Source organism: Urocitellus parryii, chromosome 2 (assembly GCF_045843805.1).
Source record: "Urocitellus parryii isolate mUroPar1 chromosome 2, mUroPar1.hap1, whole genome shotgun sequence".
In the NCBI taxonomy this organism is placed as follows: domain Eukaryota; kingdom Metazoa; phylum Chordata; class Mammalia; order Rodentia; family Sciuridae; genus Urocitellus; species Urocitellus parryii.
The window spans coordinates 77,374,213-77,446,301 of NC_135532.1; the positions used below are offsets into that span (position 1 = coordinate 77,374,213).

At 35.2% G+C, this 72,089-nt stretch overlaps 2 pseudogenes; both read right to left on the reverse strand.

Moving 5' to 3' along the window:
- Window positions 1–29,751: 29,751 nt before the first annotated feature.
- LOC113178019 (transcription initiation factor TFIID subunit 9B-like) lies at window positions 29,752–40,961 on the reverse strand (annotated as a pseudogene).
- Window positions 40,962–52,722: 11,761 nt separating this feature from the next.
- On the reverse strand, window positions 52,723–55,887 carry LOC144253368 (thyroid receptor-interacting protein 11 pseudogene; annotated as a pseudogene).
- Between the last annotated feature and the right edge of the window lie 16,202 nt (window positions 55,888–72,089).

Consider the following 72,089-nt stretch of genomic DNA (forward strand, 5'->3'; position numbering starts at 1 on the left):
AAAATTATGGCATCTGCCATTAAATGGTAGAGTTGGAGAATATCATGCTAAGCAAAATAAACTAAATCCCCCAAAACCAAAGGTCAAATGTTCTCTCTAATATGCAGATGTTAATTCACAATAAAGTGGGGCACGGCACTAGAGAGGAATAGATTTTCTTTAGATTAGATAGAGGGTAGTAAAAGGAGGGAAGGGGATGTGAGGATAAAAGGATAGTAGAATAAAGCAGATATTATTAATTTATATATATAATTTACATGGCCAATGTGATTCTATAACATGTACACTCAGAAAAATTGAGAAATTATATCCCATCTTTGTATGATATGTCAAAGTGCATAAATGCATTATACTGTTATCTATAAACAATTAGAACATTTTCACTTTTTTTCTTTCTTTCATTGTTCGTTATTTTTTTCAGTGTGTCATATATATACATAAGATATATAATATATATTCCCATTTCTAGGCTTTTTTAATGAAAGAAGTCAATTTTTCTTACTCTTCATTTTGAGGGCTAGGATTTTCAATTAATAAATTTTGATTTAGTTTTGTATTGTCTATTTCACTTCTCTATTTCACACCCTTTCTCCTTTCCTTGATATCAGCCAAATCCTACCATACTCTTTAACTCTTCCTTGAAATTTTTATTTCTCTATATACTCTTTCATCCTCATAATCAACACATTCTATATCACCACTTCATTTGCCCTAATCACCACATATAATTGCAAACACTTTTCTATTTTCCTGTCTCTACTTCTTTCCTCTTCATCAAATTATCCTTGAGAGATATTCACACTAAAACATGTAAGGAGTCCAGTGGTGCATTTTGGATTTGACACACATCTTAGATAATTGTTGCCTTTAAAAATATTTTTCTTATGGTCATAAAGACAATTTTGTGCAAAGATGAATCCCTATGTTGACATTGGTCTTTTTTGTATCCAATCTTCACTCCTCACTTCAAATTGGGGATACAAAAGACTCATAAATAGAAACATTTCAGAGGTTTTCATAGATGGCCACCATATCAAGTGTTTTCATACAAGCCTTTCCAAGGAACTATTTAAATGAATTCAAGTAAAAATCTTTGTCCCTGGTACATGACATTATTTCACAATTAGCTACCTTCTTTCTTGCCTTCCTCCTTTCCTCCATCCTTCTGGTTTTCAAAAAGAACTGCTACAATGGTGGTCTCCATCTGCCCATGACAAACCCTATGATTCCTAAGTTCCCAAAGGTGCTAAAAAAAGTACCAGCATTTCATAGGATGTTCAATTCTGTATGTGGCTGTTGGAACATATAAGTTTACAGATGATGAACCAAGATACCTCTGCATGACCTGGGACTTATTTTCAATTTCATTGATTTCCACTCAGACCTTATGTCTTATCTTCTACTGGTTTTGGTATTAGTTTGTTTTTTTCTTTACTAACGTCTTGAGGTGGAGCGTGATCTTATTATTTATTTGGAAATCTTTCTTTTGTTTTTAATAGAGTCTTTAATATATATATATATATATATATATATATATATATATATTCTTTTTTAAAAGACATATATATGTCTTTTAAACATATAGATAGATAGATTTAGATATAGATATAGATATATAGATATATTATGCTGTGTCTTTGGATTTGTTTCTTTTTATTTATTTATGACAGCAAAATACATTACAGTTCTTATTACACATATACAGCTCAATTTTCATATCTCTGGGTGTATATAAAGTGTGTTGACACCAATTTGTGTCTTCATACATGTACTTTGGATAATGCTGTCACATCACATTCCACCATCCTTGACAATCCCCTGTCCCCTCCCTTTCTATCCCACCCCTCTACCCTATCTAGAATTTATCTATTCCTACCTTTCTCCCCTCCCTACCTCACTATGAATCAGCCTTCTTATATCAGAGAAAACATTCAGCATTTGGGTTTTTGGGGGAATTGACTAACTTCACTTATAATTATATTCTCCAATGCCATCCACTTATCTGATAATGCCATGATTTTATTCTCTTTTATTGCTGAGTAAAATTACATTGTGTAATTGCCACATTTTTTAAAAACATTCATCCACTGAAGGGCATCTAGGTTGGCTCCAGAGTTTAGCTATTTTGAATTGTGCTGCTATAATCATTGAAGTGGCTGTGTCTCTGTAGTATTTTAAGTCCTTTGGGTTTAGACCAAGGAGAGGGATAGCTGGGTCAAATGGTGGTTCCATTCCCAGATTTCCAAGGAATCTCCACAATACTTTCCATAATGACATCACCAATTTGCAGTCCCACCAGCAATGTATTAGTGTACCTTTCTCCCACATCCTCACCAACACTTATTGTTGTCTTCATAATAGCTGCCATTCTGACTGGAGTGAGATGATATCTTAAAGTAGTATTAATTTGCATTTCTCTAATTGCTAGAGATGATGAACATTTTATATATATATATATATATATATATATATATATATATATATATTTGTTGATTGATTGTATATCCTCTTCTGAGAAGTGTCTGTTCAGGTCCTTGGCCCATTTATTGATTGGGTTATTTGTTTTCTTGGTGCTTTGCTTCTTGAGTTCTTTATGTACTCTAGAGATTAGTGCTCTATCTGATGTGTGAGGGATAAAGATTTGAAAACCCTGCTTATGAACAACATTTATAGGATTCACTAATTCATTACATTTAAATGATATGTATCAATTTTTACTCTAAGTGTAGTTCATCCCTCACAGAAATACTTTGCTACATCTACCTTAACCAGAGGTGTGTTGTTCTCACTGTCACAGAGGTGAATGTTGCATTTCTTCTTTATTAGAAAAGCCACCACTTCTGCCTGGCCATAGGCACATGCGTAATGTAGAGGGGTCCTACAAAAGTTAGAAGATTGGTTAGGAGGTCATAGAGCTCCCATTTAAAACAGACAATTATTCATGCCATTGTGAACATTAGATAGCATTTAATTCCTCTCCCATCAAAACAATTTCTTAGGAAGGAACACCAATATTTACTAGCTGTTATAACTAAATTAATGAAAGATCAGAACATTCTAGCTGCCTATTCCACTGACTTCTTTCCTTTCTCCAGTCCTCACTGCTGAGGATCAAACTGAAGGGCACTCAACACTGAGCCATTTCCAGAGCCCTTTTATCTTTCACTTTCTGCTAGGGTCTCACTAAGTTTCCCAGGCTCATCTTGAACTTGCAATCTTTATGTCTCACCTTCTCTCCCAAATCACTGGGATTATAAGAATGCACCATTGCTTCTGACACCAGTGAATCTTGTTTTTTGTTGTGTTTTGTTAATAATTTTTCAGATGTATTTTAAGGACTATGCATTTCAATGTTTAAAATGTTTCTTCATACATAAAAAAAAGAACCATCACATAATCCATGGTGCCTTACCTTAAGTGAAAGATGATAAAACAATCAGCCAATGGCAGTTCTAGTCATATGAGTGAAATTTAAATAAATTTTAGTTATAATAAGTACTATAGATAAAGAGGGTTAAATAAGAAAACAGCAAAAGACAAAATTTAAAGTTTTTCTTGCTTTTTTTTCAAGAATCGTAAAGCCAAAGGAAATGTATGATTTCAAATGAATTAGTATGTTTCACTTTGTTTAGGATTTAGATTTGTAGCACGTAAGTAAATTGGATATACCCAATACTTTATATCAGTATTAATGTGATCTTAACTTTTCAAATGGGCAGTTTACAAATTCTTATCTCCAGAAGTGCTTTTGTTTGAAAAGCAGGAGGAAATGCTTCACTTCAAATTGAGTTCTATTCCTTCAGTTTTAAATCTCCAGTCAGGGAAACACGAAGGAGGACCTGAGAAATAATAAAATATGTTGACTATATAATAGGTATTCAGGATATGAATGGTGAGTTAATAAAATGAAAGAACAGATAAAGTATACTTGGGGAGTTCAGTGCGTGGTGTTTTTTTCTTTATTTGTCTGTTCGTTCTTTACTGGGAATTGATTCCAGGGGCACTTAAACACTGATCCACAGCCACAGTGATTTTTATTCTTTATTTTCAGCTAGTTTATTTTGAGACATCTCCCTTAGTTGCTAAGGGCCTCTCTAAACTTGTGATCCTTCTGTCTCAGCCTCACATGTTGTTGGGATTACAGACTTACACTAAGGCACCTGGAGGGAAGTTCAGCATTTTTAAACAAAAGTTTTGTAAATTAAAATAATACTTTCACAGTAATAATACTCTGTTATATTTGCTTTCTTTTACATTATAAGAATGTAACTAAAACACAATGATAACTACAATTGCATTTGAAATAAATCTGTATGAAATGAAACATACATGCGTAAGAGATATATAGGTAGTAACATCTATAAGCACGGATGAAAAGATTACCTTCTCTTCTGAAGAGGCTAAAAGTCCGCTGAAGACATCAATCTACAGAAACACACACATACGCAGAAGTTAGTAGAAAGTGAAAAATTTTATCAGCACAAGATTCATCTCCCTGCTCCTCCCAGAGATTATTTTATTAATAAGAAATTCTCACTAAAACTTTTACACATATTCATTGTAGAAATAACAGGTAAGAAAAAGGAAAAGTAGAAGTCAATGTGGAATTTTACCAAAATTAACCATATGGAAGGTAAAAAAAAAAAAAAGCAGAACACAGAAAATGTCAAAATACTGCACCAATACAGAGCATGTTAACTGCTGTCAATGAAACTAAGGTAGAAACAAACAGAAAGATAAGCAGGAATGACCAAATATTCAAAATAAAATATTAAATGAAAGATAAAACAAAATTTTTTCTTAGTTGCTCGAAACATTACTTTTACTTTGAATGCTGAAAATAGTAAATTTTACTACATTTTGTACATATTTGTGCCAAACAGGAAAACACAATCTATTTGTGTATATGTACAATGAAGCTTCATTTTCACTTGATATTCAAAAAGACTTCTTCCCAGGTCAAAATACATCTATATCTTTGTCATCTTTAATAGTCACATAATATTCCATTCTAGGAATGCACTGCATTTTCTTCCTAAAATCAATTCTATGAGTCTTTTCTAAAACATTGGTATTTTAAGCCATTCTCAGAAAGACAATCTGTATGCATCTTTTAGTATACCCTAAAGATATTTAGTATAAAAAATTTGTGTACAGAAATATGCATTATTAAAATGTACATACAATAGTTTGAGAAGTCATAAGCAACTCAGCACTTAAACAGCAGCGTAAATACCACTACTCTCTATCTCACAAGTTTTGTAACTAGAAACTATATTTATCATTAAACTTAAATTTCCTTCTCTAACCAGGGATACAAAGTACTTTTTCCTATATCCACAGGTCACTTTTGAACCTGGAAAAAAAGTACTTTTCCTAATTTAAATTAGAGTTCAAGGGCTCTAGGATACAGTTTTGTGGCAGAGCACTCAAAGAGCAAGCTCAAGGCAATGGGCTCAATTCCCCGGAACAAAATTAAAAACTAAAAGAGAAAAAGAACAAAAGGAAGACTTCTTCTTCAGTTCATTCTTTCCTAAGGACTTTGCCCATATAAAATGTATACAGAAGGATTTGTGTTTTCTTCTAACATTTTTCTCATTTTGTATTATTTAAAATTAATAATCCATATTGTACCAGGGAATTATTTTTGTGACATAAAAATCCAACTAGTTTTCTACAATTATCACGCATTTCATTGACACATAATTCTTTTCCTACTAATATGATATGTCATCAGTAGCACATTCTAAACTTTTTCAGATATTTGGGTGTTTCTTAGTTTTATTCTGTTCCACTTATTTATCTGCCTTTTTGTCCATTGGCAATTTGTGACAGTTGATGTGAAATTTGGTACAGAGACAGGCAAGTCTTTATTACAAACATTTTCTTAGTGTCATCATTATCCTAAAAAGATTGTATGTAGAACTCAAAAATGATTAAAATCTGGTATTTTTATTTGGTTATTTGAAACTGTTAACCATAGAAAAAGCTCAGACTTTGGTAATAATGGATATTTCTCTTAAAATACACCACACCAGGGTTCAGGCCCTGGCTATTCCAGGTCTCCTTATAACAAAACAGAGAAGGGGCATTAGGGCAGCAGTTTGCAGTCTGTGCAGGCTGGGCATACCCTGCCTGCGGTCCTCTTGGCCCTGGTGACTGAGAGCCTGTACCACTTAGATGCTGTGAACAGATGCTCTGATCAAACAAAAGAACAAGAATGGGTAACTATGGGAAATGATACCTGGACAGCATGAATCTGCAGATTTTCATTCAAAGCATTTAGTGAATGTTCCTTAGTGTGGTCAGCCTGAAGTGGTGACAAGATTGAAAACCCACAATGTGCTTGGTACTTTGGAGAATGTGAATGCTGCCTTGCATGACCTCTATTCTACTCTCTCAGAACTCATGAAAGTTAACTTAGTACTTGCAGAAAAAAACAGGGATTCTCAATAATCATGTTAAGAAGATGTTTGTCTGATCAAGAGACATTGAGAACACATGAATTAATGAGTAAAGCATATGAGAAGTATAAATAAAATAAAATAAAAGTAAGGAGCACATAAAGAGGAGTAGAAGTGGCAACCCTAAGAAAACTAATGTAAAAAATAATTGCAAAACTAAACCCAGAACAGGGAACAAAAAATCGCTGGCCCTCATCAAAGACCCTTATAAGGCTCCAGAGTAGACAAAATGTAAACATAAGTATACATCCATAATGTAGTGTGGTTATAGTATGAGTGACATTTTTATGATATTTTTATGAGTGACATTTCCTACTTGAACTATATATATATATTATTTTTTTCTAATTTTTATTGAATCTTCTTAGTGAGACATAGTATTAGGGTAGGGTTAGGGTGGCATAGGCACGATCTGGGTGAGGACACAGATCACCCCCCTCCAGCCTCAGGCAGAGCTCCTTCTCGCTGACCTTTCCACCTCTACCCTGGCCTTTTACCCTAGGAGGCTAGCCCAGAATGCAAGTCCTCCCTAAGGTAGGACCCAGGGACAGAGGGGCGGACCTGGCACATCTCCTAGCCCAGACTCTTCCCTGCTGGGGGATGCCCCCAGCCTGTCAGGATATGCAATCCCCCCCTCTGCCGGCCCTTCGTGAGGCTCCTCAGGACCCTTGCTGAGCTCCAGGAGCCAACCCTCGCCCTGTCCCCTTGGTGAACAACTCTGCAGTGCTTGCTCACCAGCCTCCTGAGGGGATATGTTAGCACCCAGGAAACTGGCTAAATTTTGTTTCCATGTGGCTGCTCATTAAGAGGGCCTGAGCATCACACTGCATAGGTACCATATGTACTAGGTGCTGATGAGTCCCTGGGAGTGTGAAAGCCAAACAGCCCAGTAAAAGAAGGCCACCCTTCTGCTCTGTCCTCCAGGGAATGGCCAGGATGGTGCAGGCTTCTTCCCCATCGGCCCTGCCTCCCCCAGTAGGCCCCTTGCCTCTGGGGCTGCGGGCCTCCAGACTCTATTACCTGTTCTTCAGATCTCTGTCATTGACATGACAGCTCCCTAGAACAAGGAGACGCCTCACCTCATCCAAGTCGCTATCCCTGGCAGCTTTGTGTTGTCTGTCTGTGGGGTTGTACCCAACCACCTTTGCTCCTATTCGGATGGCGCCCAGGGTCTCCAGGACGCTGTTGAACCTTGTCATCGGGTGGTGGAGGTCAGAGGCCACCTACTGTGTGCCTGTCGGATTGGGAGAGGCAAGTCCTCCATAGAGCAAGACCCAGGGACAGAAGGGCGGACCTAGCACAGGCTTAGACCTACTTGGGAATGCTCTCAACTAATGAGTAAAGCCTATGAGAAGTATAAATAAAATAAAATAAAATAAAATAAAATAGAAGTAAGGCGCGCTCCTGTGCCCTGTGCCGCTTCTCAGTCTTCCCTGCTGAGGTCCTGGCAGGCTCCACTCAGGGCGACAACCTGGCAAAAATAGTCGTTGCTTACACGTGCATGGGAATTCCACGGGATCTGTCTAACTGGCAGCACTGAGCTCCTGCAAGACCCAGGTCGTGAGCTCCAGCCAGTTGTAGGCTCTTCTGCCCACTTAGAAGATGTAGGTGTGGGACACCAGGTCCCAGAGGCAAGGGCGCTGGAAGAGGAAGTAGAGCCTGGCGCGCCTCGGGGACCCAGTAGATAACTGTAGAAGAGCTGGCCCTGCCTTCACCAAGCATAGCTTGCAGCTCAGCACGGGTGGAGTGGATGAAGATTAAGCTTCCTGGTTCCAGAACAAAAATCACTAACCTGGCGGGCTGGAGCACCAGCAGTTCTGGAAGCACAGACAGGAGGATCGCGAATTCAAAGCCAGTTTCAGCAAGTTGCCGAACTACTTAGCAACTCAGAGAGACCCTGTCTTGAACGAAATATTTTTTAAAAGGTTGGAAATGTGTCTCAGTGGTTAAGCACCCTGGGTTCAACCCCTAGTAACAAAAATAAAATAATAAAATAAATCAAAACTTTTTAAAAAAATAGTGAGCTTAGGGCAGAGGAGACCTTTCCAGCTCCTGCAAGGCCATACAAGCGCTGCCCGTGCTCAGCAGCACCGAGGGTGCTCTACTGCACTTCACAGTCTTGCCTTGCTGCTCAGGGGACACCAGGCCCCAGAACCCCTTAGTCTCTGAGAGTGCTGTTGGTGCCTCTCTTTCTTAGGGTTCTGCTCCTGCCATGCACTCTTTCTGGGTCCCAGCGCTCTATCAGTTTAGGCGGCCCAGTATTGCAGCTGGAGCCTCCTTGTCACAGGTCTGCTCCAGGTCAGGATTGTACACCATAGGCCAAGAAAGAAGCTTTGCAGCCCAGCTGTCCCTCCACCCCAAGGGATAGCCCTTCTCAAACAGGGGTCCCTTCTCCCTTTGTAGCCACCTTCCTAACTGAGGGGCAAAGGCACTGGGGTGAGGATCCAAGGGGAAGGCACAGAATCATACCTTGGTTAAAACTGAGTTCAAAGTACGCTGAAATTTATAATGTAAAGCTTATTAATCTTCTTTTTTTCATTATTATTTACTTACCTACTTACTATTAACAATTGAACCCAGGGACAACTTAGAACTGAGCTACATCCCCAGTCTGACCTTCAACTTGTGATCCTATTGTCTCAGCCTCCTGACTTGCTAGGATTACAGGTGTACACACATCCTGGAATATGGCCTCAGCACTATCTTCTCTTTCCTTTCCCCTTCTTCTTTCTTCCTCCCTCCCTCCCCTCCTTCCTTTTTTCACTTCTGCTAGCTGTTTTCTTTCATTTTTCTTTGTACTACATACTGCATCTGAACAATATCCATAATCATTTTAAGTTTTCATTTGGAGAAATGACCTCACTAAATCATTGAGGTGGTGTCAAACTTGCTATCATCCTGCCTCAGCCTTGATGAGATTTGCTAGGAGTAGAGGAGTGCGCCAAATGGTCTGATTTTTTCATTTTTAAAAACATCATCCTAGTCTTAATTTTTCATGATTGATGACATCTTCATTTTATAATTTGTTTCTTATTTATATAAAGCATTTTAAACAATTTACTTTGATAAACTATTTTACAAAGATACTGTATATTTGACAATTATTTATAAATTTGATGTTCTATAATAAATGTATACTTGAAGTGCTCTAGCTACCTAATTTCTTTTTTTCATAATTTTATTGGTGCATTACAATTTTACATTCTAGTAGGTGTAATTTTTCCACTGTTAAAACATACTGCTGTTCATGTTTTTGACAAAAATTCTCTCCAATCAATTTTTTATAATATGTGATTCTTACCATTCCCATGTCTATCTACTCTATGTTTTGCTCTTTGGTATGCATTACAAGGTAAATGACAAACATTCTTCTTTAGAACACTTTCATAGATACTCTGCTAAAATTGATATCAATAATGAGTTGCATAAAGATTTCCTAGCCCTTCTCTAAGAAGGCACCCAAGTTGCCTGTTTTAAAATCAGTGAGTCTTAAAAATTAGACAACTAAGTTCATATTGAAACTGAAGTTTTTCTAAAGAGAGCCTCACCCGTATTCTTCAGATAAAGCTGAACTAATGTGTTCATGTGGTTACTCACACTGTAAAACCAGGATGGAAGAAAGAAGCATATCCACTATCCACTGATAGTATACCCATGGATGTACATATGTGCACAAGGAAATAACCTCAGTGTACTTAATAATTTTTTCCTTCCCCACCAAAAATTGGACATTTGAAAAAAAATGTAGAAAAATTTTTATAAGCACAATTGCTTTCTACAGCATTAAAGATTCAAAATTTCCTGTTGACAGGCTGTTTTAGTGTTAAGATACTTAGGTGATAAGTATTTAACTTATATCATGCTGAGATTGACTACTGTAGTTGCTTCATTTAGGTCTATGAGAGTTTAAAAAATGTGCAACTACCTTTTGATAATTCATAGAAAATCTATTTTAATAAAATGGCAAAGTAGTAAAATACTGTTTCTATATTTGACTTTTACATTACAGCACACATACATCAGTCAGAGTATACAACATTTCCACCTAAGAAAGAAGTAAACAAAGGACACCAAGCAAGAAAACACATTAGCAAAAAGCATGCAGTGCTTAGGAACTCTTCTGAGTTTGAATCAGATATATTGTGAGGCTGCACAAAGACATAAAAAAGCTGTGGGAAAACATTAGAGTCAATTACAGAGAACAGGTGGCCAGATAAAATCCAGAGACATTGGCTTTTAGACTAATAACAGTCTTAATTAAGAAAAAAATAGGTTGCAGTTGGACAAGGGGGAAATTAGGTTGAAGATGGGAAACTGCCCTCTGATAGAATGAAGGGAAGAATCCCAGAGATCCACAGAAAGACAGACTCTTCTCAAGTTAACAAACAGTAGAAGAGGGCCTTGGTTTATGCCTGAGATGTCAAGGGAGGACAGATGAACTGTGAAAAATACCTGCAGATTCAGTGTCTCCCCAGGAGCTACCTCCAACTGGGGTCTTTTTCTAGGCTTTTCTTCATGAAAAATCAAAAGCCCAGCCTTTTAATTTTATATCTCAAATACCCAACTATGAAATTAATTCAGTATGTCACCAAAAAGAGTCAAGCTGAGTCTAGGAGAGAAGGTCAGACACAAATCTTGTGAGAGCACTGAGCAGCTGGAGGGAAGATCTTGTGGTCTACCTCACAGATAGAAGCCAAGGACACTTTTTAAAATTTATGCGGTGTTTGGAGCTATATGACAATGAGTTCCAGGGTTGGATGTGGTAGAAAACTTACTACATGCAGCTCCACACAGGTGAGAAATATTCTCCTTCCTGAACACAGTACCATGCTCAGAGGCATTTGGAAATGTTGCCTACACTTCCACCAAGAAGGTTCCAAGCAATTCCCTGCATAGTCCATTAGAGCCCTGAGGGAGAGCCCCATTCCAAAAGATTCCATGGCAGGAATGTCTGTGTGAGAGATCAGAATCCCCTGCATGGCTCATAGCTCAAGAGACCATAGCCACATCCCTTCACAGTCATGGTGTTTCCCATCACAGAGTCTGGGCTCAAGAAAGAGACTGACAGGAATGTGCCCCAAACTGGTTAACAGGAGGTTTGGTCTGGCTGTTGGACAGTCTATAGAGTCAAATGCAGTGGACAGAACTTCCCATTCAAATGGATACTCTGAGACTTATGGCAGTGTGAGAAATCAGCTGTGTGTTCTTAAAAGGCAGAAGTATCCTGGAGCAAAGGGGCAGGGTCTGATGGAAAGCTTGTTGCCAATAGCTCCCCCAAGCAAGCCCAAGTTCTGCAGGCAGACTGCTTCTGCCATGCTCAGAGACACTAGAAAGAAACCCCATGGAACCTGAAATCTTGCACACCCCTAAATTCACTGACTGAAGGACTCAAGAAGTGAGATCTGTACTATGGCCTGGCCTCCAGTGTTCACAGCTTAGAAGGCTTATCAGGTAGCTCTTGTTAGAAACAGACCACATCTGTGGGTACAAAAGCAAATAGTGAGCACAACTATACCTACGTAGCTGTCAACTTTCCCTCAGCACACTCTTGGGGCCAAGAAGGAGAGGAACTCAGCATACACACCACTCTCAGGCTTGGCCTGTTTGGGCTACAACTGAGAAGGAACAGCTGAATATAGTTCCTTCCAAGAAACCTCCCAAAGCTACTGGATTCTAAGACTAGAATTACTGGATGGAAGTGTGTTCCATTTCATTGCATCACCAAGGAAAAATCTCAAATATTTCTTGTTGTTGCTCTTGGTCTTTGGTCACTTACTGTATATGGGTTCCCCTCACTATTTGTCTCTCATGTTCCTTCTAATAGTGGGATCTTTTGGTTTCTTTATTTTTTCTCTTTAGAATTATACCCTAATGAAGCCCCATCCTTTCTATTTTTTTTTCTTTTCTCCCTATTGATTCTTCTGCCTCTGTTCCTTGCCAGCACTTTACTTTTTCTTCTACTCTTCCTTTACATGTTGTTATGTTTACTGTCATTAAAATTAATTTTTTAAGCCAGGTCATATTGTTATTTCCTACTTCTCCAATTTTATTAATGGAGTCATTATTAGTTGACATACATTCTGTTTCTGTGTTGTTACTGTTACCGGTTATTCTTTCCTCTTATAGGATTCTGGTAAGTGAACCTAACACTTTAGTCCTGTTCAGTTGGGGCTTTAACACTGAGATATATCTGTGGCCAGGTCACATCCCAAAGAGAAAATTGTTCACAATTTAGCTAGTGTGAATTGTGCTGCGATATACATTGATGTGGCTATCCCTGTAGTATGCTCTTTTTAAGTCCTTTGGGTATAGACCAATAAAAGGGACAGCGGGGTCAAATAGAGATTCCATTCCCAATTTTCCAAGATATCTCTATACTGCTTCCTGCATTGGCTGCACCAATTTTCAGTTCAACCAGCAGTATATGACTGTAGCTTTTCCCCACATCATTGGCAACATTTATTTTTGTTTGTCTTCATAATAGCTGCCATTCTGACTGAAGTGAGATGAAATCTTAGAGTGCATTTGATTTGCATTTCTCTAATTGGTAGAGATGATGAACATTTTTTCATGTATTTGTTGATTGATTTTTCCATCAACCTCTGAGAACTGTCTCTTCAGGTCCTTGTCCCATTTATTTATTGGGTTATTATTTGTGTGTGTGTGTGTGTGTGCGCGCGCGCGCGCGCTTAGCTTTTGAGTTCTTCATATACCTATGTAAAGATTAGTGCTCTATCTGATGGATAAAGATTTTTTCCCAATATGTAGGCTCTCTATTCACCTCACAGATTGTTTCTTTTGTTGAGAAGAAACTTTTTAGTTTGATCCCATCCCATGTATTGATGCTTGATTTTAATTCTTGCACCACAAAAGTTTTATTAAGGAAGTTGGGGCCTAATCACACATAATGAATATTGGGGTCTATTTTTTCCTTCTATTATACACGGGTTCTCTGGATGTATTCCTAATTTCTTGATCCATTTTGAGATGAGTTTTGTTCATGGTGAGAGATAGGGGTTTAATTTCATTTTGTTGCATATGGATTTCCAGGTTTCCCAGCACCATTTGTTGAAGAGGCTCTCTTTTCTCCAATGCATGTTCTTGGCACCTTTGTCTAATATAAGATAATTGTAGTTTTTGTGGATTAGTTTCTGTGTCCTCTATTCTGTACCATTGATCTACTAGTCTTTTTTGGTGCCAATACCATGCTGTTTTGTTATTATTGCTCTGTAGTATAGTCTAAGGTCTGGTATAGTAATGCCACCAGCTTCACTCTTCCTGCTAAGGATTGCTTTAGCTATTCTGGTTATCTTATTTTTCCAGATGATCTTCATGATTGCTTTTTCTATTTCTATGAGGAATATCATTGGAACTTTGACCAGAATTGTACTAATCCTGAATAGTGCTTTTGGAAGTATGGTCATTTTGATAATATTAATTCTGCCTATCCAAGAGGAAGGTTGATCTTTCCATCTTCTAGTTTTTTTTTTTTTTAGGCTATTGAGAATGGAGTAACTTCCTCATTGCCCTTTCTGAGGATTCGTCACTTATATACAAAAATGCCCTTGATCTATGGGTGTTGATTTTTATATCCTGCTAATTTTCTGAATTCATTTACTAGTTCTAGAAGTTTTTTGATGGAAATTTTAGGGTCTTCCTGTTATAGAATCATATCACCAGCTAAAAGTGCCAATGTGAGTTCTTCTTTTCCTATATGTATCCCTTTAATTTTTTTCATCTGTTTAACTGCTCTGGCCAGTGTTTCAAGAACAATGTTAAATAGAAGTGGTGAAAGAGGGCATCACTGTCTTGTTCCAGTTTTCATAGGGAATGCTTTCAATTTTTTCTCCATTTAGAATTATGTTGGCCTGGGGCATAGCATAGATGGCTTTTATGATGTTGAGATATGTTTCTGTTATCCTGAGTTTTTCTAGTGTTTTGAATGTAAAGGAGTGCTTTATTTTGTCAAATGCTTTTTCTGCATCTATTGAGACGATCATGTGTTTCTTATCTTTAAGTCTTTTGATGTGATGAGTTACATTTATTAATTTCCTTATGTTGAACCAAACTTGCATCCCTGGGATGAATCCCACTGGATTGAGGTGCATGATTTTTTGATGTTTTTGTATTTGATTTGAGCAAATTTTATTGAGAATTTTTGCATCTATGTTCATTAGAGATATTAGTCTGATGTTTTTTTTTTCTTTTTCGTTTTTTCTTTTTGATGTGTCTTTGCCTGCTTTTGATATCAGAGTGATGTTGGTCTCATAGACTGAATTTGGAAGTGCTGCCTCTTTTTCTATATCCTGAAATAAATTGGAGGGTATTGGTATTAGTTCTTCTTTAAAGGCCTTGTAGAACTCAACTGTGTATCCATCCAGTCCTGGGCTTTTCTTGGTTGCTAGACTTTTGGTGGCATCTGCTATTTTGTCACTTGAAATTGATCTGTTTAACTTGTGTATATAATCCTGATTCAATTTGGGCAAATTATATGATTCTAGAAATTTGTTGATGCCTTCAATATTTTCCATTTTATTGAAGTACAGGTTTTCATAATATTTTCTAATTATCTTCTGTATTTCCATAGTATCTGTTTTGCTTTTTCCTTTTTCATCACATTTGTTAGTGATTTGAGTTTTCTCTCTCCTCTTCATTAGCATGGCTAAGGTTCCATTAATTTTATTTATTTTTTCAAAGACCCAAAATTTTGTTCTGTGAATTTTTTCAGTTTTTTCTTTTATTTTATTTTCATTGATTTCAGCTTTGATTTTAATTATTTTCTGTCTTCTGCTGCCTTTGGTGTTGATTTGTTCATCTTTTTCTAGGGCTTTGAGATGTAGTGTTAAGTCATTTATTTGTTGATTTTTTTTCTTCTTATAAGAAATGAACTCCATGCAATGAACTTTCCTCTTAGAACTGCTTTCATAGTGTCCCAGAGATCTTGTTATGCTGTATCTGTGTTCTCATTCACCTCTAAAAACTTTTTAATCTCCTCCTTTATTTCTTCTGTAACCCATTGTACATTCAGTGGCATATTATTTAGTCTTTAGGTATTGGAGTGGAATGTATTGCTTCTTTTATCATTGATTTCTAATTTCATTCCATTATTATCTGACAGAATGCAGAGTACTATCTCTACTTTTTTATATTTGCTAAGAGTTGCTTTGTGGAATAGTATATGTTCTATTTTAGAGAAGAATCCATGTGCTGCTGAGAAGAAAGTATATTCTTTCATTTTAAGTTGAAATATTCCATATATGTCAGTTAAGACTAAGATATTAATTGTATTGTTTAGTTATATACATTTTTTTCAACTTTTGTTTGGAAGATCTATCTAGTGATAAATGAGTTATGTTGAAGTCACCCAAAATTTTTGACTCTTGAACTTGAGAAAAGTTTCTTTGATGAACATTGCTGCTCCACTCTTTGGGGCATATATATTTATAATTGGTAAGTCTTGTTAGTATATGGTTCCCTTGAGCAGTATATAGTGTTCTTCTTTATCCTTTTTGATTGACATTAGTTTGAAGTCTACTTCATTTGATATGAGGATGGAAACCCCTGCTTCCTTCCGCAGTCCATGTGAGTGGTATGATTTTCCCCAATCCTTCACCTTCATTATGTAAATGTCTTTTTCTATGAGATGAGTCTCTTGGAGGCAGCATATTGTTGGGTCTTTTTTAAAAATACAATCTGCTAGTGTATGTCTTTTGATTGGTGAGCTTAGGCCATTAACCTTCAGGGTTATTATTGAGACATGATTTGTATCACCAGCCACTTTTTAAAAAATTTTTGGTATTTAATGTGACTTGGTTTCTCCTCTGATTAGAATTTTCTTTAGTGGAATTCCTCCCTCTGCTGATTTTCATCATTGTTTTTCATTTTTTCTTCTTGGAATATTTTGCTGAGGATGTTCTGTAGTGCAGTCTTTCTAGCAGTAAATTCTTTTAACTTTTGTTTATTATGGAAAGTTTTTATTTCATCAACAAATCTAAAACTTAGTGTTGCTGGATATGAGATTCTTGGTTGGCATCCATTTTCTTTCAGAGCTTGGTATTTGTTGTTCCATGATTTCCTGGCTTTGAGGGTCTAGGTTGAAAAATCTGCTGAGATACAAATTGTTCTCCCCCTATATGTGATCTGATTCTTTTCTCCTGAGGTTTTTAAGATTCTATCCTTATTCTGTATGCTGGCATTTTCAATATAATTTGCCTTAGTGTAGATCTGTTGTAATTTTGTACATTTATTGTCCTGTAAGCCTCTTGTATTTGGTTTTCCTATTCATTCTTCATGCTTGGGAAATTTTCTGATATTATCTCATTGAAGAGATTGTACATTCCTTTGGTTTGAAACTCTGTGCTTTCATCTATCTTAATAACTCTTAGATTTGGTCTTTTGATGTCACATAATTATTTGATGTTCTGTTCATGCTTTCTTACTATCTTCACTGTGTGATCTACTTTATTGTTGAGATTGCATACTGTGTCTTCATTATCTGACATTCTTTCTTCCAAGTGATCTAGTCTGTTGGTTATGCTTCCTATTGAATTTTTTTATTTGATTTATTTTATCCTTCATTTCAAGGATTTCTGACTTTTTTTTCAGGGTCTCTCTCTCTCTTGTAATCTTTTGCCAGCTGTATTTGCTCCCTTATCTCATTGTTGGAGTGATAAATTTTTGCTCATATTTGCTCACTTAGGTCATTCTTTAATTCACAGATCATTTTAATTATGAACCTTCTGAACTCCTTCTCTGACATTTCATCAACTTCACTGTCCATAGGTTCTGTTATTATAGCATCCGGGCTTGTTTGGGGCACTTTTCTCCTTTGTTTTTTCATGTTATCTCTGTGTCTTCCTTTCTTGCAGCATGGATCTGAGATATTATAATTTCTTCCCTAAATTCTTTGAGTACCCATGCAGAATTTCTGTACCGCACCTTGATGTTGGGCTTCCAGACCCTGCTGGTGTCCCTCAATGGATGGTACTGCATCCTGGATCTGAGACCTGTGTAAGTTGGAGTGGGTGGATCTGGTTCACTGGCTTGAACCCCAGTGGTAGAAAGTGTGTGTGGGGGGGTCCTGCACCAGAAGCTAGGCTCTGGAGAGTGTCTGACACTAGGAATGAGGTGGGCCCAGTTTGCTCCAGGCCTGGGCCCTGCAGAGGCCAGTGTGTGTGGATCTGAGCAGCTGGGCTTGACTTCCCCGCAGTAGCCTGCTGGTAGGAAGGTGTGGTCCAGTGCCAAAGGCTTGGCTCTGGCAGTCTCTGCCATGGTGGGGGAGGGGTCAACCACCCTATTGAGATCCTGGAACCCATGTGGACTAGTGTGGGCAGTCTATTCGGGATCTTGGCTCCCTACATAGTCCACTGATCAGAAAGGTAGTTCTGCACCAGAGGCTAAGCTCTGGCTAGTGGAGAAAGGGGTGGACCAGGCATGCTGTGTGCCTGGGCCCCGCAGTGGCTGGTGTGGGTGGATCTGTAGCATGAAGTTTTTATAATGAGTAATCTATTCCCTACCTTTTCATAGACACTGAAGTCAAGACAGAATAAAATGTCTGACCTTGGCATAAGGGACTGGGAACAAAAGACCATAACTTTGGGCCACTTGGAATGATTATTCTTTAAAATAAATTCGTTCAGTGGCCATTGCGTTACATGTGTTCATAATCTGAACTGGTTATTTATGAGTCTCAAATTTGACCTAACATTTTTATCAAGTTACCATGAATTCTAAAAGCATTTTGCAATTCACAACCATTTACAATGATTTTAGACATAAACATTAAGTGGAAATTTCTGGATTGTAAAAGACTATTCTCAAAAAATTCAGTATAATCTTCAATATATTTGCATGAATTTTACATGGTAACATCTGGTGTCTCCTCAGCTGTTATTTAATTTTTTTTCTGAGGACATTGCATTTATTTGGAAACATGGAAATTCACACTCTTCACTGTTTTCTACCTTTCAATCAATCTCTGTTCATTTTTAGTGGCTCCCAAAATGATGGATACTTTTTACATCTTTTTTCTTTAAATATTTATTCTAATTTGTTATGATAGCAGAATGCATTTCAATTCATATTACACAAATGAAGCAATTTTTTATTTCTCTAGTTGTACACAAAGTAGAGTCACACCATTCATGTCTTCATACATGTACCTAGGGAAATCATATCCATCTCCTTCCACCATATTTCATACCCTTTTGCCCTCTCCCATACCCTCCCTCCTTTTGCCAAATCAAAAGTACCTCCATTCCTCTCATTCTCCCCCACACCCCCATTATGGATTACCATATACTTATCAGAGAAAATATTTGGTCTTTTGTTTTTTTTGGATTGGCTTACTTCACTTAGCAAGATATTCTTCAACTCCATCCATTTACCTGTAAAAGCTATGATTTCATTCTCTTTTAATGCTGAGCAATAATAGTTCATTGTGTACATATACAACAGTTTCTTTATCCATTCATCTATTGAAGGGCATCTAGGTTGGTTCCACAATTAAGCTATTCTGAATTGTGCAGCTGTAAACATTGATATGGCTGCATCACTGTAGTATGCTGTTTTTAGGTTCTTTGGGCATAAACTCAGGAGTAGAACAATTGGGTCAAATGGTGGTTCCATTCCAAGTTTTCCAAGGAATCTCCATGCTGCTTTCCAGATTGGCTGCACCACTTCACAGTCCCTCCACCAATGTATGAGTGTACATTTTCCCCCACATCCTTGCCAACACTTATGGTTGTTTGTATTCTTAATAATTGCCATACAGATTGGAATGAGATAAGATCTTAGAATAGTTTTGATTGGCATTTCTCTAATTACTAGAGATGTTTGACATTTTTCCATATATTTGTTAATTGATTGTATATCATCTTATGAGAAGTGTTGGTTCAGTTCCTTAGCATATATATTGATTGTGTTATTTGTGGGTATGAGTTCCTTATATTTCCTGGAGATTAGTGAATGTGGTAAAAACTTGCTCCCATTCTGTAGGCTGTCTAATCACCATACTGATGTTTTTCTTTTGCTGATAAGACACTTTTCAATTTGAATTCATCCCATTTATTGATTCTTGATTTTATTTCTTGCACTATAGGAGTCTTGTTAAGGAAGTCGGGCCTAATCTGACATGATGAAGATTTGGGCTTACTTTTTCTTCTATTATAGACAGGGTCTCTGGTTTAATTCCTAGGTCCTTGATCCATTTTGATTTGAGTTTTGTGCATGGTGAGAGATAGTGGCTTAAATTCATTTTGCTGCATATGGATTTCCAGTTTGCTTAGCACCATTTGTTCATGAGGCCACCTTTTCTCCATTATGTTTTTGGTGCCTTTCTCTTGCATGAGATAAATGTATTTATGTGGGTTTGTCTCTGTGACATCTATTCTATTCCATTGATCTGCATGTCTATTTTGGTGCTAATACCATGCCATTTTTGTTATTACTGTTCTGTAGTATAGTTTAATTTCTGGTATTGTGATGCCACCTGCTTCATTCTTCTTGCTAAGTAATGCTTTGGATATTCTGGGTCTCTTATTTTTCCAAATGTATTTCACAATTGATTTTTCTATTTATATGAGGAATGTCATGGTGTTTTTATTGGGATTGTATTAAATGTGGATAGTGCTTTTGGTAGTATCGTCATTTTGACAACATTAATTCTGCCTAGCCAAGAAAAAGGGAGAGCTTTTCTTCTTCTAAGGTCTACTTGAATTTAGTTCTTTAGCATTCTGTAGTTTTTATTGTAGAGGTCTTTCATCTCTTTTGTTGATTTCCAAGTAATTTGTTTTATTTCTTTTTTTTCTTTTCTTTTTTTTTTATTTTTGAGGCTATTGTAAATGGGTTAAGTTTTCCTAGTTTCTCTTTTAGAGGATTTATGACGGAGGTACAAAAACACATTTCATTTATGGGTGTTGGTTTTATGTCCTTCTACTTCATGGAATTCATTCAGAATGACTTCTACATGTTTTCTTGTGAAATATTTTGGATCTTCTAAGTATAGAATTACGTTGTTGGCAAATAGTGATAGTTTGAGTTCCTCTTTTCCTATTCATTTCTCTTTCATCTGTCTAATTGCTCTCACTAGAGTTTCATGAACTAGGTTAAACAAAGAAGAGAGCATCTCTGTCTTGTTCCAGGTTTTAGACAAAATGCTTTCAATTTTAATCCATTTACAATGAGGTTGGCGTGGGCTTATCATAGATAGCTTTTAAAATGTTGAGATATGTTCCTATTATCCCTAGTTTTTCTAGTGTTTTGAACATGAAAACGTGGTATATTTTGTTTAATGCTTTTTCTGCATCTATTGAAATTATCATATATTTTTTATCTTTAAGTCTTTGAAGTAATGGATTACACTTACTGATTTCCATATGTTGAACCAAACTTTGAACTATCTTTTTGATATGTTTTTGTATTCAATTTGCCAGAATTTTATTGAGAATTTTTTACATCTGTGTTAGAGATATCAGTCTGAAGTTTACATTCTTTGGTATATCTTTGTTTGATTTTGGAATCAGGGTGATATTGGCCTCATAGAATGAGTTTGAAAGTGTTCCCTCTTTTCCTATTTCATGGAATAATTTGAGAAGGATTGGTATCAGTTCTTCTTTGAAGGATTTGTAGAACTCAGCTCTGAACTGATCTGGTCCTGGCCTTTTCTTTGTTGGTAGGATTTTGATTGTGTTTTCTATTTTATTGCTTGAAATTAATGTGTTTAACTTGTGTATATCATCCTGATTCAGCTTGGGTAAATCATATGACTCTAGAAATTTATCAATGGCTTCAATATTTTCTATTTTATTGGAGTACAAATTTCAAAATAATTTCTAATTATTTTCTGTATTTCTGTAGTATCGATCATGATATTTTCTTTTTCATCATAGATTTTAAATAATTTGAGCATTCTCTCTCCATCTTATTAGAATGGCAGAAAGTTTAACAATTTTATTTATTTTTCAAAGAACCAACTTTTTTCTGTCAATTTTTTCTTTTGTTTCACTTCCATTAACTTCAGCTCTAATTTTAATTATTTCATGTCTTCTATTACTTTTGATGTTGATTTGTTCTTCTTTTTCTAGGGCTTTGAGATGAATTGTTGGGTCATTTATTTGTTGATTTTTTTCTTCTTTTAAGGAATGAATCCCATGCAATGAACTTTCCTCTTAGTACTGCCTTCATAGTGTTCCAGAGATTTTGATATGTTGTATCAGTCTTTTCATTTACCTCTAAGAAATTTTTCATCTCCTCTTTGATGTCTTCTGCAATCTATTGTTCATTCAAAAGCATATTATTTAGTCTCCAACTGTTGGAGTAGCTTCTATTTCTTCTTTTATCATTGATTTCTAGGTCATTCCATTATGATCTGATAGAATGCAGGGTAGTGTCCGTACTTTTTTCTATTTGCTCAGAGTTACTTTGTGGCATAATATATGGTCCATTTTAGAGACAGATCCATGTGCTGAGGAGAAGATAGTGTATTTACTTGTTGATGAATGAAATAGTTTATATATGTCTTTTAAGTCTAATTTATTGATTGTTCTGTAGATTGAATTCTTTGTTTAGCTTTTGTTTGAAAGATCTATCCAGTGGTGAAAGAGATGTGTTTACATCATCCAATATTATTGTGTTGTGGTCTATTGACTTTTGAAATTAAGAAGAGGTTTTTTTGTTGTTGTTGTTGAACAGAGATGCTCCATTGTTTGGGGCACATACATTCATAACTGTTATGTCTTCTTGATATATGGTTCCTTTAAGCAGTATGAAATATCCTTCTTTATTCCTTTTGATTAACTTTGGCTTGAAGTCTACTTTCTTGATATGATTATGGAGACCCTTGCTTGCTAACAAAGTCCATCTTATAGGTATGTTTTTTCCCAAATTTTCACTTTCAGTATATGGATGCCTTTTCCAATGAGATGAGTCTCTTGAAGCCAGCATATGCTTTGGTCTCGTTTTTAAACCCAAACTGCTAGTCTATGTGTTTTTATTGATGAGGTTATGGCATTAACATTCAGGGTTATTATTGAGACAGGATTTGATTCCCAGTAATTTTCATTTTTGTTTTTTAACTTGATTTAGTTTCTCCTTTGATTCATTTTTCCTTTATTGTAATACTTCCCTTTGCTGATTTTCATTGCTGTTTTCCATGTCCTCCTCATGGAATGTTTTGCCAAGGATGTTCTGTGATGCAGAATTTCTAGTTGTAAATTCTTTTAACTCTTTTTTATGATGAAAGTTTTTTTATTTCATAAAGAAATTTAAGACTCACCATTTTCCTAAAAAATTCCATATTCTTTTTCCCCTCCACTTTCTACTTCCCAAGCAGAATTATGATTAAAATCAGTCAGCAGGCACTCCCTCTCTTCTCCCCTTGCATACTAAGGAATAAAGAAGCAAGTAGATGGTCACCCTGCATGGAATAACATACAAGAAGTCAGGTTTATTTCTGAATTCTTTGGAGAGTACAAACGTGTATTCAAATCCTTGCAGTTATGGGTATAAGCAGATGTTAACATTTGCAGACATGCCATAAAGAAGAGACAACACTGAGTGATCTGTATATCCCACCAGTTCACTCTTTTCTAAGCTTACTGAACATCTCTGTCCCTTTATTTCTAATCTTTCCCCATCTTTCTGTACTACACTATAAATTCTGTTTCTCTAAAAGCAGCAATGATTGGCCTTTTCCAATAAAATTATTTACCAGTAATGCCAAGAAACATACTTATGACTCCTCATAAAATGCTTTTTAGGAATTATAACTTGAGAGGCAGGAAAAAAGCTGCCAACAGGTAGAGGCTACCAAATTCCTAGTGCTGAAAAGCACTGAGTGGGAGGGGAGATGTCCCACATTAAAAGAGCACATCATACACACATATAAAAAGCTAGTCTACTTTGTATAATGATGACCATCACATCCCACCATCCTTGCTAATTTCCTTTCCCCGTTCTTTCCCTCCCACTACTCTTCCGTATCTAGAATTAATCTAATCCTCCTGGTGTGAACATACTTTATGTATAGAGATATAAAAAATTGTGCTCCATATGTGTAATGAGAATTGTAATGCATATCACTATTGTTGTGTATTTAAAAAAAATAATAACAATAAAAATAAACAAGTGATAAAAAAGAAACAGGAGTTAATTTATGTGCAGCATATTGTGATTGTCAGCTCTCAGTGCTTGTTTGAAATTTGTGGTCATGACTCAAACAAATTGATTAGTGTGATTGTTAGACTTTCTCCAGAAATGTGCAATTGGTTGGTAATAAACATTGTATATGCCTGCAGTTTGGAAAAAAAAAGGTAAAATTAATTTTAGTTACATAAATCTATAGTCCAATATATTGAAAATATTATCATTTTAAAATGTACCCATTATTAAAATATAATTAATGAACAAAGAAAGCGGGTGTAATCAAATCCAAGTATCAATTCTAACATGAATTTATATAAGTGTGTATTCACCAAAACACACATACAAACAAAAAGCAGAACAGTGATGACATATATTTTCATTATAAAAGATTCATATTAAAAACAAAGTTAAAATAGTCACACAAATTTAACTTCTGGCCATGGAGAAATATCTGGATGGATCTAAATTTCTAACCTGTATAACTATAAGAAAATATAATGTGTAAATCTAATTCATGAGGGCACCAGAGTGTAAAGAACCTAACCAGGACTTTGGGGATACAAGATAGGAAAAGGAAGAGAAGAATACTAAGATGAACTCAACATTTTTTCTTCCTCCATAAATGCATATCATTGACTCAAAAATGTAAGGCAAAAAATCTGACAGCTAGTGCTTGCTTCAGCCTCTGAATGACAGAGGCAGCAAATATACTTTCCCACTACTATGGGGACCTACACATTAAAGGCCAAGATCCTGGAAAGGAAAGATTGGCCTGGACATATACCTGTCTGCCAAGTGCCACACGATCCCTTTATCTTTGAAATTATTATCAAATCTTGGTCAGGAATAGCATCTTTAAATCATGAGAACCTTATTTGGTAATTCAATTGCTTATATGAAAAAATGATTTCATTATGTTCTCTGCACAATAACTTAACATAAAGTACAGAAAACTACAAAAGATTACAGGCATGGAAAGAGAGACAATAGGAAAGAAAATGATGAAGAGAATGGATGAGACAAAGAGGAAAAACATTAAATTTTACCTAATAAAATTAGTTATTACATTAAGTATAGTTTTTCTGACCACACTGTAACCAAAAAGAACCTTAGTGTGGGAGGCCAAACTAGCACATGACTGTCTCTGACTCCTCTGCTGACAGGTGCACCATCTGGTGGTCACACTGTGATCTGGATTGCCCTGATCTTCTAGGGTGTGAGCTACTCAGGAGTGTGATTTTCCATATTCCCAGGGATCCAATTATCTCCCCTGTCCTTATAATTCTGCCCCCATGACCTTCATTGGACTGGAATTTCTAAGAATTTAGAGTCTACCTAACAAAAGCCCACTCCAGCTCTCTCTTGCCAGTCTCTCTTGTAGTTTCTCGCTCTCCCATTTGGAGAGCTTGAGGCCAAGGGCAGAGAGGAGCCATCCCAGAGCTTAGTTTAATGGTAAATTGTGTGTCTGTGTTTTATTTCTAATACCTTGGGAATTTCCCCCTAGTGACCTTTAGTTAGCTGTCTGTGCTGGACGCAGATGGCACCTTAGTATAGCTATATTAATAATTCATAAATTAGAATTAAAGCAAAAAGCATTACTGAGTAAAGAAATTGATTACTTAAAAAAAAGTAAAATGAACACTAAAAAGATTAAATGATCCATATATATCCTCTTGATGACATTAAAATAAAGCAGCCTGAAAGACAAAAAGTATAATCATGATATAGGAATACATACAATAGTCATTGTTTTCAGATAACTTGTTATAAATAACTATAAAAATTTAGCAAGGGTACTGGATATAGACAATACATCTACATAGCAAAAATAAAAGAAATTTTTAAAAACTCTGTATTACAATTTTTTTAAATTATTCAATTTATTTATTTGTTCCAATTTACTATACACGACAGCAGAATGCATTTCAATTCACAGTACACACATGGAGCACAATTTTTCATTTCTCTGGTTGTACACAAAGTGAGTCACATCATTCATGTCTTCATACATACATGTGCCTAGGGTAATGATGTCTGTGTCATTGCACCATCTTTCCTACACCTATGCACTCTCCCTTCCATTGCCTTCCTTCCCCATTACCCTATCCAAAGTTCCCCCTACCCCCATTATGGGTCAGCATCCACTTATCAGAGAAAACATTTGGCCTTTGGTTTTTGGAGATTGGCTCTCCTCACTTCGCATGATATACTCCAACTCCATCCATTTATTTGCAAATGCCATTATTTTATTCTCTTTTATGCTTTACAAATATTAACCAAGTATTAATACCTATAATTAACTCAATATTAACAAATAGTTCATATCAACAATAATTATAATTGTTCTAAGAATTATCACAAAGTATAAAAGGAGATATCCAATTATATGCCCAGAGGACTTTACAAACTTGATAGGCAAGTGACAAGAAAAAAGGGAAAAATAAAGAGGTTTATTAGTTGTCAACTAAATGAAAACTAACATAATGGGTTGTTATTACTGCTCATAAGACTGACTAATTTTGAAAAAAAATCTTGGTAGCAAGTGTTCAGGAGATACTGAGATGACAGGACCCCTTTCATTTACAGGGAAGAAATAAAGACTGGGAAAACAAAAAAAAATAAGTTTTTTAATGTATCTATTAAATTACAGCATAGGTATGGTTATGACCCAGCAATCTCACATTTATATGAAATGAATTCATATGAGCACCAAAAACTACAGATTTATCTTTGAAACTCTAAAATGGAGGAACAATATAAATTTACATCAGCAATATAATGTAGCTTTAAAATTAGCATATTGAGGACTGGGGATATAGCTCAGTTGGTAGAGTGCTGGCTTCCCATGCACAAGACCCAGGTTCAATCCCCAGCACAACAACAACAACAATAACAACAACAACAAAAGTTGCATATCAAGGCAGTGAAACAAATACACAATTAAATTGAAATAAATGACAATCTCGCCATAGAGAATGACATAAATGTAGGTCTAAAGGAAGATGGCTCACAAATAAGAACATATTATCACTTCAAATCCCAAGAGATTACTACATGAGAAAAGTAATCAGAAAAAATAATAATAATTTTTCTAGAAGGAGGAGGGGTAGTGACTGGGAAGTCATTCAGAAGTTTCCTCTGAAGTGGAAGAATCATAGGTGATAAATACATGGAGGTTTTCTTGCTAAATTACTGATGAATGTAAATTTTATTAATAGCCTTAGAACAAATACATTAACAATAATTCCTGATGGTTATATAGCATTTTACAATTTTGAAAGAACATTCACATACATAATTAAACCATCACAAAATCCCTGTGAGGTAGGCAGGGTAGGTGTTATTTTTCTTTTACTAAGGAGAACAAAGTTCAGAGGTGAAGCAGGGTCATACTTGGCAAATAATGGAGCCAGGACTAGAACTTAGGCCTTCTGACATGCTGCCTCCCTAAGAACATTCAAGTAATGATGTCCACACTATATAATGATTTTTTTTTTCTCCTATAATGTTGATTAGATCCATTTTTTATAAGTTTTCCTATCACCTTTCTCTAATATCCTTGAACATTCAAACTGATAAGACATTTCTTCCCTGCTTCTGGGCTATTTCTTAGATGTATCTAGCACCATTCTAACAGGAAATTTATGATTAAGTTTTAAGGATCCTTGGCTACACATGCTTAGACTATGACATGAAGATTTACTTCAAAAATTTCTTCCTACATATTCCCATGCTGTTTATATCAAACTAAAACCAAACAGGTTTGTTTTTATTCTTAAGAGATTTGCAATCTATAAGACATTTAGGTGTATAAATGCAAAACATGGGAAGCTGTTTGGCAACATTACTGGGAAACCTACCCAGAGTATACCTGTGGGGACAAGTGCATGAAGTACTGCATACATGGCATAGGTTAAGGGTGTCTGAGTGGCAAACTACTTACCCTGTAGGCATAGCCCTGTGTGGGAGTCCCTGTGCTTGCTCCACAGCCCACTCCGCAATTGGTAGCTGCAAGGACAGTTAGCAGAAATTGCATTGGTGGCTGCTGGTAATTTGCTTAGCTATGCCTGAGTATATACATGGTAACTGTACAATAAAATCAGACCTGCTACCTGCTTGGTCTCTGGAGGTCTTGAATAGCTACTTCACAGCCACACTCTTCTCTACCCTCTTCTGTGGACATCCTCGCTGGATGAGAGGGAGACCATGCATACCTAAATGAAAGTCACAAGACACTTATTTGTGTTCCTTGACCTTAAAACAGGAAGAGAATCACTATATTCTACTTCCAAATTTGAAGCCATCTCATGTGTGAAATCCTTAGCAATAAGCTAGAAAAAAATGATCTGAATTATACCAATAGAAGGACTCAAGCAGTAGTGAACAAATCATATATATATGTGGTATGAAGGCAAGGGATAAAACCCATCTGATCTAAAATGAAGTGAAAAATGCAAAATAGAAGGTTCAAGTAAACTAGAGAACATCAAGCATGTACAGCATATTTTAAAAACATGAAAATGACACCTGTATTATCAGGCACCAGGGCTGGAACTGGCTCAGTGGTAGAGCGCCCACCTCACATGTGAGGCACTAGGTTCAATGCTCACCATTGCATAAAAATAAATAAGGACATTGTGTTCAACTACAAATAAAAAAATATTAAAAAGAAATTATCACCCAAACCACAAATGACCCAATCAACAAATAGGCCAAGAAACTGAACAGACACTTCTCAGAAGAAGATATACACTCAATTAACAAATATATAAAAAATTGTTCAACAACTCGAACAATTAGAGAAATGCACATCAAAATTACTCTAACATTTCATCTCACTCCATTCAGAATGGGAGTTATTAAGAATACAAGCAACAATAAGTGTTGGCAAGATGTGGAGGAAAAGACACATTCATACATGCTGGTGGAACTGCAAACTGGTGTAACCAATCTGAAAAACAGTATGGAGATTCCTTAGAAAACTTAGAATGGAACCATCATTTGACTCAGCTATCCCACTCCTTGGATTATACTCCAAAGACTTAAAAACAGCATACTACAGTGATGAAGCCACATCAATGTTTATAGCAATACAATTCACAATAGCTAAATTGTGGAACCAACCTAGAAGCCCTTAAATAGATCAATGGATAAAGAAACTGTGGAGTATATATTCACAATGGAATATTACTCAGCATTAAAATCATGACATTTGCAGGTAAATGGATGAAGTTGGAGAATATCATGCTAAGTGAAGTAAGCCAATCCCCAAAAATCAAAGGCCAAATATTTTCTGATAGTGGATGCTGATCCATAATGGGGTGTGGGGAGCAGGAAGCATGGAAGGAAAGGTGAAACTTTGGATAGGAAAAATGGGAGGGAGACAATGGGAGGGGGAATGGGAGTAGGGATGATGGTGGAATGAGATGGACATCATTATCCTAGGTACCTGTATAAAGACACAAATGGTGTGACTTTGTGTACAAACAGAGAAATGAAAAACTGTGCTCCATTTGTGTACTATGAACTGAAATGAATTCTGCTGTCAAGTATAACAAATTAGAATAAATAATTAATTACTTTTTAAAAAAAGAGCAATAGGGATAAATTTAAGCCTGTGGGGGTGAGTACAGAATGAATGGGATTTAGAGAGGGATTTAGGGTGGGAAGTTAGGGAAAACCAAGAAAAAATTTAAATACAGTCAACAATAAAAAAAATTAGTGACAATAAATGTGACTATTTTATCTTTCCAAACAAAGTACAACTTTAAATGTAGGTTAGAAATTAAAGATTAGTCCACAGATTGGGCTGTAGAAACTGAAATGTAAGTGCTACTGTCAGTAATTGATGGCTGAAAACTGTTTCAAAAATAGAGTTACTGTGGTAGGACTAAACATTAATGAAACTCTTAAGAAACAAATACTTAACTTTTGTACTTGAAGCCTAATTGAAAAACATTTGTGCTCTTATTTCAAAAAATCTACCAGTTTGAACTAATGTGAAAAAATAAGAGTACAAGCAACAATAAGTATTGCAGCTACATTTTTCTACTAAAAAAGTTAAGATCTAGAATGTTCTAACACAGTATATCAGCTCTAAACCAACTACACACTTTTTAAATGAATGTAGACTAGAGTATCCCCCTTACATAGTATCATTGTCATCATTATTTAATGTTTTCTCTTCAGTGGGTTTGATTCATTGCCTGTGTTCTGTAATGAAAGCATGTTGGTGGTAACAAGAATATTTTTGGGCTCAGTCATTGAAGGATTAATCGGAACATTTTGAACTACAGTTGTTGAAGGAACTTGCTTGGCAGTAGTGGAACGAGAAGGTGGAATCTGCACTGTAAATCTTTGGCCTGTGGCTAACACTGGAGTTGGTCTTTGGCTTGTGGCTAACACTGGAGTTGCAACTTTATTTGAGACAGACACTGTTTATGGTGCTGCTGCTTCAGATTGAATCCAGGCTTAATCATCTATAAGCTGGGTATCCTTGGGCAAATTCTTTTGTACCTCTGTTTTCTCATATATGGTAGGAGTATTAGTAGGTCTGGTACCAACAGTACCGACACTTAACCATGGAACTAGTCTTCCATGGTTAGGCCCCTTTTCAATTAAGGACTTCAGTCTGTAGTTCGGAGCTCTTAAGCAGTATCTATCAGGTAGCAACCTAGGTCCTGAATATGGCTTATTCAGTGGCAAAGGTGTTTTGGTTTTTTTTTTTTTTTTTTTTGCCTTGCAATATACAGTAATTAGAATACTAAATGTCTTAGTTCCTCTCAAATTGAGCTCACAGACATGTGATTTGAAGGTATATTTTATATTTTGGGGCTTTACAGAAAAAGACCCTTCAGAAAATCTGTTGTTGGAACATGGTTGAGGATACTAGGGGGCAGTAGTGCTCATTATTCTCAGGTATGGGATATCTGCCAATATGAGACACTGCCTTTAGAACTTAGTCCAAAAATAACAATCCCTTTCCTAAAGAAAGCCATTCTCCCTTTTATTCCAAATGAACACTCTAAAACAAATTACAATCTCTTTTATCTGCTAGGAATCTCTAAGACAAATTAGGAGTTTAACTATGTAGGTCACTGCATCATTCATTTTGATACATATTTTTCCCTCAATTTGACCTTCCAGTGAATCAGTTTTTCCGTCTATTTGATTTTTCTTTTCTACATCATCATTATTTCACTGGAGTGATTTCTTTGTGTAGTTTTCCTAAATCCTTTGTGGAATAAAACAATGTGAATTAAATTGACCTTGATGTATCACGGCTACCTTCATCTCTCATTTGTGATTATCTAGAATAGACTTGAAATTTTCCAATTCTTTTCTGTTTGGTAAAATGATTTAACAAAAACAAAAACCAATCTTGTAGGAATTTTAATTGTCACAGCTTTAAAAATATATAAAAAATCTTTATCAAATGTCACTAACTTCTAAGAAAATAGAGACTATATTTAGAATTTTAGAAATTGTTTCTTTGTTGAAACTTAATAGTACTTTTCACATGCTTCACCTAAAGGTCATATCACTCTATTTCACATCTGGCTTTTTAATAATTACCTACAAAGTAGAGTAGAAATTATTTTATCTCCTAATATGACAGTTCTGGGTCTTCCAGGAGTCATTTCCCATTGCTGCATAATTCTTACAACATTCACAATTCAATCTCTGATGAAGGATCAATTGATAACCCCAAGTAACACAATAAACTTAGGACTCTCAAGTTCTATCAGAATATTTTTGTACTGTTTATTTTTGTTCTCATAGTTCTTTCTGAAGACAATAGAAGTGGAATTAACCCAGAACGTACATGTCTAACTCATGATCTCCAAGTCCACATTAGGCTGGGAAAGCAAAGGTGTCAACTAGTAAAAATGAGAGTGGCTAAATCCAGATTAACCCTAAAGCACTTCAACTTCCACCAAATGAATGCCTCTTGTCTAAGTTAAAAAATTTCCAGAGATTGCCAATGGGAGCTGAGGTATTTCTCCTTGTTTGGATCAGTGGGGCATGAGTTCTGGAGCCTCCTTGTTTGCTTCTCCTGACAATGACCACTTATGCCCTCAAGCCATGTGGAAGCCATCCTAGGGACAGCAGGTATAAGCTACTAAAAGTTTAGGGAGCACATTTCTAATCCAGTGTTGCTAGGTACCAAGAAGCCTGACTTCCTAGATCAATTAGTGCTACAGCATTTGATAATTCCAATCTGTGTTCCTCAGCTTTGTGTTTCCACTTAATACAAAAGATACCTTTGTTAGAGTGGGCAAAAATATCCGCTCCCATCAGTGTCAGATTTTGGACATGAGTCACAAAGTATAACTGGACATAAGTCCATAAAAGTCTTACAGAGATCAATATATCTATCATTGCTCCTTATGGTTCCTGTCCTTCTTTTGAGGACTCTGTCACAAATTCTGCTTTGGAGAAGTTAACACTAGTCTACCTGAGAACTTCACATTGTCTTATTCTCAAATAAACATCTCTTCTTTTCACAACACTGTATGACCCTGAGGACAGTCTGAAAATCTCAAATCTCAGTCCTATGTAAAGGTGAGCTGCTCCCATGACCATATAGTCATCCTCATAGATATATGGAGAGTCCTCATAAGCATCTAACCAAATCATGCTGTTTAGATATGAACATGGAACATTACAAAAGCTTCATTCATTTTGAGACTCCTCCCTCATACTAATAAATCAAAAGACAGAAATCCCATTTTATACAATGGAAATTATGAACAATTATTGCTTAATCTTCTGCAGATACAGCGTTTTGTGAGAGTAGGTATTGTAGGAACATTACCAAAGTGACTGCTATAAAAGAGACATAGAGAAAAGACAGAAAAATTAACTTCCTGTAGTCATTGCTTCATTACTTAAAACAAAATCTAGTGACTTTAAACCAATTGATTATTTTCACTATCCACTGAGTCAACTGTATGATGCTTCTGCTGATGTGGCAGAAGCTCACTCATGTAGCTGCATTTACCTGGTAGGTTAGCTGGGGGCAATGTATTTTGATATTTAAAATGCACCATATGCCTGTAGGGTTAAATCACTCCCTGTGGGCTTTTATCATCCAGACTTCTAGACCTGGCTTCTTCATATAGTAACAGAAGCAGTCTAAGGAGCCCAGCTTCACAATCCTTTATGTCCCACTGATTAAAACCAGTCAAATGGAATGGGATCTACAGAAAAGTGTATCTGGGAAGATGTGATTCCTTGCAGGCCATTAATGTAGCAATCTACCATGGCAGCTCCCTACTAGGGCTGTTACTTAAAATCCTCTTAAAATCCTTCTAACACTTGAGTGCTGGTATTCTTTAACAAATTATCTTTTCTACTGACTCCATAACTTATCTTTTTAAGAGCTAAAGTAGTGTACAATCAGTGTCTTGAAAAATTCTGCTCTATATGTGTAATATGAAATGAATGGCATTCTGCCATCATGTATAAAAATTAGAATGTATAAAATTTTAAAAAGAGCTAAAGTATTTTTATGGGTGTTCTAAGCTCATACTAGTCCAACATATCAGTGGACTCAAAAGTATTTTGAAATTTAAAATGCAACATATGCCACAGCAAATGCTCACTGCTCACTACTAAATTCTTAAAGCTCTTCAGGAAGGAATAAAAATTCCTTTGAATGTAAGTGCAAAAGCCTTTAAATATACCAGGGCCAAGTAGTTCCCCCACCAGGAAGAAATGTATAATTCTGCCATTGTTGTCACACAGTCATGCTTCTGAGGCACTTTGCACTTCTAATCAACTCTGAATGTATTATCAAACAAAATGTTCAAATTTCTTAAGAGTTAGAAAAAGAACCACTATTTTCTGGTTTCTATACCATTTGTATACCATCTTCTGGTTTTTATACTATTTCCATCAGCAAGACAAGAAGATGCCCAAAAGTATACATATATTAACAATCTGGACACCAGTCAACAGTATGAACAAAACAGCAAACATCACCAAAGAAAAGGTAAGGAGGAAAGAAATGCCTAACTTTATTCCACTTTACAAGGTGCTACTATTTATAAAATACTCTGATAATTTATGGAGCAGTTGAATAGGTAAAATAATAATAATTGAACTGTTAAAGGCATTGACTATACCTCTTGTGATTAGTTTTAGTATATACCTTTTCTTCCATCATTTTTTAAAAACATCAATTCCAGTTCAAGTTTGTAAGTTGTTGTGAAAATGAATGTGATTTGGAAAAATGTGTGTGCCTATGCAACTAGAGGTGTGGTCAAACTGTGATCATCAGGTGGGTCACTTTGGACTAAGGAGTTTAGAGCTATGACCAAGGCTAGCACCTTTTACTATAAAAAAGTCAGAGTAGCCCTCTGAACAATTATGCTGATGCCAAACAAGATGCTGCTCTGTGAATAGGTGGCAAAATGCTTCAGAGCTTTTCCATCAGGGTAGTCAAATGTAGAACTTCACTCATGCACAGAAGATGATTTTTTGTTGTTGTTAAATTAGGACAATAAAATCAATTGACCATAAAACAAATAAACAAAAATTAGGCCAATAGCAGAGTTATTTTTAGGTTACTTATTTCAGTTTTTCATCTTAATGGGCTGGTATACAAAATAGAACAGAAAATGTACCATATGCTACAGTAAATGCTCAAATCCTTATAGCTCTCATGAAAATAAATGATCTTTATCTTAAGTTTTCCATTCAAAGGAAACTAAACCCAAAAATATTCTGACATATTTATCAGTTAACAGAAAATAAAAATATCTACATATTATTGTTAAAACACAACATTTTATCTCTTTTGCTAAAAAAATGTGGTAACAAAAGAGCTAAAATGAGAATGAAGGCATGGCTAACAATTGCGATTAAAAGTCAATATATAAAGAAAGCAGCATTTCTAATTCCACAGTGATGAATAGTTCTGAATTTCATAAAGTTACAAGTTTTAGATGACTCATCTACTTACTTTATAATAAAATCAATATAAACTCTTCCAAACGGTCTCAATACTGTAAAGAGATAAACTTTCAAAACTTCCTTTTTGGGTGGAGGGAAGGGGAACGGGCATAGAGGTAGAAAATATGGTGGAATGAGATGGACATCATTACCCTAAGTATATGTAAAGACATGAATGGTCAAAACCAGAAATATGAAAAATTGTATATACAACTTTATATACAACCAGAGATATGAAAAATTGTGCTCTATATGTGTAATATGAATTGCAATGCATTCTGTTGTCATATGTAACAAATTAGAACAAGAAACAAATTTTAAAAACAACTTCCTTTATTATTTCAACATGCTACATTCTAATTTAATGTCTAATTATATTTTAGAAAACTAAGGTAATCTTGTTATTTATACTATTGGGAAAATTATAAAGATGAGACAGAATGCATGACATTAAGAATGTGTATATGCACAAAAGACATGATCTTGTAATAAAAAATATTGATTTATAAAAACAATAAATGTGCTTAAATTAATTAATATTTTAAAATGCCATTATACAGCAAAACATTCACTATTTTTTGTGATGTCCTGCTTTCCCTGAAGGAAACAAAAAATGTGACAAATACTTGGTGTCCATCCCACTAGGGCACAGTTGGCATTTAGGGTGAGAAATACAGAGTGCTTATTTCCTCAAATTAAAAAATAAAAAAAGGCAAACAAGTAAAATATCAAAACTTGTGGTATTCTCTTGCAGTTTATTAAATTCTAAATTGTGAGTATCACATGTTACATGTACAGGCCTATCTTTTCTCTGAGGATAAGGCAGACCAATATTGTTAGCTACAGTTCATCATTCTATGTAATATAGATTTAACAGATGAAAAGAAGCAATATGTAAAATATTTTTAACTAACCTACACATTTATGAGAAAATTAATTTTCAAATAACATTGGTCTACTAAGAAACTCTAGAAAAGAAAACTTTAACATAAAACCTCAATTTCTAAAGAAATTCTGTACAAAAGGTTAAATTAATTTTATGTTCTAACATTTGAAAATGCACTTCAATATTCTTCATTTTTTATAGAGTCCTAAACATACTTATTTAAAATCCATCCTTTACAAACTAATTTGGTTTAACAGTGGGTAAGAACAATAATTTAGGTTGAATATTAAGCTAGATACAAAAATAGTTTCTTGAATTTTAAAGAAATCACAGTATCTTGCAAGAAAAAAAGGTCTTAAGAAAAGGAAAAAAGCTAAAACACTGGCTGCTCTTGGGGGGAAATGTTCTTGAACTGGAAAAAAGGAATAAACATATTTTTACACATTCAGGAATTCAACACACTTTGTGCTAGACATGTGGCTTGCTTTTGAACAGAAGTTCATCTCTAGATGGTAATTAACACTTTTCAAGTCAACTTATTTGAATGGGACCATGTCTGAAGGAAACAAACAAAAATAGAGGCTATGTCATCAAGATCAGCATGACAGTGCTAAGTTTTTATTAAACATTCAACCAGGTTCATACCTAACTTTTCCTTTTTAGTCATGTAAAAAGTATGGCAAGTCTATGGAAATAACTTAAAGGCAGCAAAATACACTGACATTATTGACAGGTGATGTGACTATGTTTAAGTGGTTTGGTTTTAGTTTTATCTTTCTCTAGTTTCTAAATTCATATTTAAATTACTTAACACCCATTTTTATTATCTACTTAAGAATTTTTACTGAAGATTACCTCTAAGTAAGTATGATGGAATCATAAGCTTCTACAGTTAATGAACAGATATTTGTAGGGCTAGATCAGACTTTGAAGAAAAGTTCATTACAGAATTGATGTATTGGTTAAACTCATTCATTCCTCCCAGACAAAATGAAGCCCTCCCCATGACACAATACCATATAACAATATCATAAAAGAAGAGTTACTATGCTCACACAGTAACCACTTTTTAAAAATAAGCTTTTTATGATAGGATCACTAACATATGCTCCCAACAGCAGTGACCTAAAGAATATATATTACTTGCCAAACCTTTCTTCCACAGAGCACATTATCTCCTCAGTAAATAATTATTTCCAGACAAATGGGAAATGGAATTGGACTTCTTTGACTAAATTATCCCATATATTTTTCTAGCACTGAAGAAGAGGAAAGACATGAGTGTAAAAATGTCTTTAAAATGTTCTTCCTTAGTGCTTCGTTACTGTCTGAATGCTGTAAGAAAGATTCTAACTTTTCAACCTAACTTTCCTAGTGTGAATGTGTAAAGTGGTGATCATAACAGATAGAATAGTGTATTAATGACAACAGGGGAGCTCTGTGAGGAGCTCACACCATAGAATAAAATGGTCTGGGCCATTTAGACAGAAGGGAGAAGAATGCAATTTCAGTAGAAACTACAAATTAATTAGTCTTATTTATATTAAAAAAAAGAAGAAAATTACTTTACTTCAGAACCAGAAAAATTGGCTTCCTATATTTAAAACATACCCAAGTTAAGAATAAAATTCCCACCTTAGTTTTTTACAGGTTTCTGTAGAGGTCCTCAGAAGAGAGCCTTGATATAAATTACCAAAGATATGTACTTAAAAGATGTGAAATCATTCCATCCAAAGCCATTAATGGAAGGCAGGAAAGGTACTAACAGGAGTCAAAATGATGTTCAGGAAGGAGGACTCTTATATTTATTATATGAAAATTTTAATAAAACATATTGCTCCAGGAAATATGATTTTATTGTAATGACTGGGTTATTAATCTAAAAACATCATATTAAGCAAATTGAGGTTTACAACTTTTGATAAAAAATAAAAGAAAATGCTGCAAAGCTAAGACAAAAATCTTAAAATAAAGCGGGGCAATATCTAGTTTTGCCACATCTAATAGCTTCATAACTTCATGAAAAAACCCCTTGTACCTTCACTTGTAAATACCACAAACAAAATTAAAAATTAAGTTTCATGTTTCAAGTTTCCAAGGATCTACTGGTTCAGGCAGAGACAACATTTGACTTCTGGGCATATTCACAAAGTCACACTTTCCTCCTAAGAATGTTCCTGGTTCAGTTTTTTGTAACTTACCTGCCTGACCAAAGGGAGCAAGAAATGGGGAATATGATGTATGTGCTTCAGGTGAATTGCTTATTTCCCTTTCTTCTAGCTTCTTGGAATTTGCAAGGTCAGATATGAAGATGCTCTTATAAAAATGGGTTGCTCCATCCTAGAGTACCAACCAAGGCAGTCTAATTTTTAAGATGAAAAACATATATAAGACTAAGCCATCACACAAATAAAAACATCTCCACAGGAAAAAGGGGGTTAATCTGGAAAAAGAAAGCCATAAGATCCATAGTTAAACTGAATTGTGAGCATCTACTTGCTAGCAGGTACTATGTGGAATGATTACAAATATTCTTTTTTGTTGTTATTGTTTTTGATGAACCTTTATTTTATTCATTTACTTATATGTAGTACTGAGGACCAAACCAGTGCCTCACACATGCTAGGCAAGTACTCTACCAATGAGTCACAAACACAGCCCATATTTTTTAAATCATAAAAACTACTATGATGCAGATATTTTCATCTATATTTTACTGATGAGAAAAGTAGGTTAAGAGATTAAATAAGGCACCCTAGGTCATGCAGCCAAAATGTGACTTACTCAGGATTCATTCTCCATTGATCTGATGCCAAGCCTCTTTCCACACTATCAACTCCACATCTCCATTAACTAATACCACTGTTTGGCTTCTACCTGTGGGCCAACACTGCAAAGAACTGCAAAAGAGAAGGAAGTCATTGTCTTTACACTCCAGGTAGTTAATATCTAAGAGGCATTCGGAAGAGTCAGATGCCCATTTCACCAGGGGCAGTATGGTATATCAGAAGTACACTGGATAGAGAGAATAATAATTCACTTACTCTGGGTTTTGCTATTTATTAGTCATAAATAATAATTTTATTATTTTCAATCTCTCTTTCTTTGTTTTATTCTAAAGAATCTAATTGTAATCTCTACTTTACATAGTTTGGTTCCTATGCATGAAATCAAATATTTCTATTACCTGTAGAGACACAGGGGAAGACATGAGAATCAGTATTTTGTGTTTTCCCAAATTAGTCTTAAAAATAGCAAAATTAACAGAGTGAATTTTTCACATATTTAAATTTTATTCAAGATATTTTCTCAATAGCATCATCTGTAACATTTTATAAAATTACCAAATTAAAACATATTAGTACTCTTTATTTGAATAAATGCTTTTATTTTCTAGTAATAACACATAATTTCTTCAACCAATACTATGTTTACCTTGGTTTGTCATAATTTACTTAGATATTATTCATGGGAGAGTGGAACTGCTGCATCAAAGTGCACACTAAATTTCTGGATGTGGTGGTACATACCTGTTCTCCCAGCAGCTAGGGAGGCTGAGGCAGGAGGATGTTCGAAGCCAGCTTCAGCAAATTACCAAGGCTGTCAGCAACTTAACAGGACCCTGTCTTGAAACAAAATAAATAAATAAATAAAAAGGGCTGTGGATATTGCTCAGTGGTTAAGCACCCCTGGATTCAATCCCTGGTACCAAAAAAGAAAAAAATATACTAAATTCACTTTGACTATTGCACACTGAAATTTAAGAACTAACAAAGTGATTAAGTTTTGTTGTTGGAAAATGTGATTAAGACAAGGATATGTGTAGTTCTTTATGGAAAAGAAGTCTACAAAATGTATATATTAATAGTTTTTCAATTAAATCCTTCTTAAATTTGAATCTCCTTTGCCATCAAACAGTATTTTCACCTCTAGTTGTATTTCCTCATCTTCCATTAACATATTTGACTCTGAGGAAAACCTTAATAGTTCAATAGCCAAACATAGGTTAGCAGCCCTCATACCTGAGGAAATTTGGTCTTCTTGGACTTTTTGTTATTTATATCATACAAATATTGCAATTAATGGAATGAAACCACAGCCTTGTCTGTATTTCCTCAGACAGTCAAGCCCCAACTCATATATACTTCATTTCTTATTGTCCTAACTCTAAAAGAGAGTAGACTGTATTTTTCATAAATGCTTTATAGAAAAAATCCTTCTCTTTTGAAAGCCTTCAGACTATGACATTGATAAAGTACCATGTGAAACAGCATAAAATAATTTTCATTCAACAGAGTGGCAACCACTTTAGCCAATGAACCAAAACTTTAAAGACTCAGAAATTAAAAATGCATATATTTCAGAAAATATTATTATTTCACAAGTAAGAGCAAAATTATAAAATAGAAGCATGTCCTCTGAGCCTTAAAATGATAATGACATTCACATCTTTAAGCACATTTTATTTAGTCAATGAAAATTCAAAATGAATTCAAAGGGGAGAAATACAGGCTGGATATTATGGGTTAGTTTAGAATCAAAAATCACAAATTGCTTATTCAAGATATTTAATGTGGCAACATAAATGATTAAAAATACAAGTGAAAAAAGAAATGATGATGTTTGATTTACAGCTCTCAAAACAAAATATATTACATTATTCCTACATTAGACTTCCTGTCAAAAAGAGAGAGAGAGAGAGAGATGTGTTTTGAAGAAAAAAAAGGGAGAGAGGGAGAGAGAATGTGTGTGGGTGTCCCACAGTTAACTGCCTGGCTGGGGTTGTGGTTTTGCCCATAGCAAGGAAGAAAGAACATCATGAAAAATAACTGGACTCTCAGTCTTAGTCTTTTTATGGATCTCCCCTATCTCCTCCAGCTAACTCTGTGTAATCTACAAAATATACATCAAACTTAAGAACAGAAACATTACCCCAGAAAGACTCTATGAGGTTGGTTTTGCTCTTCAAAAAATATAAAAAAAGAAATACCAGAATCCATAAATGGAAAAAAAACCACCAAAAAAACTACCTAAAGAGCCACCCTAGGTAAATACAGTTGAAAATCCTCCTTACTCAAAGGTACACAATAAAATCAAGTAAAATGGCCTTGCTGACTGGTTGAGAGAGAGCCTGGTTGTGCTCAGCTTTCAGATGTCGCATTGCAGGTGCTCACTCACCTGTGTCCTGAAGGTGGCTGGGACAGAGTGGGGTGCAGGAGATGCAATGCCCCAGAGTGGGGGCAAGAAAACTTACCACGACCAAGGACAAGGCTGGCAGCATCCCAGAAGGTGGCACCCGGTTCCCAGGCAGAGGATCCCAAACAACATGCCCACGCGCGAGTCCCACAGCTACTCCTGGGAGATGGATGCGCACCAGGATAGGGGGTGGAGGAAGCCATAGCCCACTGGTGTGCCACATAAATAGCCTTGGCGGGGCTCTGGCTGACTGCGGGTGGCTCTGTGCTGGAGTCTGGGCAAAGCAGCAGTTGCAGAGCTTCTGGCACCAGCATGTGTAGTGCTTTCTTGGAAGCTCTGAGTTCTGGATGTCTCTGGCTACCACTCCCCTCACCAGGATCTGCAAGCTTGTGTGTACCTACATTCTAGCGAGAATGTGCAGGCACCCTGGCTGATGCTGTTGTTAATGCAAACTGCACACACACCATGCAGGTGCCCCCTCCTTTCCAAGGGGTGCAGCTAGGGGAGACAAAACTTGTTTGTTTTGTCTTACTTTATGCTGTTACTGTAGTCCTTGTTCTTGATCCTAAACTTGGTTAGGAAGTAGCCAATTAAGATGACTGTCTCTCCATTCCACCTATCTCCCATCATTCCCCAACTTCAAAGGAGAGGAAAATGCAGGGCAGAATATTGTTTGGATTGGCAGTGGAGCCTCCAGACTGTCGTGGGGTCCACATGCAATGTAAATAACTTACTGGAGAACTTGTTTGTTCTGCACCCTATCTTCCCCCACCCCCACACTTCTGCCCACTTTCTTCTGCTTCCTCCTGCTTTATCCTGTTGGCAAGTCAAGGAAATGGGGTGAGGAAGAATGGGAGAACAAAACCACATGCTGTTTTGGCAAAGCCAAGTTGTGTCTGCTGCTTCTTGGCAGTCCCAAAAGTAGGTTCTTTTAGCAGATGAAGCTGCTGGCAAATGAAACAGGGGATTCCACCTGAAGTGCAGAAAGCTTGGACGGGATTCAAAGCCCTTGGTGGCAGTTAAAGTACAAGGGAGTCAGAAAGGAAGACCTGAGGGTGCCTTGAAACACTGGTCTTTATTTGCATGGTGTGCACCTCTAGAGCCTGGGGTGGAGACAGGCCAAGCATCTTTCTCAGTCTTCATTGTAGTGGCTCCTGTCTCACTTGGGCCTAGGAGTTCTTAGGCTTCCTGGTGGTCGTGAAGCCCAGGTTACTGAAGCAAGGCTTGGAAGAAGGGAGCTTCTGAGACTTACTTGGGGGAGAAAAATAGTAGGGATGAATGGAAAGAAAAAATTGCCAGGGCCTTCTCCTCATACACTTTAAAGCCCAAGCACCAGTGTGAGTGATGCTCAGGCCTGTGTCTAACAGACACTCCCTGCTTCTATCCATTGGGTGTGATGGGGCTTGCTGGCCAGCTAGGGACCTAGGGGAATGACGGGGTAAAGACCAAATGCAAGACATCCATGGGCAGCAAGACCAGAGTCAGGGTGGAGCTTCCTCCTGAGCCCCTTCCCTCCCTGCCATTTCCCACCAGCTCATCCCTAGCCCACCAGCACCACTAGCCCTTCAGCCCATGGGCTGCTGGACCTCTGCCCACTGCCTTTACTGTGCCTTGCTGGCTGAGCCAGTGCTCTGCTCACAAGTCAATTGCAAAGCTTGGCTTTCCTAAAGGTGCTGAAACTTTCCTCCAAATAGCTGCAGCCAAGAGACCATAGTAAACCCAGACTGGACTTATTTCTGACTCTCCTCCCTGGAGGAAAAACAGCTAACTTTAGAATCTCCAGTCCATGCAAGACTCAGTGAGCACATTAGCAGAATCACCTATCAACACATCTGCAGATCGCCAAGACATCGATCCTCTCCCATGCAGGTCACTCAGCTGCTACCTACACACAGCACAATACCATCACCTGGCCCTCCCACCTCACAAGACACCTCAGCGCTGAAAGCAGACAGCCACCATCTTGGCTCAACATTTTCACTGTTAGGTGGGGTCAGTTCCCAGATCTTATCTCCAGGGACCAGTGGATTTTCACAGAAATCATCAGCACTGTGACCACCCATGCAAGGTATATCTTTCCGTCTTCTAATGTCTTCTTCTATTTCTCTCTTTAGGATTCTATAGATTTCATTGTAAAGATCTTTCACCTTTTTTGTTAAGTTAATTCCCAAGTATTTTATTTATTTATTTTTTGAGGATATTGTAAATGGGGTAGTTTTCCTCATTTCCTTTTCAGAGGATTTGTCACTGATATACAGAAATATCTCTGAATTATGGGTGTTGATTTTATTTCCTGCTACATTGCTGAATTCATTTACCAGTTCTAGAAGTTTCTTGGTAAAGTTTTTTGGCCATATTATCTTAGGTCACTGTAGGTTTTCCTCCAAAATACACAAGTTTGAACAATAGAGCATTCTGGAACTCTGTGTACCTCTATAATGTGTTTCTGTTCTTGACAAATTATCCAGTCTATGGTATTCTGTTAAAAGAGCACAAATGGACTAAGATATGTCTCTTTAATCACTGTGTGAAACTTTTATTAAAATTTCAATTTTGCATATGTATGAACAAAAGACCAAACTTTAGTATTATTTTTAAATTCATATTCCTTAAACTGAGGGTAGAGATCAGTGGGAAGGAGCAAGGTTTGAAACAATTTCTGGAAATCTTATCAGTAACAATGTTACTTATCACAACCTTGATATCAACAGAGCACAGAAAGGGGAGTTCTTTTCCTACCTCTCTGGGCAGAAACATAAAAGAAGGTGGGTGCAGTTAAGAAAGATACCCTTAAAAACAGAACACCAGGGCTGGGAACATGGCTCAGTGATAGAGCACTTACCCAGTATGTGCAATGCCCCTAGGTTTGATCCCTGGCAGCACACACAAGTGTGACATAGCAGACAACTTTTCCACAAAGAATATTACATAAAAACAAAAACTAAATAAAGTCATTTAACTTCTGTGATTCAACTCCATCCTTGAGGAGAAGCTACATACCTGTGGGTCCCATCATCTTTTCCTAGCCCCTAAAGGCAACTGCTAAAGCTCTGATTACTATGACTTCTGCTATATACTCCTATATTTTGGAATCATATTTTATTTATTTATTATTATTATTACTATTATTATTGTTGTTGTTAGCTTAAAGTACTGGGGATTGAACCTAGGGGTATTCTAATAGTGAGCTATATCCCCATCTCTTTTATTTATTTTATTTTGAGATAAGGTTGCTTTGGGTGACCCTGAACTTCAACCTTTCTGCCTTGTCCTCCTGAAGGGATAGGTATGCACCACCACACCTGGTTTATGTTATCTTTACTTTTCAGACATAATCTGTTGACTTCCTACTATGAAAGGTAAGGATTATTTTACCTTTTTCACCTCAAATACATACCATTTTTCTTCCTCTCATCTTCCTAATAGAGTGGTATCATAAACAACAAAGATTAATTATTTAACTTGTTACTACATAGGTATGATAGTATGCTTCAGTGTGTAAAGAAATGTGTAATTATATACTGATATATATTTCCATTAAAATAATACACATTACTATATAATTAATATACTATTTTATATATATATATTACTACTACATACTTTACTTTTTCATTTTCCCCACTAATCAATGTACTATTTAAGGACTCTTAATTCATAACTCTATTTTATGTATCTCTCTCTAATTGTTCCACAATTCTTCACCAAACTTGTGAGCTCTTCTCATGTCACTAGTTGATCACAGTACTAGTTCCTTTCTATTGTTAAGAAAGACATCCAACTGGGCACCATGTCACACTCCTATAATGCCAGGGACTTGGGAGGCTGAGGGGGGAGGATGGCAAATTTGAGGAAAGTCTCAGAAACCTAGTAAGGCCCTAAGCAACTTGGCAAGACTCTGTCTCAAAAAGAATGAATGGATGAATTAATGAGTGAATAGGCTGGCTGGAGATGTAACTCAGTGATATGGAACCCCTGGATTCAGTCCCCATACCAGGAAAAAATAAGATATCTCCTCTTCTAGACCATGTGTCTTCCCTTTTCATTTTAGAGGGGTTGTTTCCAGGCCCCCTGCACAGCTAGGACACTCTTTCCCTATCTTACTGGGAATTAATTACATTTGCCTCTTTCATGGTTAAACCACTCTTTGTACCCAAGTCTTCCTCTTTGTTGGCTACATCCTCTTATTGTAGGATGAGTTGCTTTCTGAGAAAGAATGTAAGTTTTCTTTTTTTCTTTTTAGACTTGCACATTGGACAGTGTTTTTACAATATTTCCTACCTGCACATATGACTAACAGTGCAGCTAGATATAAACTCTAGGTTGGAAATGACTTTCCCTTTGGTTTCTAATGCTGCCAAGAAGGCCAGTGCCATTAGGACTTTCTTTTTTTAAATGTATTTTTGGTTGTACATGAACACAATATATTTATTTATCTTTATGTGGTGCTGAGATTTGAACCCAGTACCTCATGCATGCAAGGCAAGTGATCTACCACTGAGCTACAACCCCAGTACTCCCATCTTACTCCCATTAGGATTTGAGATATGACAGTATGGAATTTTCTACCATATATTATATGACCTGTTTTCCACTGTCTACAACTTTGAAGATTTCATCATTGCTTCATTATCTATGAGGCTCTAAAATTTCAGGTGGTATATTTTCACATTTTTACACTAATACCTGTTGTTCCATGAAATTTTCTTAAATTACTTTTTGTGTGCTTTTCTGCCCTCTTGTTTTCTTCCTAGAGTTCATATTAGATAAAACTTTCCATCTTCTTTTTTTTTCTATTTTAACTTTCTTTGGGTTTTGGAAGTGTTCTCTAATATCCAATACATTATATACACTTTTCTTAAACTTCTATCACTTTTTAATTTTCTAGAGATCTTCCTTTTTAGGATTTCCTATGTTAAAATATTATCCGTTTTCAGTTTTTGATTGTAATATATTTTCTTACCTCTCTGAGAATATCAATTGTTCTTTTGTGAAATGTTTATCTACTATCTGTACCACCCCTATATTTCAAAGTTCTTTTTTTTCTGTTTGTTTGATTCTATCCACTGTGTAAGAAGTTACCTATTAATATTTAAAAATTACTTGTTAAAAAAAGTGGCTTTTTTGCTCGAGGGTAGGGCTGGTAAACAGGCAAGTCTTTGTAAAGTTTTAGGGAAATAACTTGATGGCATCGTTACCCAAAGTACACATATGAAGATGTGAATTGGTGTGAACATACTTTGCATACAACAGGAAAATAAAAGAAAATAAGAAGATATTCTACCTAAATCAAAATAGAAAAAAAGGAAATTTAAAAAATGGTTACTTTCTGCTCCATCTTTCTAAAGATTTTGCCCTGTGTATCTGAAACTTGCCAGATGATATAATCTCTAAGAATGTATTTACATCATATTTAAACTATGTTTTTCAAAAGAATTGATGGGAACTCTTCCTAGAATATCCAGCAACCTGTACATATTGCCATTTAATGAATGCATTTTCTCTTGCTAATTATTTAGTTTGTTGTATGCTCTCTGTGGACACAGCTAGAAAGATAAATGAAAATTATTCCCTAACAGTGATAAAAGGTAATTAAAGGGTTGCTTAATTTTCCATTGCCTGCAGGAAAAATCTCATGACCTTGATGATAGATTAATCTCCCTCCTTTTCTCTAGCTTTTCTATACAGCCCTCCTATTGTATCTAACCACACTGAGCTGCTTTCTATGATCTCCACACTACTATAATTTTAATTCCATTGCAATTCATTTCACATTTCTTCTCCCTTAAAAAAAAAACACATATTCTTGTCTTGGGCACATCACTGTTCAAAAAGAATTTTGCTAATTTCCTGCCAAGAAGTGTATATGTTATATGTGTATACACACACACACACAGAGAGAGAGATGCCAGCTATCTCGATTCCAAGTAAGGAAAGGGGTAGACATTAACTTTATGTCTTCCTTGTATGGTCTCACTCCTGCACTATCCTAAGCTGTAGGAGTCTCCATTATAGCTCCTGCCTTTTGCATGGTAGGGGAGAGCCTGCTGTCAAGGAGCACAAGGTAGAGGAGAAAGCCAAGATTCCCAGGCAGCCTCTATACAGACTTTTGACTAATCTTCCAAATTCTTGTGCCACACACACACAACAATTTCCAGGGCTACCCAGTGCCTTCAAGTCCTAAAGCTAATGAAGGCAAAAAAACTAAACAATAAAAGCAAAGAAACACAGCACCAATTTTGACTTGCTCTTTACTGTTCTCAGGTCTTAGGCTCAATGATGTATATTCTGCTGTGTGTTTTTTAGTCTTCTTCTAATTTGTCTTTACAATAGGCTAAATACTATAATCCTCTGCTGACAATTGTCCCATCATTGATTTCCTGCTTTCCTTCAAGTTGTCAAGTTTAGGCAAAGGCCATTTTTTCAATTCCTTTTTCGGCCTTTAGAAAACTTTCTCCAAACAGGATTATAAACAAAGCTTTCATTATAACACTAGGATAGATGATGAATTATGTAACTCATTGGGCCATGATTTAATGTTGGGTATTTAGGTAATACTGTTTCATTTTAATTTGCTTTGTTTCCATATAAGCATTAAAGTATTCTATAGCCCAATATTTCCTAAATCCTATGTTTCTATTTTTTATTGTTTACTGAGGACTCACTCTGTGCCAGGCATTTATCATATATTTTTTCTTATATAAACTTTATATTATGATTATAAAATGAGGTTTTGAAAGAATAATTCATTTGTCAAAGATCCTATACATTGTTTAAAAGGGATTTGAAACCTGGTATGACCACTCCGAATTTCATGCTCTTAAACAATATGCTATAGTGCTTATGAATAAAAGTCATAATTATGTTTCTAAACATAATAAGAAAGTTTATTTCTATAGTCATTGTGATGTGTTGACTATACATATAAATGCACCAAATAAGTTCAGCATTGTAAAAATTGTAGAGCCATTAAATATGAACCTATTGATGGCATTTGACACCTCAATTTATATTCCTGAGTTAATTTACTTTCCTTATATAAGGAAAATTGCCTTAATAAGTTTTTCTAAGATTGCCTTTTTATTTATTTATTATATTGCTCAACAATATGCACTGGGGATATGGTAACATTCAGAATAATGATCTTAAAGCTTGTCATGAGAGAAGAGGGCTAAAATATTCCTGCTGATGATTTGAACAGAAATTTCTCAAGGTTAGGCCTTTCCTAGAGAGTGAAAGAAAGTTGATATTTCTATTTTTAACCTTAGATTAAAAGTCAATAACACAATTTCATAGTTTATAGGGATGTCAGTCTCCTTGTATTTCCCAAAAGGTTAATCAAAATACAGTTTCCCTAAAATCGTAAACTTGCTGATTTGCTTTTCTTAAGGAGGTGGTTACAGATTTACTTTTAGTTGTATTTGACAATTTCAAATCATCTTGTTATCAATGGAAGCATTACTTCTGTAAGAATGCAATATCAAGTGGCAGGTTTTATTTTTTTTCTGAAATACAATGGACATAAGAATGGAGGCCCCTACACATGAACCCAGTAGCATCATCTCATTTGAAGAAAGACTGCTCTCCAATTCTTTGCTCAAACCAAGCTACCAGTTCAAGAAGGACCCTGCACACCTACAACTGGTACAACTCTAGGTAACTACATTTCCCAGAGACAGCATGACATCATCTAGTCTATGTTCTCAGTACTCCCTTCCCTTTTCTTTCTTTCACCTCTCTCTTCCTATTCACATTCCATTGTCTTGTTTCTCAAAATCCTCACTCTTTGTTAACTGTCATTATTCTCCTCAGGCAGTTGGTTGATACAGACTTAATTAAGCCAGTGGCTTGCTGGAGCCAAACTGTACCACTTGTGAGAGATAACTGCTCAATATTTAGGAATTTTACAAGCAAACTTTCAACTTTTGGTAGCTAGTAATCAACCTTGGAAGAAATGCTTATACCCAGGAAATTGGCATTGTTAACACTCCCTACTGGCCTGTGAGGAGCTAGTTTATCTGCACACCACTGGGTATTACACTGCCCAGGGGATCTTGCAGTCTTAGTGGGTACTCCTGAAAACCTTAAAGATTCAAAATGAACTTCAATTTCTGAGATTTCTCTAACAGGAAATATTGTCTAACAGGGTTAAGTGATAAAAATAATAGAGACATTGCCAAGGTTACCACATAGGCAAACCCCTAGATCATCTTGGTCAAAGTTGGCTCTACAGATGTATATCATTAGGAGATATGGCAGGAAAAAAGTCAGAAAGGCAATGCCTTTCTGGGTCAATAAAGATTCCCAAAGATACATGTACATGTAACCATTATATAAAACAATTCTGTAACACAGACCTGCTGAGACAGACTGTTTCCGAGTTACTGACCAAAAGGAAGAGTGAAGCATGCTTTCAAAGAGAGGGCCATGCTTCTTACACCACCACAAAGGATGTGGAAGTAATTCAGTCTGTGCACTGAAAAACTATATTACTGAATGCCAATTAAATAATCTAATGATTTCTAAAAACTGAAAATAGGTCTTAATATTCTACTGAGATCTTCCAAAGTCAAAACTTCTGGTCTAGTGGCTAAAGAAAGGCCAATTTTTGTTACCTAAGTTGCATTGAACTGCACTTATTCATAATCCCAGAATATTTTGTTTAAAAGAGGGAATGGATCAATAGTGCTTAATATAAATTAGTCACCTTTTCCATGTATTTACTTCCATGCTTCTCTAAGAATTGATTCTGTGTTAACTCTGTACCAGTCACTGTCATGGCTATACACAAGAACATTTAAGTTTTAGTCCCACATTGTGTTTCAGAAGATTATATTTCAAAAATAGATGGGGAAGGAAGTACTACTGAAAGCCCTCATAGAGATTCTACCAGTACTATACAGAGAAATCACTTTCTGATTTGCTCACTATAATTAGAAAATGACATTTGAAAGGTATAAACTTTTACTTTTTGGGTCTCACAATAATAGTCATCAAAAGCCTTTGAAAGTATATGATTTGATTTCTAAGGAAAAAATATAATGTATCTTTATTAGCATTATTGAGAGAAACATAAATGTAACAAATTAAAAATGTTTTATAGGTGACACCATGAAATATAGCAAGAAAACTTTGGGTTTATAATTAACCCATGTTTCTGAAAATATAGGGTTTCATTTTAATAAAAATGGATTTTAAATAATGGGTTCTAGGAACTATGGTTGTAGCAACACTTTGATTTATTTTTATACTTGTTTACTATTGGAAAAAACACAGGTATTCCTGTCAAAGCACATCAAATTCATGAACACATTTTATATGCAGAGCACAACGAATATCCTCTTGCAAGATATACTCATTTTAAAATATGGTCAATAATGGAAAAGATTCCATGAGCTTCTGAGAAGAAGGTAAATTCAGCTGTTTGGGGGTGAAAAATTCTGTAGATGTCCATTAGGTACATTTGATTTATAGTATTAAAGTCAGAAAAATCCTTATTAGTTTTATATTTGGATGACCTATCTGCTGGTGATAGGGTTTGTTGCAAACAACATTTAGTTGGATCTTGTTTTTTGATCCAATCCATTAATCTGTGGCTTTTACCTGGGGAGTTGAGACCAGATGCATTCAGGGTTATTATAGATATGTGTTTGTAGTTTTATGATATTTTGGTTTATTTACTACATTTAATTCTGTCTTAATTTTCATTTACTTGGTTGCTCTTCTCATGGTCATCATCTATTTAAGAGCTTTGGGAATTATTTTTGGGTACATCTTTGTGCAGTTTATCTTTGAGTATCTTTATACTGCTACTTTGGTTATCAAAAATTCCTTTAGCTTATCCCTGTCATGAAAAGCTTTTCTTTCAACATAAACTTTGAAAGAGATTTGCTGGATTTAGAAATCTTGACTGACAAAATTTTTCTTTAAGAGCTTTCTTTGAATATCTCATTCTGGGCCTTGCTCTTCTTTAGGATCTGAGTTCAGAAGCCAGAAGTGAGCCTTAGTGGCTTGCTCTTAAACGAGACCTGATGGTTTTCTCTTGCAACTTTTAGTGCTCTTTCCTTCTTTTCTAAATTATGTATTTTGATTATCATGTGTAAAGAAAGAAAACGTTGAAACTGAGAGAAAATTTTAAAAAAAGAGAAAGAAAAAAGAAAGAAAAGCTTAAATATATTTATAGCTACACGTATTTTGTCTTCTATTTTTGATTTTTATAAATTAAGAAAAAAGACAAATCAAAAGTTTCCAACCCACGCTAGGTGAAATTGGAGAAGAGAAAAAAGCAGGCCATACAGCAAATATCTTTCTGACACCTGCGGCTTCCAAAACCACTAAGAACACTCATTGAAATTGATTTTATGAAAATTTATATTAAATTATGTAATGAATATTAAATAATCTGATTTATGTTAAATTTTATTTAAATTAATTAATTTATTTACATTTTATTAAATTAATTTAAATCAAATTTAATAAATTTTTAAATATAAATTGTTATAATTTAATATAAATTAATTTTATTAAATTAAAAACAATACTAATTAAATTTTAAGTGCTACATCTAAAATAAATTTAAATTAAATGTAATAAAACTAACAAAATTAATAAAATAAATTTAAATTAAATGTGATAAAAATTAACATATTTAAATTACAATATAATTTATATTTAAAAATTGATTTCATATTAAAGTTTATTAAATTAATTTTAATAAAGAATGTCCTTTAGTGGTTCTAAAACTACGGGTTTCAGAGAAGCAATTGCCACATAATCTGCTTTCTCTCTTCTCCGACTTTGCCCAACTCAAGCTAGAAACTCTTGATTCATCTTTTATCTTAATTTACAAAAATAAAAAAGATTAATTTTATATACTCTTTTTGTTAACCCAGAGAAGCATTTAGATAAACAGTCCAGATTTTAATGATACATTCTTATAAATTAACTTTTCATTGGAAATGATTGATGTAATAAGTCTTTTAGTTTGACTCAAACTTAACGTGTAGAAAATATTTTCCTTATGGACATATTTAAATCCTAGAAAATTGAATTTAACCTGAAGTGACTTTTTAGACAATTGAAAATAGTTAAATGGATAGGTTCATAGTATTTTGATTAAAAGAATCTTAGAACTAATCCACTAAAGTTTTTATTTGGGCCCTCCAACTGTAATTTTCTTTTAGTAGTTGTACAATGTTTTCTTTGATAAAGAATTCACAAATTCTTGCTACCTCATACTTTATTTAAATATACTCTAACTTTGGAGATATATCTTTATCATATGGGTTGGATTTTTCATCTTTTCTGTTATTTAAATGTATCATTTTTATTTTAATACAATTAAATATAACAAATATTATAAAAAAGAGGTTGAGCTCTATAGTTCACTGATACTGCTCCGATTCACAATCAAAGTATTTAAGAATTGAATACTGCATATAGTCACCTCATAACATCAGAACAAATTTTAATAAACCAAAAGTGCTACAGCAAACAAAGAATCAAACAATAATTTTAAGTGTTACATCAAAAAAACACAAAAAAATAAAATAAAAACAAAAACAAAAAACTTGGTAGCTCTATATATCAGGGTTTTTTTCTTTACCTTTTTTCTACAAATATATAACTTTTTTTTTCCAAAAGAAAAAAAGTACCTTGTGTTTATAAATTCTGTAAAGTGCTAAATTATCTCTGGCTTGATAATTATCTATTGCCTTAAAAGGTCATTTAGTACAACACTGGGGCTGTTGTCAAGGGGCACTGGCAATAGTGTACAGGTCAAATGAAGATGCCCAGGTTCACCAGGTCCAACCAAGTCCAGTTGGGTTAATAAAGAGTCACAGCTTCCAAATGGGGAGCCAAGAATTGCTTAATTCTGTTGCATATTTAAAACTTCCTGGTACTTTTACACCTGGCTTTCTCCTTCCTGGTGAGTCTAAACTTTTCAAGATATGATCAGAAATTTTTCTTTGTAGAATAGCTGGATGAGATTCTGTTTCCAGAAATTGAACCAAAAGTCCTGAAAAAGAACTTTTAAGCCCAGTTTGCTCAGCTGGTCTCAAAGGTGTGTTGGGGTCACTTTTGGATCTTCCCATTCAAAATGCAAATCCTTGTTCTCTTTTCCATAATGCAGGTCTGGAGTTGCTGCTGGAGGTCAAGGACATCCTAGGTGTATGAAACTAGAGACATTCTATCAGGAAGAGCTCCTCTCTCCATGTCTTTCTGCTGGATAATTTGAGTGAGTTTCTCAACCTCATCTGTAGACAGCTGATCTATCTGTTTGGTTAAAGACATATTCTTTGAATTCTGAAGTTTAATCTCAAGTATTCGTTCTTTGACTCTTTTCACAAAATTTTCCATTTTGGCTTTACATATGGCAAGGTTTTCACTCCTATTTTCTGTATTAAGGCTTTTCACTTTTGTTTCTTGAAAACTATCAGCATTCTCTGTTGGAATATCCTGTCTCTCTTCATGCCCCTGGGCTTTTATTTGCTCAATGATTTTCTGCAAATTCTTAATTTCCTTGTCTTTTTGAAAAAACAGTTGAGTATGTGCAGCCTTCATCTGCTCATACTGGTATTTAAATTTATCCATTTCCTCCTTCTGCTCCTGTAGTGAATGAAGTAGTTGCATGTGACTCTGGTTTTGATCTTCAATGACCTTTTGATGATGTGTAACTTCCTCTTCCAGATGATTCTTGATGATATTGAGTTGAGATACCTCAGATTCTAGTTCTGTGATACTATCAAGGGTTTTAGGCTCAGCCACAGCTACAACTCGATTCTGCTGTTCCCTAATTCTTTCCAATTCTTCTTGCAGATGAGTGTTTTCTTCTTTCATGGAGCTGAAACTTCTGTCTTTTGCCTCTATGGTCTGCCTTAAAGTTTCATTTTGTTTTAAGGCCTGAGAACACTTATCTAAATCCTTTTGCAGTGCTGAATTTTCTTGTTTGAGTTGGTCAATAAAAACTTCTTTCTCATTTATAAGTTGCATCAATTGCTTCTGTTCTTCTAAACGAGATGCCAACATTTCCTTAGTTACTTTTTGATCAGTAGCCATTTGCTCAATATTCTTTTTGAGTCCTGCTATTTCAAAGTCTTTCTCTTGACTGAGTTGCACTACACGCTCCTGTTCCAGCTGTAAGGCAGAGGTATTCCAATTACATACATTTGAGAGTTCCTGAATTGTCTGCCTGTAACTGTTTGCTTCTTCCAACAGTCTCTTTTTGGCCTGACCCAGTTCTACTTGTATCTGTACTTTCTCTCTTTTCAGCGTCTCAATAATAATATCTTTTTCTAGAGAAATTTGGTTATTACCAGCAATAGATTCTTCCAACTGATGCCTTACATCTTCACATGCTGAAATCAACTTGTCATTTTCCGTTTTGAAATCAAAAGCAACTTTTTTAAAATTTTCATTGAGCTGTTCTACTTCTGCAAGATTTTGCTTCAAGTTTGTAATTTCGACTTCCCTTTCTTTAAGCAAGTCATCCTTAAAATTTCTGTTAGAGTCTTCGTTAACAGCATGTCTTAACTTGTTCCGAACTCTACATAATTCCTCTTCCTTTTGGCTAATGTGTTCCTTAAGTTCCAGGTTTTCCTGCTGGATGTTTAAACTACTTTTCTGTGACTGACTTAGCTGACCTTCTAAATCTTTGACTTTATCTTCAAGCTTCTGCTTGGTTAAATGCAAATCACGGAGGCTCAGTGCACTCTCAGTTAACTTTTCTTTCTGCACATGCAACTCTTTAGTTATGTCCATATTATCCTCCTCAAGTTGATGAACTCTCTCTTTTTCATCCTCTAGATTTTGTTTCAACTTCTTGATTAGACCATCTCCTTCATTTTGCTGTTTTGATAGCTTATCTATTATCAAATTCATGTGCTTTGTATCTTCCTGGTGCTCATTTTTCAGTTCTTCTAACTGAGCTATCAGCATTTCCTTTTCATTAATACTCTCATTCAGTTCTTGCTCCTTAGCCTCCAAGTTCAGTGTTAACTCATGTATTTGTACGTTTAAATTCATGTCATTTGAAGCCTTACTTTTAAGGACTTCACATTCCAAGCTAAGTTTGCAAAGTGACATCTGAAGTTCTTCCTTTTCTTGACTCAATAATGACTTCTCTTTTTCTAAAACTTGGACATGCATTTGAAGTTTCAGATTGTCTTCAGCAAGACTGGTATCCTGCCTTAAACTACTCAGTTTCATTCTTTCATTATGAGTATCAGACAGGGCTTGTTGTAGACTGAACAATTCTTGCACTGATGAACTCTGTGGAGGAATTGTTCCCTTTTCTGCCACAGGATCACTGTCCTCCATCACAGAAGGCTGCAATTTACTATATTCCAGTTTTAAGTTTTCACATTCTTCAATTATTTGTTGCTTTTCCACACTGAGAAGCTCTTTTTCTCCCTTCAGGACATCTCTGTCGTGTTCTGCAGAAGATAATTTTTTCTTTATGTCTTTTATTGTATCCTCAAGTTCTTTGATTCTTTTTATGGACTCTAGTTTTTCACTTTGTAGAACCTGAATCATGTTTTGCATCTCCCAGACATGAGACTCATCAGTTACTGTAACTCTTGAGTCACCTTGGTGTAACAGCTTTTCAAGTTCTGCAATCCGTCCTTCATAGTCATTTGACTCCTGTTGATGCTGGTGATTTAACTCCGCCAATTTCTGTTGATGTGCATTCTGCAAAACAGGCATTTCATGTTGGTGATGATCCATGTCCTGACTTCGGTTTTGCTCCAGGACCTTAATAGTATGTTGTAGTTTGTAGATTTCACTTAGTCCACAACCAAATGAACAAGGTGCTTTGGTTGCTGGTACACCACCCACTCCTGAAGGTACTGACTGAGCAGCTGACTGCCTGCTCAACAATTGCTTCTGTACTGCCATCTGGCTTGCTTGAAGATGGCTGATTTCTACCTGTTTCTGTTGCAGCTGATTTTGGTAACTTGTAGATTGAAGGTTTATTTGAAACTGTGATACTTCATCATTTTTTTCCAGATCAGTACAATACTTTTCAAGTCTTGTATTCTGGGATCTCAAACTTGATTCTGTGGCTTCAATTTTCTTTCTCCGACAAGGAAGAGAACCGGCTTCCACAGCTTTGGAGACCTCCACAGGCATATCTATGGTGCAGCTGGAGACTTGGCCAGTGGGGGAAGCCAAGCTGCCTCCCTCCTGACCCAAGGACTGGCCCAAGCCGAAGCCTAGGCCTCTAAACCACGAAGACATTGCTAGAGCTTCAGAGAGCCCTCAGCTCTGCTCCAAACACCACTCTATGGCCATCCACCTTCCAGCTGAATGTCCTGGAGTGTTGCTAAGGTCAATTATGACCAAAGCATTCAGAATTCCGGGCAGCACAGGGTTCCTGCCACCCTTGGTGCTCTGCCTTAAACAGAGGCCTGGCTTGGGCTTTGACCAGGAACTTGCAGCCAGGGGCTCAGTCACCCCTGCGGGGCCTCTGCTCCCTCCCTGGACTTTCAGCCCTCTGGTTGGGTGAATTCTCCCTCAGAGTTAGTGACTCCCCCAGCTCTGTGGGCTGCTCTTGCCACCTCCATGCTGGCCACCAGAACACCCCCATGTGAGAGCCTTTACCCTGTCTTGGAGGTCTGAACTTGAAGTTCTGTCCTCAAGGACTCAAGTTCTGTTTTCTATGCAATCTAATCTGTTAGTGATAGCTTCCAGTGGAATTTTAAATATGACACTGGAATACATTACAATTCTTATTAGACATTTAGAGCACAATTTTCCACATATCTGGTTTTATACAAAGTTTTGCACACCAATTCATGTCTTCATACACGTACTTTGTATAATAATCATCATAACATTCCACCACCATTTCTAACCCTATGCCCCCTCCCTTACCCTCCCACCCCTCTGGCCAATCTAGAATTCCTCTATTCCTCCCATGCTCCCTCTCCCTATCCCACTGTGAATCAGCCTCCTTATATCAAAGAAAACATTTGGCATTTGGTTTTTCGGGATTGGCTAACTTCACTAAGCATTATCTTCTCTAACTCCATCCTATTACCTTCAAATGCCATGATTTTATTCTCCTTTATTGCTGAGTAATATTCCATTGTATATATATGCCACATTTTTTAATCCATTCATCTATTGAAGGGCATCTAGTTTGGTTCCACAGTTGAGCTACTGTGAAGTATGATTTGTATCTTTCATTTCCAGGAGTTATGACTGGTTTCTTTTCAATATTTTTGTTTCTTTATTCAAGTGATTTTTATCTCCAATATTAGCTTTCTTTATTCATTGCTTAGATCTTCTTTTAGTTTAACATTTTAATAATCATTTTTTATAATCTTTGTCTGATATTTCATCTACTTCCATATGTTTGGGATCCTTTGTTGGCACATTCTGAATTTTGGAGGAGATTTCTTGGCCTATTTCCTCATGTTTTCAGAGGTCTTGGTTGGACTTGTGCATCAGTTGAGATGGATTCTCCTTCCTCTTTTAAGTCCTCTTGTGGATAGTTATCTTTTTTGCTTTATGAGCAGATATCCCAGAGTGCAACCTGCGGTGCCATCTGTGATTGCTCCTCCTTGGAACTTGTTTTTGTTTGTTTGTTTGTTTGGGGGTTTTGGTTTTGTTTCCCCAATTCTCTGCCCTTGAAGTAATGTGAAGGCTCAGGTGGGGCTAGATTATCATGTGTGGAGTGAGATTTGCTGTTACTTACTTGGCTGAGTTGTGAGTATTATTCCACAGCAAGATCTCAACTCTGTGAACTTGAAATGTCCCAATCACTTTCCAGCCCCTCATACAGGAAGTGGCAGCCAGGAATAGCACTACTGTTAGTAACAGATGTACAGTTTCTGCTGTCCACTTTGACATCTATAGCAATAATTGCCACCTATATAAGAATGTTGAGGTGAGCATCAGTACCATCAATACCAAAAATAAAAAATCATGAACTCAATCCAGAATTAAACAGCAGGTGTCTACTATGTTGTGTATTCTATCAATAATCACAACAACATGAATGGGGTAAGAATTACATTAACTATCTAATTCTATTAGGCAGTGGAATTAAAATTTTCTAAATAAAGAGAAAATAGGGTAGGAAGGAAAGAAAAGTTTGAAATACGTTAAGCAAACAAAAGAGAGTCAGGAGATAGGTAGCTGATGTTGACTATAAAGAAGGAATTACAAAAAAAAAATTAACTAAAAGTCGTCAAAATACCAAAGAAGAGAGGAAGCATGAAAATTTAGTATTGGGGTGGAGAGAAACTAAAGAAGTGGGATTAAGGACAAAAAACAATATACAAACAAACAAGCGAATATAACATCAAAACAGTTCAAACCTATATATAATTATATCCCACACAAGTCAAAACAAGGCTAAATCATAAACAGATGCAAAAGAAAGCAATTAAATGAAAGTAAAATTACATAAATATTTTTTCTAACCTACACACACACACACACACACACACACACACACACACACTTCAAAACTTCCAGAATAAAAAGAAATTAAAAATAAATAAAATACAAGAATTAGTCAGCCACAGGAATATGGTTTATTTGTCCCAGAGCTAATAAGGAAAATGTGTATTATTGGTATAAACTATGTAATTGCTAATACACACATCATAATTTAGGCAAATAAGTTCAAGAACTCCAAACTCTCTGAAAGTTCATGCATTCTTTGAATCTGAATTAAAAATATAGCAATCTATAATAAGGTAGGCACTAGAGTGACACAAATAAAATATGAAAGTCAAGTATAAATACATATGGAAAAAATTGTAAAAATACATATAACCAATAGTATGAACTCATTGAATGGGTTAAGAGAAAAATACATTATGAAACATCAGGAATAATATATCTAATTAAAGTAGCTATGGTTGAGTTTCAAGGAGCTAGAAATATTTAGCCATGTCCAAATCAAGCACTGTTTTCTCTGGGCTAATTATTTCCAGTTCTTCTCTCATAACTTAGTGGCTTAAGTTCAAGCACTTTCACCATCCTACTCACATCTCTTTGGATATATTCTGCCTTAACATACTCCTATAGAAAATGAATGATAACAAATGATAGTTGAAGAATAGCCCGATTGGCTGCTTATAGAATAGGCCCAATCTATATTGTACTGGGGAGGCCATTTTGTAATAATGCAGCCTAAATTGAGAAGTGCTTTGTAGTATAGTCATATTGTATTGCTCACTCATATTAAACTCATTCTCCTAATCCGACAGATTACATTGGCATACACAGGTTACTCTCCAGCATATGCTGGAACATGGATCTCTTACTGTCATTTTATAACTTATTTCTTACTTGCTCATCCTAGACCTTTTGGAATAGTGAATAGAATATGACATTTGAGAATAAAATTTGGTTGAGAATAGTGAATATTTTATGTTGAAACTAAATAGGGTCTACATGGGAAAATAAATTTTGAGGATATTCTCATTATCATATATGTTCTTTCTACAACATCTTCAAAAACAGAGAGTATATTCTTCAAAAAGATGAATTATACTCAAGAGGCAGAGTCAGTAGAAGTCCATGTTCCAGAAAAAAAATGTAAAAAGGAAAATGGAGATGGGAATGTGGATTACTTGTAGAGCATTCTTGTGTTCAATCATTAGTACCACAAACCACCACCAGCACAACAACAAAAAGCAACAACAAAAAAGCATAATTCCAAGAGTTTGTATTTATTGAGACTTTACTGTGAGCCACAGTAACACTGTGAAGTAGATCACAAATGTATTTTAGAGATTATTTTAGATTACTTAGATTAATAAATAATTTAGATTATTTTAGGAATAGATTATTTGCTGTGATTCTTACATAACAAATTTTTAAAATTTATTTTTAATTTTTTTATTTGTTCCAAGTAGTTATACATGACACTAGAATGCATATTGAACATTATACATAAGTATAACTTCTCATTCTTCTGGTTGTACATTATGTAGAATTATACCAGTCATGCAGTCATATATGCACATATGGTAATAATGTCTGAATCATTCTACTATCCTTCCTACCTCACCTCACTCCCCTCTGTCTAATCCAAAGTTCCTCTATGCTTCCCTACCCTACTCCCTTACTGTGGGTTAGCATCCACATATCAGAAAACATTCAGCATTTTGTTCCTTGGAATTGGCTTATTTCACTTACTATCATATTGTCCAGCTTCATCTATTTACTAGCAAATGCTATAATTTCATTCTTGTTGAAGGCTGAATAATATTCCATTGTGTATATATACCACATTTTCTTTATCCATTCATCTACTGAAGGACATCTAGGTTGTTTTCACAATTTAGCTATTGTGGATTGTGCTGCTATGAGCATTGATGTGGCTGTGTCCCAGTACTATGCTGTTTTTAAGTCCTTTGAGTATAGACTGGGGAGTGGGATAGCTGTGTCAAATGGTGGTTCCATGCCCAGCTTGCCAAGGAATCTCAATATTGCTTTCCAAATTGGCTGCACCAATTTGCAATCCCACCAGCAATGTATGAGTGTGAATTTTTCCCCACATCCTCACCAACACTTATTGTTGTTTGTATTCTTAATAGCTGCCATTCTGACTGGAGTGAGACAAAATCGTAGAGACTCATGCTATGTAGCAGGCAAAGAGATGGGTCCTGAGACCTTTACAAATTCCCCAAACCAGAAATACCATTATACCATGGAATTTCTCTCACAAAGTGCAGTCAAGTATTACTAAAACCTTTGAGATTTTCCTAAGGGGAAATCATTCCCATGTCATTCAGATTGTGTCATGAGGCCCAGGAATATTGGAAGCATCAAAAACCTGTTGCATCAGATTGTGCACTGTGAATATGGTCCCCAAAAGATGATTCATTAAAGTTTGAGAGTTCTTGTCTATACTTACTTCACTTCAATTCCTATACTTTAACTTACCAGCTTGGAATCTAACTACAGGCTACTCCTAGTTATGCCCCTTAACTTGAAGCTGTGTAAACAGTCATGAATTTTCAAATGGACATTTCATCAAGCAATGTCAAGAGTAACCACTATTTTTTCTTTTTTCACATTCTCTGTTTCTGCCTGATATTTACTGTCCTGGGAAGTAGGAACATTAGAGATGGCATAAAATTTTGTATATACATGGCTGGCTATATTGGTCTAAATTTACTTCAGGTAAATATAACATAGGTCTGCGCTTAGGTGTATTTTAATTTTTAATGTCTTTCTAACATTGAGGAACACAGAATGACCGGGAAATCTTCACTTTTGAGACAAATTTTGGTCCTGGAAACTCACACCTTCTTTCTACATTTCTATTTCAAATACCTTGCCCTTTCTCTTTCCTTTATATGGCGTGATTTCCCTTCCCTCTAAAGTCTATGCCTGCTTCTCTTTGCTTTGTTTATTCCCTGGATTTTCTTCCTTTCTTATTCATCATTCATCTCCTTCTTGCCTTTGCCTTTCCTCTCATCTAAACGTATCTTGATATGGAACTATAATTTAGCTCCCCTAGCAGCACGCCAATTTAGGCTGTTGCTGAAACTTGATTAGATACACCACTTATTGGTCACTCTTTTTCATTAATGCATTTTAGCAATTCTCTTCAACTATTATAATACACTTGTGCTCATATTTTTAACAATCATACTCTCCAGTGAATTTTTTACACTCTAGGGTTTTTACCTTTGGCTTCTCTGTTTACTCTGTGCTTTGCTCTTTGATATTCATGACCACACCCATAACCATCACACTTCTAGGGAAGATTCTCAGAGATACTCTGGAAAAAATAATATGAATTGCATAAAGATTTTCTTCTATGTGTCCAAGAAGACACCCCACTTTCCAGTTTCAAAATGCATGCCAGTTAAAAATTGAAAAGTAAAAAATTTGAAAACTGACTTATTCAAAATATAGCCTCACACATGCTCTCCAGTTTATGCCAGATTCATATATTCATATGGCTACCAACTCTGAATAGGAATGTATGACATTATGCTATGTAATGTACCCAATGCTACTTAGCACCCCCTTCAAAATAAGAGGAAATATTTTTAAAATTTCTTTAAATGTTTATGAATATACTTGTTATAATGCAGTATTAAATATTTAAAACCTTTTAACAGAAGACTACAATTATAATTAATACTTGGTATGATGAAGGAGTTTGCATTATGTCATACTGATTAGAAATCCATTAAAATACAAAACTCAAGATTCATAGCTGCAGACCAAGAAGTGGAGGTACAGGATAATGCCATAGCAAACTTATTCAGTTAATTAATGCAGAATATTACTCCGATCTTGAAAAAGGTGTGGCCATCAAGTGCAGAAGCCACTTAGAACCCCAAATACATACAAATACCAAATGGAACTCTCCACCTCACATTACCTAAAAATTCTGAAAGTAGAACACAAAGAAAAAACATTGAAAGCTCAAAGTGAGAAGAGTCAGGTCACTTCGAAAGCCAAAACCATTAGAACAGCAGCAGATTTCTCTGTAGAATATCTAAAGGCCTTAAGAAGATGCAGCAATACATTGAAAGTCTTCAAATACAAATCCTGCCAACCCCGAATGATTAAATCTAGCAGCTTTATGCTTCAGACTCAAAGCAGAAATAAAAACCTTTCCCCCAAAGCAAAAACTAAAGGAATTCATAGGCACTAAACAAGCATTAGAGAAGATACTTAAAGGTATTATTCACACAAAAGAGGAAGCAAGACAAATACAGTTGTGACAACATAGGAAAAAAGAAAATCTCACTAGGAGAGGAAAACATGATAATTAAGAAAGGATAAAAAATTGTTAATTCAGTTAAACATCAAAGAATATGATAAATAAGAAAGAATATATTATTCAAGAACTCCTGAAGAAGATGGCCACAGTGATGCACACCTGTCATCCCAGCTATTATGTGAGATAGTACTTTAAAGCCAGCCTCAACAATGTAGCAAGACCCTCATCAACTTACTGAGATTCTGTCTCAAAAATTGAAATAAATAAAAAGGACTATGGATGTAGCTCACTGGTAAAATACTCCTGGGTTTCATGCCCTACACTAAAACAAACAAACGAATGAATGAATAAAATCAGAAGAGAAATGAAAGATTGGCAGGGATTAGTACATACCTTTCAAAATTGCCCTAAATGTAAATATTCCTAATTTTCTAATTAGGAAATACAGACAATTGATTGGGTCAAAAGACCTATAAATTTTCATCTTGCAAAAACTCACCTAACTGACATAGATATACACACACAGGAACTGAATGAAGGAAGATGATATTAGAAGCACACTGAATATGAAAACAAAAAAGAGTAGTTATATGCATCTCCAAATAAATAGAATGCAAATCAGACAAAAGAGACAAAGAAAGTTACTATATATTGGTAAAAGTAGCAATTCATGAAGAAGGTGTAAAAAAATGTATGTAGGCATCAAACTTTGGAACATTCAGTTTCATAAAATAAACACCACAGGAGATAAAGAGAGAAACAGACTCCAATAAAGTAAATACACGTAACTTTGAATCCAACAGATGAATCATTAACACAAAACAAAACAGTAATGAGAAACAGAGTTAAATTACACTATAGATCAAATGGACTCAACAGATGGCTATATAGAATATTCTATGTGTTTTAGTCACCTTTTCCACTGCTGTGAGTAAAAGCAAAATTTTAGAAGGGGAAAAGTTTATTTGGGGGCCTCATCATTTTGGACATCCCAGTCCATAAACAGCCAGCTCCATTCCTTGGCCAAGGTGAGGCAGAATATTGTTATGAAAGTACACAGCAGTGGGAAGCAGCTCAAGACATCACTCTTCTCATGAAGGACAAAATACACACATCCTAAGGCATACTACCACTGACGAACTTCCCACACCAAACCCTACAAGCATACAGTCACCACTCAATGAATCCCTATCAGGGCATTAATTTACTGATTGGTTAAGGCTCTCATAACCCAATCATTTCACTTCTAAACCTCTTGCATTGTATCACACATGAGGTTTTGGGGGACCGCTCACATCTGAATTATAATACCATGCACAAACTAGAGTATACACATTCTTTTTTATCAGATTATACAACTTTTTCTAAGATATAGTATAAAAAGTTAAATTATCCTGTTAGAAAAGCAAATCCTTTTAAAAAAATGTGATCAAATCATTTACTGCATCAGGTTATACCATAGTAAAATAAAACTGAAGAGTAAGAAAAAAAAATAAGACTGTGAAATATGTGAAATTGAAAGATATACTTTTAAACAAAGAGAAAGTCTTTGAAAAAAACTAGAAACAAATTACAAGATTCCAATAATTAAATGAAAACTGAAATATAATATCCTGGATCACTTAGGATAGAATGAAAACACTACTCAGAAGGGAGATTATGCCTATGAGCACCTTAATTAAAAAATTACAGATTTTTATGCCTGTAATAGCAGCAGCTCAAAAAGCTGAGGCCAGAGGATGGAGATTTCCATTCCAGCCTCAGCAACTTAGTGAAGCACTAAGCAACTCAACAAGACTCTGTCTCTAAATAAAATTCAAAAATGGCTGGGGATGTGGCTCTGTGGTTAAGTGCCCCTGGGTTCAATTCCTGATACCAAACAAAAAATAAATAATGTAAATAAATAAATAGCCTGATGGTACATTTCAAGATCTTAGAAAAGCAAGAAGAAATCACCCCCTAAATTAGTAAACATAAGGAAACAGTAAAGATTAGAATGAATTTAATGAAATAGACTAAAAAACAATGCAAAGGATCAAAGAGAAAAGGTGATGGCTGTTTGAAAAGATGAACAAGACTGACAAATCATCATTCAAATTTACAAAAAGAAAGAGAATACCTAAATTTATGAAACTATATCCAAATAAAGCATGCAGCAAGAGAAACCACTGAAATGTGGTTGATTATTAGGAATTATTTTGAAAAGTTGCATTTCAATAAATTGGAAAATATAAAAGAAATGAATAAATTTTTAGATATGTGACCCACCAAAATAGAATCGAGAGGCTTTAATAACTCCCCTACCAAAATCAATATTAAGCAGTTTAAGAAATGTTAAACCTTCCACAAACAGACAGACAGACACACACACACACACACACACACACACACGGATTAGATAGATTGATGAATTTTTAATGACTAAAATTAGAATTAATTTTGCTTTTCAAAATATTGTATATAATAAAAATGGAAGGAACATTTTCAAACTCATTCAATAAAGTCAGTATTCCCTTGTCACAAAAATCCTGATAAGAACACACACACACACACACACACACACACACACACACACATCAAAACAATACACTAGGCTAATATTCTCAGTGAACATAGGTATAAAATCTACAATAAAATAGTTACAAATTGGATCCGACAACACATTGTAAAGATCAGACACTAAAATCAATTTAGTTTTATCCCAGGAATACAAGCATGGTTCAACATAAAAAGATCTAAATGTAATAAAAAACATAAACAAAATCATAGATTAAAAGAAATCACAGCTGCATCTCAATAGGTGCAGAAAGTGCTTTTGATACAATTTAACATATGTTCATGGTAAGAGCACCAAGCTAGTTAGATGTAGATGGATCTTATCTCAACAAAATAAGGATTACATGTAACAAAGCCCTAGTGATCATCATACAGTACAGGGGAAATTTGAACAAATTTCATTCAAAATCAGGAAAAGAAATAGGATAGCCACAATCACTATCCAATATTATACATTAAAGTTTAGGTAGAGCAATCAGGAAAGAGAAAGAAATATATGGGATACAAATAGGAAAGGAAAAAGTTAAATTATCCTTTTTCAGAGTATATAATTTTATACTTAGAAGACCCTACAGACTTCACCAAATGACTATTAGAACAAATTCAGCAAAGCAACAGGAAACAAAAATCAACTTAGTAAAATCAGTAGTTCATTTCAACACACTAATAACAAATTTGCTGAGTATGAAATTAAGAACATAATTTCATTTACAGTAGCCTTAAAACAAGTAAAATGCCAAGGAACAGATGTAACCAGGTAGGTAAAAGAACTCTGCAATGAAAGCTACAAAATACTAAAAAAAGGAAATTAAAGCAGACACTGAGAGATGGAAGGGCCTCCCTTGTACATGGACTGGTAGAATTGATATTCTCAAAATGGCCATATTACTGAATGTAATCTACAGATTCAACACAAAATACCAATCACCACAGGATTAAAAAAAATTCTAAGTTCATATGGAAGTCAATCATTCTCCAGGTCAAAATACCTGAGTAAATGCTGGAGGCATTATAATATCCAAATGCAAAATTTTATACAGAGCCATAGTAACAACAACCACCAAAAAAAAAAAAAAAAAAAAAAGTGCTGGCATGCAAACAGACCTGTAGACCAATGGATTAACATAGTGAACCCAAATTAAAAACATGCACTTACAGATATCTGATTCTCAAGCAAAACACCAAAAATACTTGTTGCTGAAAAAAGAAAGGGACTCTTCAGTGAATGCTCCTGGGAAACTGAATATCTACATTTTAAAAATTGAAACGATTACTATCTGTACCTCTGTACAAAAATCACCTCAAAAAGGATTTGATGTAGGACCTGTAACTGTGCAGGTGCTAATACCCAGCAAAACATGCAAGATAAAGACAAAGTTAACAATTTCCTAAATAGACCCCAATAGTACAATAATCAGAAGAAAGATGAAAAATTAAAAAGCTTCTACAGAGCAACAGAAAAAATCTACAGAATGAGATAAATTCTTTGCTAGATATTCATCTGATGGAAGATAAATATGCAGCATATTTGAAGAACTCAAGACAGTTAACATCAAGAGACAAGTATTTCAATCAATAGAATGGGCACATGATCCAATAGAAGTAGAAATGGCCAATAAATATATTTTTAAATACTTTTAGCCATAAGGAAAATGCAAATTTAACTGAGATTCCACCTAACTCCAGTCAGAATATGTATTATTGGAAGAAAATATCAAAGCCTAATGAGGATGTACAGAATGATGAACCTTTGTACACTGTTTGTGGTGATGGAAATAACACAGCCACTATGGAAATAGTATGGTGGTCTCTCAACAAACTAAAAATAAGCTACCAAATGATACAGTCATGTTATTGCAGGGTACATATGTGAAGGATATGCTATCAACTTATAAAGCTATGACTCCATTTCAATCTTTATTGTGGCACTATTTACCACAACCAAGGTATACAATTAGCATAGGTATCCATCAATAGATTCCTGATAAAAGAAACTATGGTATTTTATCATTCAGTCAAAATCAAGAAAGAAATCAAGATTTATGTAGAATTGCTTTGTCTATTGGGGGACTCCAATTTTGCCAAAATGAATTTTAAATGTTTTTTCCTATTTCTAGTTCTATATAGAATATCATTTGCTGAGTTCATTTATCAAGTCTATAAGTCATTTTTGCTAGCTCTAAAAATTTTGGGGCCTTCCACATAAAAGATTACATCATCAAGCAAACAGAGGTCATTCGACTTCCTGTTTTCACATTTCCATAACTTTAATTTCATCTTCTTGCCCAGTTGCTCTGGATAGACTTTCAAGAACTATGCTGATTAAAAGTGGTGAGAACATGCATCTTTGTCCTGTTCCTGATTTTAGAGGAAATTATTTCAGTTTTGCTGCATTTGGTATGATGTTGGCTTTGGGTCCCTCAAATAAAACCTTTATAATTTTGAGATAAGTGTCTTCTATCCCTAGTTTCCCTATTATTATTAATGTGAATGGGTGTAGGGTTTTATCACTGACCTTTTTTGCATCAATTGATATGATCCTATACTTCTTCCTTTAATCCTTTTGTGGTGAATTACATTAATTAATTTCCCTATGTTGAACCAACCTTGCATCCCTTCAATGAAAACCACTTGATCATGGAGTATTATCATCTTGATGTACTTTTGAATGTGGTTGGCTAAAATTATTTAAGGATTTTGGCATTTAAGTTCATGGGGTATATTGGTGTGAGTGTTTACCTGGGATAGAGTTTCTCCACATTTCCCACACTCGTCATAAATTTTCAGATTCAAGAATCCTTCTGTTTCATCCTCCCTGGTAGCTGGAATTCAGGCACATTTCACTGAATGCATAAGCTTGTAATTCAGGAAGAGAAAAGTAAAATAATAGAATCATGATTCAAAGGCAATACAGTTCAGAACACTAACCAGTTTTAGATAGTGACAATTAGCTTGAACTAAGAACATATTCTCTCTCTAAAATGAAGAGCTCTTTGTTCTTGAACAAGTTGTTTCTTTTAGGCTGAAGTCTCTCTAAAATAGAAGGATTGTGTTCCTTTAGTTCTCTAAGTCATTATGAAGATTGAATGAAGTGATGCAAAACCATGCTCAGAGAAATAGCAGAGCAATGGGATAAATTGTTCTTTACTACTGAACTGTATTGGACTCTTGCAAAATGCAAGTTGTGCATTTTCACAGGTTGCAACTTTCAGTGTTTTATTACCAGAAAATGTTCTTGAGACTCATCTTTGTTTATTAGCTGTCCTCTTGTTTGTACTTTAGACTTAAGGTCAAATCAGCTGCTTATTAATTTATAACAACTCTTTTAGAAATGTGTTCTCTTCTGATATTAAAAAAAATGTAATTATCTCTTTTGTGAAACTTATCACACCAAGTGCAGAAAATTAATAAATTCCAAAACTTGGCATGAACTGCTGTTACCCCCTTCTCTAACATATCAAATGGAATGAACAGACTTTGTTAGAATGCTGGTTAATCTTCATGTTACTCTCCAAATGGTTTAGAAGATACAACTCTCTTTCTACATGGATACCAATGAGTCTGTTTAGCTTGCTTGAATCTAAAGAATCTGCATTAGATTCATAACATTTTGCTACTGGATTCCTTGTGAGGCAGAATTTGAAAATATTCTGAAAACTGGAGGCAAGATGCAAGTTGCTTAGGGAATTTTCATCACTATCGAATTTTGGAGGCATAGTGGAAGAGAAAATCATTAGTGTGAGTTCAAGAATGAATGAGGGGCCTGTGACATGGTTCAGGAGAAGAGTCATCCCTGGGGATGACCTAAGCTTGACTTTCCCCTTCCATAAAAAAGAAAACAGGAAAATTAATTTAAGTCAAAAAAAACCTTCTGTCAAGGACATCATATCTAAGTGACATAATGGAAGAGGGATCCAATTCTCTTCTTCTTTCACTCTATTTTACAATCCTTACATAATGATCATAAGATCTGTTTGTCATATTTGAAGATTTTTTAAAAATGCATTATATGTGACACCAAAAAACTAAAGTATTAAGTAATCATTTCATAAAATATTAATTTAACCCAAAAGTTTCCTTAAATAACATTCTGATTTCTTATATGAACACAGAAAAATGCCTTTGTCTAATATAAGACAATTGTAATTTTGGAGAAGCACTGGAAGAGAAAATCATTAGTGTGAGTTCAAGAATGTGGGTTAGTTTCTGTGTCCTCTATTCTGTACCATTGATCTACCAGTGTTTTTTTTTGTTGTTGTTGTTGTTGTTGTTGTTTTGTTTTTTGCAAATACTATGCTGTTTTTGTTACTATTGCTCTGTAATAGTTTAAGCTCTGGTATAGTGATGCTGTGGGATTTGTACCCAACTTCCTTAATAACACTCCTTTGGTGCAATAATTAAAATCAAGAATCCATAAATGGAATGGACTCAAACTAAAAAGTTTCTTCTCAGAAAAAGAAACAATCTGTGAAATGAACAGAGAGCCTACATCTTCGGTGCAAATCTTTAACTCTCACACATCAGTGAGAGCAATAATCTCTAGGGTATATAAAGAACTAAAAAAGCTAAGCACCAAAATATTAAAATAATTTTAAAAATTAACACAATCAAATAAATGTGCCAAGGACCTGAACAGACACTTCTCAGAAGATGATATATAATCATTCAACAAATATATGAAAAACTGTTCATCATCTCTAGCAATTAGAGGAATGCAAATCAAAACTAAGATTTCATCTCACTCCAGTCTGAATGAGACTTATGAAGAAAATCAACAATAAATGTTGGCAAAGATGTTGGGGAAAAGGTACACTCATACATTGCTGGTGTGATTGCAAATTGGTGAAGCTAATATGGAAAGCATTATGGAGATTTCTTGGAAAATTGGGAATGGAACCACCATTTGACCCAACTATCCCTCTCCTTGGTCTATACCAAAAAGACTTAAAAACAGCATATTACATGGACACAGCCACATCAATGTTTATAGCAGCATAATTCACCATAGCTAAACTGTGGAACCAATCTACATGCTGTTAAATAGATGAATGGATAAAAAAATGTGGCATATATACACAATGGAATATTACTCAGCAATAAAAGAGAATAAAATCATGGCATTAGCAAGTAAATGAATGGAGTTAGATAAAATAATGCTAAGTGAATTAGCTAATCCCAGAAAACCAAGTGCCAAATAAATGTTTTCCTTTATTCATAGTAGGGTATAGAGGAGGAGCTTGGGAGGAATAGATGAACTCTAGATAGGGCAGAGGGGTGGGAAGAGAAGGGAGGGAGCATGGGGATAGAAATGAGGGTGGAATGTGATGAACATTATTATCCAAAGTACATGTTTAAAGACAAGAATTGGTGTGAATATACTTTGTATAACCAGAGATATGAAAAGTTGTGCTATATATGTGTAATAAGAATTATAATACATTCCATTGTCACATATAAATAAAAAATTAATTAAAAATGTGATTGTAAGAAAACACATTTATGAAACCCTTTTTATATATGAAACCCAATTTTTATATTTAAATAACTACTTTTTTTCTTAGAAAAAAATGATCAGAGAAAGTATATTAGTTTTAAGGACAGCAATTGATAAGTAGCAGTCCTGTAATTCTAGAATATTTTATTCTTTTAAATCATGCAAAGTAATTATTCATATTGAAATGTTGAATGTAATAACTACCAAATCAGGATAAATTCATAAACAAATATTTATAAACAAATATTATGAATTGCATAGGAAATTCCTCTATAAAAATGGCATAGTACACAGTAAAATATATTGTCTATGGAAAGGGCAATGGCATGCCATTCTGTTTCTCTGTGTTATTTACTGTTCTAGGAAGTAGTAACATTTTAGATGATGATTTTAAATTATATACATACATAGCAGACTGTATAGGTTTATATGTAGTTATGGTAAACAAAACATTGCTCTGTATGATCAGAATCAATTCAATGGTTTTGCAACAGTAAGAAAGACAGCAAAAGTACAGAAAATCCCCCTACCTCCCAGACAAACTGATGCTATAAAACTTATAAACGTCTCACTGTTTTTTCCCTCAAGACAATTTCAATAGTACATTTCTTCAACTATTAGAATATACTGGTAGTCAGGTTGAAAATAAATATCCCATCTCATGAATTATTTTTATTCATAACTCTTACCTTCTACATGTTCTTTTACTTTGTGTTTTTCTTTTTGACTTGCATCACCAGATAAGTTTTCAGATGAATGAATATGAAACATCTTCAGAAGACTCCCAAAACAACCCTGGTAAAGTTAATATAAATAATGAGTGGCATAAGGTTTTCTAACAACAATCTAGTAAGACATCAAAATTTATAGTTTTTAGATCAATGACTAAAAATGAGACAATTGTCTAATGAAAATCAAAATATTTCAAACCAGACCCTCATACACACTCTCCAGATTAAGCTGTACTTTTATCTCCATATGGATACTGACACTGTAAAACCAGAATGAAGCACAAAGAGACATATTCACTGGCAACACACTAGGGAATGTGAATATTCCCACAAGGAACAAACTTCAGGGTACCTGACCCAACATTTCATTTTACACCAAAAGAAAATATTTAATAAAAACTGATTTAAATTTTTTTTAACAAATACACATGCTATTATTCAGCATTGAATATTGAAATCATTCCATTGACTGATTTATTTTAGTGTATGAATAAGAAACTGGTTTTGATAAAAGAGTTTAAATTATCTCATATTAAAAAGAAATAGTATAGTATTGATATTGCTTCTTTCAGGTCAGAAAGAGTTTACAAAGTCTAATTATCCTTTGTTAAAACTTTTTCTGATTAAAAAAATATCAGTTGAAAAAATGGCAAAGTACTAAGAAATCGGTTTCTATCTGTTCCCTTTACCTAAGAGTACATAATCAGGAGGTTGAGCATGGAATGATTTCCAGTTAAGAGAGAACAAGAAAGTGTTCACCAAGGAGGGCTGGGGTCTTGACTGGGGTCGTGGTAGAGAAATTGCTTGGCACATGTGAGGTACGGGTTTCAATCCTCAGCACCACATAAAAATAAATAAATAAAATAAAGGTACTGTGTCTATCCACAATTAAATAATAGTTTTTAAAAAATGGCCCACCTAAAGGAAAGACACATAGCCAGACACAAAG